We start from the raw sequence: 61,072 nt of genomic DNA, 5'->3' as shown, positions 1-61,072 counted from the left end.
GTAACATAACCTTTGTTGGCAATAACAGAGGTCAAACGTTTACTATAGGTCTTTACCAGGTTTGCACACACAGTAGCTGGTATTTTGGCCCATTCCTCCATGCAGATCTTCTCAAGAGCAGTGATGTTTTGGGGCTGTCGCCGAGCAACACGGACTTTCAACTCCCGCCACAGATTTTCTATGGGGTTGAGGTCTGGAGACTGGCTAGGCCACTCCAGGACTTTCAAATGCTTCTTACGGAGCCACTCCTTTGTTGCCCGGGCGGTGTGTTTTGGATCATTGTCATGTTGGAAGACCCAGCCTTGTTTCATCTTCAAAGTTCTCACTGATGGAAGGAGGTTTTGGCTCAAAATCTCACGATACTTGGCCCCATTCATTCTGTCCTTAACACGGATCAGTCGTCCTGTCCCCTTGGCCGAAAAACAGCCCCATAGCATGATGTTTCCACCCCCATGCTTCACAGTAGGTATGGTGTTCTTGGGATGCAACTCAGTATTCTTCTTCCTCCAAACACGACGAGTTGAGTTTATACCAAAAAGTTCTACTTTGGTTTCATCTGACCACATGACATTCTCCCAATCCTCTGCTGTATCATCCATGTGCTCTCTGGCAAACTTCAGACGGGCCTGGACATGCACTGGCTTCAGCAGCGGAACACGTCTGGCACTGCGGGATTTGATTCCCTGCCGTTGTAGTGTGTTACTGATGGTGACCTTTGTTACTTTGGTCCCAGCTCTCTGCAGGTCATTCACCAGATCCCCCCGTGTGGTTCTGGGATCTTTGCTCACCGTTCTCATGATCATTTTGACCCCACGGGATGAGATCTTGCGTGGAGCCCCAGATCGAGGGAGATTATCAGTGGTCTTGTATGTCTTCCATTTTCTGATGATTGCTCCCACAGTTGATTTTTTCACACCAAGCTGCTTGCCTATTGTCAGTGTTGGGGAGTAACGGAATACATGTACCGCCGTTACGTATTTAAAATACAAAATATGAGTAACTGTATTCCGTTACAGTTACCGTTTAAAAAGGTGGTATTTCGAATACAGTTACTTTGTTGAAATAAATGGATTACACGGCGGTACTTTCCTGTTTCATATTGTGGCGGGTCAGGACTGTTTGGGTTTTGTTTGACAGCTACGTTCTGTTGTTCCAGGCGGCAGCGTTACGGTTGCCATGGTTACAGGGTGACGCTCTCTCTCTGCGTGTTTCCTGGGTGAGAAAGCGCCTGTTGTTGTTGTGCTAAGCTAATAGGCAGAATGCTACAGGTATAGCTCTAAAGAATGTAGCATCATAGGCAGTGTAGTCCGTGCTGCAGGGAGAATGGACTGTCATACCCGTTATGTGTCTGTGAGCGAGGGAGGGAGAAAAAGGAAAAGTACGAGCTGTCATCGAGCAAAAACGGGAGCTGGAAGCATGTAAATATAATAATAACCACTGCAGCCAAGAAGAGAGCCTGACGAGCCCAGTTGTAAGTAAGCTATTAAGACTCGACTGTACACCGTGTTCGTGTTTTCCTCCAAAAATAATAAGTTCTGTTGGAGCAGCCTTTCAACGCCTCTCTCTGTCTCTCGCAAGCAAAGTTGACCCAGACAACAAAGTAAAGCTAGTTTTCGCTACGAGCCCGACACAGAACCCAACGTATTAGTCAGAGGTCCCTTTACTACGGTTCGGAGCCGCGGACCTTCAGTAACAGTAATAAATCACAGCAATAGTTCATTCACATAGTTGTAAACAGCATGATAATATATTAAGTAATCCAAAGTATTCAGAATACGTTACTCTCATTGAGTAACGTAACGGAATACGTTACAGAATACATTTTGGGGCATGTAATCTGTAATCTGTAATGGAATACATTTTAAAAGTAACCTTCCCAACACTGCCTATTGTAGATTCACTCTTCCCAGTCTGGTGCAGGTCTACAATTCTTTTCCTGGTGTGCTTCGAAAGCTCTTTGGTCTTGGCCATGGCGGAGTTTGGAGTCTGACTGGTTGAGGCTGTGGACAGGTGTCTTTTATACAGATGATGAGGTCAAACAGGTGCCATTCATACAGGTAACGAGTGGGGGACAGAAAAGCTTCTTACAGAAGACGTTACAGGTCTGTGAGAGCCAGGGATTTTCCTTGTTTGAGGTGACCAAATACTTATTTTCCACCCTGATTTACGAATAAATTCTTTACAATTCCTACCATGTGAATTCATGGATTTTTTTTTCACATTCTGTCTCTCACAGTTGAAGTGTACCTCTGGTGCAAATTACTGACCTCTGTCATCATTTTAAGTGGGGGAACTTGCACAATCGGTGGCTGACTAAATACTTTTTTGCCCCACTGTATATTGCTCACCTTTTCAGGAACCTTTTTACAGCACGCCTACAGACCTGTGCTCAACAGTTCAACTGTGACTTTATCTTTCTGTCTTATTAAACATGAGCCTTCAAGGTTTCAGACCATAAGTGACTCAATGTGAAGATGATGTCCAAACTCAAATGTGCATGTGGAGTTAGAATATGAAATTCAACACAAAAGAAGTAGATATTGGAGTCATAGTGATCATATTTAGAATTTTTTTTTCCTATTTTGATCTTCAGATTTTGTCTCATAATATGAACAATGAATGAAATCTTTTAGGAGGTGAAGCTGAAGGATGAAGAGGAGAAAATCTGGGATATCAGAAAACTTCCAGGATATCTGTTCAATTTAGGTCCTGTTTGATTCCCGGTAGAATGAAGCATTGTGTCATCCTCAGACAGATGAGGCACACGTAGACATGGAAGGCTCTGATCCTGTAGCACCTCCACAACCAATAGGAAAAACCACATCCTGTCCAGATTCGCACCTTCCAGAAACGCCCTCCGTACTTTCAGGAAAGGAAATAGTTTCTAGCACTGTTTTCTGTTCTCACAGGGTGTCTGTTAAAATCAATGCTGAATAGGTTTTATTAGATACTCATGTGATGATGACTGCTGGTGAGCTGCTGCATCGATCAGCAGGTCCTGGGGACAGCAATGTAAAGTCCTGAAGAGTGAAAGAGAATGATGAGAGGGAATCGACAGACATTAAGGAGACTTACAGGGTGATCTGGGACAAAGCTAGTGCAGAATAAAGCTCATTACTGTGTTGGCGGCAGTTTGCATTTCATCAGTGTAAGGATTAGATATAGTAATATTGGAGGTTGATTTAATGAGGTGGGTGGGTGGGTGGGGGGGCGGGGGGGGGGCAGTGAGGGTTACTACAGGTCAGGTGCAGAATAAGAAACCAACAAAAAGAATTCTGGGAAATGTGATGTGATGTTGCGTGGAGATCAGGGGCAGTACCCCTGGACTGGCAGACCGGGGTGGTGGTCCCCATCTTTAAGAAGGGAGACCGGAGGGTGTGTTCCAACTACAGGGGGATCACACTCCTCAGCCTCCCTGGGAAAGTCTATGCCAGGGTGCTGGAAAGGAGAGTTCGTCTGCTAGTCGAACCTCTGATGCAGGAGGAACAATGCAGTTTTCGTCCTGGTCGCGGAACACTGGACCAGCTCTTTATCCTCTCAAGGATACTTGAGGGTGCATGGGAGTTTGCCCAACCAGTCTACATGTGTTTTGTGGACTTGGAGAAGGCATTCGACCATGTCCCTCGGGGTGTCCTGTGGGAGGTGTGGCGGGAGTATGGGGTGTCTGGTCCATTGCTACGGGCCATTTGATCCCTATACAACCATTGCAAGAGCTTGGTTCGCATTGCCGGCAATAAGTCGGACTCGTTCCCGGTGGGTGATGGGCTCCGCCAGGGCTGCCCTTTGTCACCGGTTCTGTTCATAATTTTTATGGACAGGATTTCTAGGCGCAGCCAAGTGGCGGAGGGCTTTCGCTTTGGTGGCCTCAGAATCTCATCTCTGATTTTTGCGGATGATGTGGTTCTGTTGGCTTCATCGGGTGAGGGCCTCCAGCTCGCACTGGAGCGGTTCGCAGCCGAGTGTGAAGCAGCGGGAATGAGGATCAGCACCTCCAAATCTGAGGCCATGGTTCTCAGCCGGAAAAGGGTGGAGTGCCCACTCCGGGTCGGGGATGAGGTCCTGCCCCAAGTGGAGGAGTTCAAGTATCTCGGGGTCTTGTTCACGAGTGATGGGAGAAGGGAGCCGGAGATCGACAGACGGATTGGGGCTGCAGCTGCAGTAATGCAGACGCTGCACCGGTCCGTCGTGGTGAAGAGGGAGCTGAGTGTAAAAGCGAAGCTCTCAATTTACAGGTCGATCTACGTCCCTACCCTCACCTATGGCCACGAGCTGTGGGTAGTGACCGAAAGAACGAGATCGCGGATACAAGCGGCAGAAATGAGCTTCCTCCGAAGGGTGGCTGGCCTCTCCCTTAGAGATAGGGTGAGAAGTTTGGCCATCCGGGAGGGGCTCAGAGTAGAGCCGCTGCTGCTCCACATCGAAAGGAGGCAGCTGAGGTGGTTTGGGCATCTGACAAGGATGCCTCCTGGGCGCCTCCTGGGTGAGGTGTTCCGGGCATGTCCCACCGGGAGGAGGCCCCGGGGCAGACCCAGGACACGCTGGAGAGATTATATCGCTCGGCTGGCCTGGGAACGCCTTGGTGTTCCCCCGGACAAGCTGGAGGAGGTGGCTGGGGAGAGGGAGGTCTGGGCCTCTCTGCTTAGGCTGCTGTCCCCGCGACCCGGCCTTGGATAAAGCGGATGAAGATGGATGGATGGAAATGTGATGATTTTAATGGTTCCTTGGAAAAAGGATTTGGTGGAGAAAATCCACTCACATTTTTAACAGTTGAGGCTTAAACAAACTGCATGTTTGTACCTGCATCTAAAGTGCTGCAGGAATGTGACTTTAAACGAGCTGGACCAAACATGTTGTTAACAAAGAGAGCGGATCTCTCTTCTTTGTTCTTCGTCTGCCCGAGACAGCAACCGTCATAAAAAGAGGAAAACAGGCAACGGAACAGAAAGCAAAACATTTGCACGAAGATGGCTTTGCTTGTGACAGCTGGTTATTTGTGAGACGTAATCTCTGGTGTGTCTCTGTTTTTCACGTCTGTCTCTGTTTCTCACGAAGTGCACAATCCTCTGCTTTACATGACTGTAAACAAGTAATACTGTGTATCAGTGATCCTCCTATTGTAAAACAGGAACGTACAGGCCCAGATTTTTTTATGGATTAATACTGTGCAGAACATTGATGCAGTACAAATCACCCAACAACCATCGTGTTAAATTACACTTTAATTTAATTCTAAGGCTTTATAAAACATGACAGAATTGGCTATGTCCCACAGGCCTTCAAGCTGGCTGTAGTTCAACCGTCTTGACCCAGCAGTCTTAGTTTATTATAGGCCAATCTCTAACCTTTGTTTTATCTAAAAAATCTTGAAAGAGTAGCTGTCAAACAGCTAACAGACCATCTGCAGAGGAATGCCTTATCTGAGTTTCCGTCGGGTTACATAGCTCAACACAACATCACATTAAATCTGTGAGTTCACTGTGATCACTGATAGAGACTCAGATGGTTTGAGCATGTTGATGAACTCAGAGTTTCTCTCATCTGCATTCTGTCTGTTAAACTTTAGCTTGTTGTATATTTTTTTCTGTTTCCTCTGTCACCTGAAACTTTTGCTGAAAAGTAAATGTAGGATTTTTTTCCCTTAAAATAAAAACTCCAAAACTAATGCAAACTAGTGTCAGTGACAAACAGTGAGGGTTACTACAGGTCAGGTGCAAAATAAGAAACCAACAAAAACAATTCTGGGAAATGTGATGGTTTTAATGGTTCCTTGGAAAAAAGGATTTGGTGGAGAAAATCCACTCACATTTTTAACAGGTGAGGCTTAACCCTTTCAAGCCGGTCGGAGTGGGCACGCTCCGTTTTGCGTAACTATTTTTAAATCCCTGTAGAACCGGAACCGCGTAAGCTAGCGCAATAATTTAAATAAATTAATAAAAACAAAAAAACAAAAAAAATTGCTTAATATATTATCATGCTGTTTACAACTACATGAATGTACTATTGTTGTGTGATTTATTACTATTACTGAAAGTTACTCGCCATACCAATACCAACTAGATTTTCAAAATCTTAATATAAAATGAGTAATAGTAGGGTGGACATTAGGTAAGTTTGCACTATCTGCAGTACTCTTGTATACAAAGCCATTTTTATTGTAATCAGTAATATGTTTTCTTTTTGTCTGCTCTTAGAACTGCAAATGATTATTTGCACCTAGCAGAATGTAATGCAGCCTTCAGTAACAGTAATAAATTACACAGCAATAGTACATCAAAGATACTGACGTGCCACATAACCACAACTAGCTACCACCTGCCCGTGCACTGCTGTCTCTGGATCCACTTTGTAACTGATGCCACCAACATTAATAGGACAGTAAGAGTCACAAAGTTAAATAGGTGTGGGCCACTGCTGGCGCTGGCGTTCAAGTATTATGAAAAAAAGGAACAAACAAACAATAAATCACCCACTAATAATTCCTAAACTGTAGTGTTTTTCTTGTTTGTTTGTTTTATTTCAAATATTGTATAACAAGACAAAACTGCAAATTTGAATGCATTTTTTTCTCACTCTTAACTGAAGCTTTTCATTAAACTACCAAATAAAAGAAATTGGAAATTGATTTTTTTTTTCTTTCTTATACCTTATTGTATAAAACAAAACAGGTAAGTGAGCAAAGATCATCAAAATAGATGTAAAATATATATTTGATAACTTATTAAATGATGAATACCCTCCAGAGAGGAAAGTAAGCAGGAAGAGTTAAAGTAAAATAATGGCACCTTTCCCTAGTGTAATTTCCAAAGAAGTTCATAATTCTGTATAAAAAAGACAAATGTTGACAACACGTGTCAACATTTGAAAGTGTGTAATTCATACATGTAGAACTTTAGGGTCAGTTTTAGTTTAATGACTGAGAAATCTGCAGGCTTATGTAAAACCAGCTTGTCATTGTAGTTTCTCAGCATATGTACAGTATATGCTGCAAGTACTCTGTGAGGGCAGAGGGGCTGTCCCTTCTTCTTATGGTGTATAAAGTCTGTGGGCACTGACTCACCTCTTCTCTTTCTGCCTCCTCAGATATCACAGAGCCTGAAGCCGACAACACAGGTAAGACGATGGATTAGTTTAAATATCATAAATATCCTAATCAACTTTAAACTCTATCCAGAACCAACTTGATAGAAAAAATATTTGTAACTAATATTCATTGATATTTTTAAAATGAATTATTGTTTCATAATTGAGGTAAGTTTTTTCTTCAGTAACACTAAAATGTAAACTTTTCAGGAGTTTTGGAAATTCACCCGTGGTTTGGCTGATTAACTCTAGCAGTGATTCACAATATACACACATCCTGTCCAGTTTAATTTCAAAAACTAGAATTCATTTTAGTTTATAGTTTCAAATGTCTTGAAATACAGTAAGAATTCAGAGACTCACTTCAGATTAAAGGACAGGGTTTCCAACAAGACTTCAGTAAACTTTTGTGGAGGGAACTTTTCTTCCACAACAATTGATAAAACACTTATTTCTTCTCTCTCTCTCTCTCTCTCTCTCTCTCTCTCTCTCTCTCTCTCTCTCTCTCGCTTTATCTAACCCAGACAGCAGCACTGATTTCAAGCTTCCTGGGTGGACACCTCTGTAACAATCATCACCATGGCAACACAGTGAGTGAAATGTTTAACCATTAAAACAAAAGGAAGTTATCTAAATATGAAATGTTATAAATATTATAACATTATAACAAAGATACAAATTAAAATTCAATTTTGACTAAGGTGTCTCTCTTGTGTAGACACAACGCTGGTTCATGACTTAAATGTCAAGGTTTTAGCAAGGTGAGGACCAAAATGCAGAGCCCACAGAGCCCATATGGAAAAGAAATAGTAAAAACTTAAAAAAGACTTGCATAAGATGTGGCCTACTTCATATAGTGAATCATATCAGGCTTATATGATTTACTCGTGAAAGTGGTCACTTTCTCATTACTTTCATATATTGTTTTAGTAAGTATCCAAAACATAAAAGTTTCATTTATATAATTTTTCAAGGGATCTTATATCTGTTTTCACTCTTGCATGCTTTTCATACAAGTTTCACACAAGACAGATACAAACTTTATAAGATTTATATATATCTTTTCCATATGGGAAATCCTGGAATAAAATAGATTATGATCTACCAATTGAATAGTCAGAGGTAGCATACTCTAAAACTGAAACAGAATCAGTCAATTAGAGCAGAAGCTCTGCTTCCTGTCCATTAAGTAGTGAAACCTCCGGCAGAACCAGGCTCAGGCTATACTAACGCAGCTGTATTCTAAACACTAGCTGGCTGTTATAAATGTTTGTCTTTATGTGATAAGTGATTATCATTAGAAAACAAACAAAATCCGATTAACATCTGATCTTTGTGTTTTTTGTTAAATAAACAGCACATGAGTATACACAGTTTTTAAAAAAGATTTAAAGAGAATACGTTTGTGTTTCCATCATGTAGTTACTTTCAACTGTACAGGGCTTGTTAGACACTATGAAATGCTTCATGCAGACCTCTGCGTGTTAGATAATTGTCATTGTGAATATTATTCACGAGTCTAAAAAGGCAGTCAAGCTGCTGTCTCAGAGCCCTGTACCACTCCCTCCACACACACCCTCCAACATGGTGACCAAAAAAAACAGATTGTGTATAGTTGGTGGAAAATCATTTGGAAAACATTTTCCAAATGTTTGCTGGTGTTACACTGGCCTTGTCTTTAGAGATAGAGTGAGGAGTTCAGTCATCCAAGAGAGTCTAAGACTGGAGCCGCTACTCCTTCATTTCGAAATTCTATACAATATGTATATACTGCCTATTTAACTTCTTTCAACTTGAAGAGCAAAGTTAATGGAAGTCAAATTCCATGTTTGCTTGTACAAACTTGGCCAAATAAAGATGATTCTAATTCTGACATTTTTGCTTTTGTATGTATTTTTCAGCATAGCTTACATTTTCATTATCACATCATAAATTTTCTAAAAAGGTTCCATTGTATTTACAGTAATGTTTCCAAAACACAGAACCATGGTTATTAGTTGGCTCCAATCTATTTTTTGTGGTGTAGGACTTATATTCAATTCAGTTCAATTCAATTACATTTTATTTATATAGCGCCAAATCACAACAACAGTCGCCTCAAGGTGCTTTATATTGCACAGGTGATCCTACAATAATACATATGGAGAAAAACCCAACAATCATATGACCCCCCTATGAGCAAGTACTTTGGCGACAGTGGGAAGGAAAAACTCTCTTTTAACAGGAAGAAACCTCCGGCAGAACCAGGCTCAGGGAGGGGCGGGGCCATCTGCTGTGATTGGTTGGGGTGAGAGAAGGAAGACAGGATAAAAGACATGCTGTGGAAGAGAGACAGAGATTAATGACAACTAATGATTCAATGCAGAGAGGTCTGTTAACACATACTGAGTGATAAAGGTGACTGGAAAGGAAAAACTCAATGCATCATGGGAATCCCCCGGCAGCCTACGTCTATTGCAGCATAACTAAGGGAGGATTCAGGGTCACCTGGTCCAGCCCTAACTATATGCTTTAGCAAAAAGGAAAGTTTGAAGCCTAATCTTAAAAGTAGAGATAGTGTCTGTCTCCTGAATCCAAACTGGAAGCTGGTTCCACAGAAGAGGGGCCTGAAAACTGAAGGCTCTGCCTCCCATTCTACTTTTAAATACTCTAGGAACAACAAGTAGGCCTGCAGAGCGAGAGCGAAGTGCTCTAATAGGGTGATATGGTACTACAAGGTCATTAAGATAAGATGGGGCCTGATTATTTAAGACCTTGTATGTGAGGAGCAGGATTTTGAATTCAATTCTGGATTTAACAGGAAGCCAATGAAGGGAAGCCAAAACAGGAGAAATCTGCTCTCTCTTTCTAGTCCCTGTCAGGACTCTTGCTGCAGCATTTTGGATTAACTGAAGGCTTTTCAGGGAGTTTTTAGGACATCCTAATAATAATGAATTACAGTCGTCCAGCCTGGAAGTAATAAATGCATGAACTAGTTTTTCAGCAGCACTCTGAGACAGGATATTTCTAATTTTAGAGATGTTGCGCAAATGGAAGAAAGCAGTTCTACATATTTGTTTAATATGTGCATTGAAGGACATGTCCTGGTCAAAAATTATCAAGAGTAAACTTATGATGAAGGATCGGCACACAAAGTTTTGCTGATACCACGTTAAATGAAATGTTGGTGATTGGTACCTGTGGGAAATGATGGAATGAAAGTCATGTGGAAAGTAACAAATGAATCAAACACACAGATGGCTGGAAAGGAAAGGGAAGTTCTTAAAATAAAATTGATTTTTCATCACGAGTCAGCGAGACTTTAATTTAAATGTTTGGAAAACTTAAAGATGATGAGAACTATTTGTATCTGTAAAAGTAAAACTTGCAATATGAGGAAGTTTCTAGTTTCATTTGTACTGAAACTGTTCTTCTCTGTTTGTAGATGTGTGTTCAGTAGAAAGCATTCTGTGTTTTTACAAATGAGAAGTTCATCTGAGTTTGAGCCGAGTTCCTCGATTGACATGGAAGTTAGAGTAAACCTGCTCAGTGTTCTCGGGTGTGCTTGGCTTCTGCCTCCTGCAAGCCTGGAGAAACTTAACAGGACAGATCAGACTGACTGGATTGATCCACTGTGATGGCTTTTTTCCTCAGCTACAAACATGTGTTCAGCACCTTACAGCCTACATACTGAGCAGCAGAACGAGCCACACCACCCCAGTGTTGGTACAAGCAACACCAGAATATACAATGAAACAGTTCTTAGTCTGATTCTAAGGTTTTCAAATGACAGCACATCATCACCATGCTCACAGTGTTACTGGAGGCCAAGGTAATGCCATCCAGAGTAAGAATTTGCTTAGATACCATATTTCTAAGATTTTCAGGGCCGAGTACAATAACCTCAGTTTGATCTGAATAAAGAAGCAGAAAGTTAGCGGCCATCCAGGTCTTTATGTCTTTAAGACATTCCTGCAGTTTAACTCATTGGTGTGTGTTATCTGGCTTCCAGGACAGATAGAGCTGGGTGTCATCTGCATAGCAGTGAAAATGTATGCTATGTCTTCTAATGATGCTGCCTAAGGGAAGCATGTATAATGTAAACAGAATTGGTCCTAGCACTGAACCCTGTGGAACTCCATAATTGTGTGTGAAGAGGACTCTCCATTTACATGCACAAATTGGAGTCTATTAGATAGATATGATACAAACCACTGCAGCGCAGTACCTGTAATGCCTACAGCATGTTCGCTCTAATAGGATATTATGGTCGACAGTATCGAACGCTGCACTGAGGTCTAGCAGGACAAGCACAGAGATGAGTCCACTGTCAGAGGCCATAAGAAGATCATTTGTAACCTTCACTAAAGCTGTTTCTGTGCTGTGATGAACTCTGAAACCTGACTGAAACTCTTCAAATAAACCATTCCTCTGCAGATGATCTGTTAGCTGTTTGACAACTACTCTTTCAAGGATTTTTGATATGAAAGGAAGGTTGGAGATTGGCCTATAATTAGCTAAGACTGCTGGGTCTAGAGATACTTTTATTAAACAAATATGTAAGACTGCGTTCTTCCATTTACGCAACATCTCTAAAATTAGAAATATCCTGTCTCAGAGTGACGCTGAAAAACTAGTTCATGCATTTAATACTTCTAGGCTGGACTACTGCAATTCATTATTATCAGGATGTCCAAAAAACTCACTGAAAAGCCTTCAGCTAATCCAAAATGCTGCAGCAAGAGTACTGACAGGGACTAGAAAGAGAGAGCATATTTCTCCTGCTTTGGCTTCCCTTCATTGGCTTCCTGTTAAATCCAGAATTGAATTCAAAATCCTGCTCCTCACATACAAGGTCTTAAATAATCAGGCCCCATCTTATCTTAATGACCTTGTAGTACCATATCACCCTATTAGAGCACTTCGCTCCCGCTCTGCAGGCCTACTTGTTGTTCCTAGAGTATTTAAAAGTAGAATGGGAGGGAGAGCCTTCAGTTTTCAGGCCCCTCTTCTGTGGAACCAGCTTCCAGTTTGGATTCAGGAGACAGACACTATCTCTACTTTTAAGATTAGGCTTAAAACTCTCCTTTTTGCTAAAGCATATAGTTAGGGCTGGACCAGGTGACCCTGAATCCTCCCTTAGTTATGCTGCAATAGATGTAGGCTGCCGGGGGATTCCCATGATGCATTGAGTTTTTCCTTTCCAGTCACCTTTCTCGCTCTCTATGTATTAACAGACCTCTCTGTATTGAATCATATCTGTTATTAACCTCTGTCTCTCTTCCACAGCATGTCTTTTATCCTGTCTTCCTTCTCTCACCCCAACCAATCACAGCAGATGGCCGCCCCTCCCTGAGCCTGATTCTGCTGGAGGTTTCTTCCTGTTAAAAGGGAGTTTTTCCTTCCCACTGTCGCCAAAGTGCTTGCTCATAGGGGGTCATATGATTGTTGGGTTTTTCTCTGTATCTATGAAGCGCCTTGAGGCGACTTTTGTTGTGATTTGGCGCTATATAAATAAAATTGAATTGAATTGAATTGAGTAAAGCTTTAACTACAGCCAGCTTGAAGGCCTGCGGTACATAGCTAATTATTAGAGATAGGTTGATCATATTTAAGATTGAAGCATTAATTAATGGCAGGACTTCTTTGAGCAGTTTTGTAGGAATGGGGTCTAAAAGACACGTTGATGGTTTGGAGGAAGTAATTATTGAAGTTAACTCAGAAAGATCAATTGGAGAAAAAGAGTCTAACTTAACATCAATGGTACTAAGAGTAGCTTTAGATAATATTACATCTGTGGGATGATTATTGGTATTTTTTTCTCTAATGATAAAAATTTTATTTGTGAAGAAGTTCATGAAGTCATTACTAGTTAACGTTGAAGGGATGGTTGGCTCAAAAGAGCTCTGACTTTTTGCCAGCCTGGCTACAGTGCTGAAGAGAAACCTGGGGTTGTTCTTATTTTCTTCAATCAGTGATGAATAGTAAGATGTTCTGGCTTTGCGGAGGGCTTTCTTATAAAGCAACAAACTATTTCTCCATGCTAAATGATGATCCTCTAAATTTGTGACACGCCATTTCCTCTCCAGCTTACAAGTCATCTGCTTTAGGGTACGTGTTTGATAATTACACCACGGAGTCAGGTACTAGAGACCTTAGTTTTCACTGGAGCTACAGTATCCAGAGTCGTATGTAGTAGTGAGGAGGTGAAATTATTAACAAGATAATCGACCTCTGTTGGAGTAGCGTTCAGATAGCTGCTCTGCTCTGTGTTGGTACAGGGCATTGACGATGATAACAGTGGGTGGATTATATTCTTAAACTTAGTTACATCACTTTCAGAAAGACATCTACTTTGATAAAGTCTACTCTCCACTGCTGTGTAATCAATTATTGTAAATGTAAATGTTATTAGGAAATGATCAGACAGGAGAGGGTTTTCAGGAAACACTGTTAAATGTTCAGTTTCTATGCCATATGTTAAAACAAGATCTGTGTGATTAAAGTGGTGGGTGGGTTCTTTTACATTTTGAGAGAAGCCAATTGAGTCTAATAACAGATTAAATGCCATGTTGAGGCTGTCATTTTTAGCATCTACATGGATGTTAAAATCACCCACAATAATTATTTTATCTGAGCTCAGAACTAAATCAGATAAAAAGTCTGAGAAATCAGACAGAAACTCTGTGTAAGGCCCAGGTGGACGATATATGATAACAAGTAAGACTGGTTTCTGAGTTTTACAGCTGGGGTGGACGAGGCTAAGCATCAGGCTTTCAAATGAATTAAAAGTCTGTCTGGGTCTTTGGTTGATTAATAGGCTGGTGTGAAAAATTGCTGCCACACCTCCCCCTCGGCCTGTGCTTCGAGATTTCTGGTAGTTAGAATGACTCGGGGATGTTGATTCATTTAAACATAATCATCCTGCTGCAACCAGGTTTCTGTAAGGCAGAGTAAATCAATTTGTTGATCAATTATTAAGTCATGTACTAACAGAGACTTGGAGGAGAGAGACCTAATATTTAATAATCCACATTTCACTGTTTTACTCGTTGGTTCAGATGTGGATACTGTATTTTTCTTTCTTTGTAATTGTTTATGTTTAAGTTGTTTGTTGCTGGTTTTTAGTTTGTTTTTTGGCTGTTTGGGAGCTGACACAGTCTCTAAGGAGATGGGTTTTGGGGGATAACAGGAGGAGAGAAGCTGCAGAGAGGCGTGTAAGACTGCAACTCTGCTTCCTGGTCCCAACTCTGGATAGTCATATTTTGGGGGGTTTAATAAATTTGTCCATATTTCTGGAAATGAGAGCTGCTCCATCTGCAAATTCAGAATTTCATAATTATTAGAATCAATAGTAATTTAAAGATAAAATGTGTAAGTGACATTTAAATTTTTTTCTATAGGAAGAATAACATCTCATCTAAATACAAGGACATCATCTCCAGAGTTGTGATCTCATCAAAATCTCTTGCTGTCTACCAGCTGAGAACAAAAAAAGAGAAGACTGGGCCTTTGACAAGAATGACAGTTGGAGTAAAAAATACAGACAAGACAAATAAAACCATCTTACTTTTGGGTGAAACAGGAACAGGAAAATCTACTCTGATTAACGCTCTGATCAACTACACCATGGGAGTGAAGTGGGATGATGAAGTCTGGTTTCAGATTGTAGAGGAGAAGAAGAGAAGTCAGACAGAAAATCAAACATCAGATGTAATTGTGTACGAGATCTTTGGTTTTGAAGATGAAACTCTGCCCTACTCTCTGACCATCATCGATACTCCTGGATATGGAAATATCATGGGGACCAAAAAGGATGACGTCATCAATCAAAAGTTATTGGACTTGTTTCGTTTAGAGGGTGGAGTTCATGAAGTTCATGCAGTGGGTCTAGTGATGAAGGCGAGCGATAATCAACTGAATGACCGACTGATGTTTGTCTTTGATTCACTAATGTCTCTGTTTGGAGAAGACCTGGAGAAAAACATTGTTGCCCTCATCACATACTCAGATGGAATGCCACCTAAAAATGTTCTAACAGCTCTCGAACATCAGAAGATAAAATGTGCTAAAACTGAAAAGAATCAATCTCTTTATTTTCTTTTTAATAACCAGCAGAACAAAGAGAGAACAGATGAAAATGAGTTTGGTTTGGAGACAGCCTGGAGAGTAACAGAGAGAGGAGTACGTCAGTTCACAGACTTCCTAGAAGAAAGTGAAGCTCAAAAGCTGGAGACAACATTTGAAGATCTGAATGAACGCATCATACTAACAGCCTGCATCCAAAACCTGCAAGACAGAATGAAGTTTATTGATGTAAAACAAAGAGAAATAAAAAATACTCAAGAAGCTCTGAAGAAACCTGAAGAGAAGAAGATGATAGAAGACTTCACTCCACGTGTTGCTGAGGTCTTCAAACATAAAGAACCTATCAGAGGTGGAACATGTGGGCTGGAAGCAGCTGTCTGCTGTACAGTCTGTGAGGAGAACTGTCACTATCCTGGATGCACATTTAGCTGGAAACCTGAAAACTGCAAGGTCATGAAAGATGGTCACTGCACTGTTTGTACCAAAAAGTGTCCTCCATTAGATCATGTAAGAGAAAAGTGGAGGTATGTGACCAGGTTAAGGGATGCAGAGAAGAAGAGAGTGTTTGAATTTAATAAAACTGAACCTAGGGTGACCATTTTGAATAATCTGGAAAAGGAAATGAACAAACTGGCAACAGAAAAGTTACAGCTACTGGATGAAGCTTACCAACATGTGGTCAGACTGGATCAGATGGACCTGAATGTTAATTCAGTAAACACTTCTGTACACTTGGACTTTCTGATCAAAAAGATGAAGGAGAAAGAAGAGAGAGAGAAGATCCAGAAACTGGAAGAGATTGAAAGCCAAGTCGATGAAGAAACCAGAGCAGCTCTGCAACACAGGTATGTTAAACTGCTAAACAGATGTGCAGATAATAAGGTCTAGTTATGAAGTCATGTAATCTAGTGCACTGCCTACAATAACAAGCATCTTACCAGGTAACTACCACGTTAAAGGTAGATGACTCAGTTGACTGAGATTTATTCACTATCATATCTGCCCTCATCTCAAAAATTAGATGTCACATCTCAAGGGGTTTATCCTGATTAATAAATGTGAGAATTATAAGGTCATAGAAGAGAAGTGTGGCTTATTTGTGACTTCACAGAGTCTTTAATGCAACTCAACAACAAGACCAGGCACCTACTTGTGACTAAACACTAGAGCTGGGCGATAGAACGATAACGATATGTATTGCGAAATAACTTTTTCTCGATAGAAAAATGAAACTATTGCGATAGACCTCATCTCTCTCTCTCTTCCTCTCTTATGAAAAAAATGAATAGCCAATACAAATTAAGTAGCGCAGAGCCGAACCAATCACAGCCACAGTGTCACGTCACCTAACTTGTTACGCACAGGTCAAGTGTCAAGCCGCACATGTGTATTTATTTGGGAAGCAGCTAGCCACCGTGCCGGCCGGTTAATGGAGGAAATGAGTGTGCCGACTAGAGAAAAATCAACCGAGAGCTTGGGTGACCAGGTTATCGAAGAGAACACAGATGACGGTTCCAATGCCGGAGAGATTGTTGAAAGGAAAGGCCAGAGAAGTTCCGTAGTGTGGAGGTATTTCGGCTATTTGAAGTCTGACAAAAAACAGAGTAACGTGCACTGTAAATTGTGCCGAAAGCATGTTCCCACAAAGTCTGGAAATACAACAAACCTTTTTTATCACCTGAAGCAGTGCCTCCCACTAGAGCACGCTCAATCTCTGACTGAAAGCGCTAATTCGTCATCGAAAACAACCAGGGGAATACCTGCGAAGCAGCAACAGTCAATTGAGTCGGCTTTCTCCAGCATCTTACCATATGACAAAAAAGCTAAGAGACATAGCAACATAACGAATGCCATAGCTTACTGTCTTGCTAAAGACATGCTACCAATAAACACGGTCGAAAATGAAGGATTCAAGCAGCTAATTAAGGTAATGGATCCTCATTACCAACTCCCTGGACATAAACATTTCTCAGACAGCGCTTCCAAAGCAATATTAAATAAGTTAGTCAATTTTGTCTCTTCTTCTTTAAAATAAACTAAGATTTATTTTTAGAATTAATATTTTGTTTCTAAGTGGAACTGGCAATTTAGTAGTCTGTTTTGTTCTATTTTGAAACTTAAACACTTTAGCGGCTACCTTTTGTATAGTTTGTAATATTTGCCTTTATTTTGCCTAAACTGAAGCCTCATTTTAAGTACATCTGCCCTGTTGAACTTATTATGGGAAATAAATATTTAAATCAAAATCAAAACAAGCTGCTCATTATTTCACATTTTACTTGTGAGCAACAGCACATTTAAATCTTACATATATAGTCATTTGGCTTATATCGTGATATATATCATTATCGCCTGAAATAAATAAATAAATAATAAATAAATAAATTTTTATTTATATAGCACCTTTCAAGACAGAATCACAAAGTGCTGCACATGAGATTAGAAGTCATAAAAAAGATTTAAAAGGAGAAAATAAAACAGGCAAAAAATTAACCAAAAGCAGTTTTAAAAAGGTGAGTTTTGAGTTGTTTTTTATAAACAGCTACTGAGTCCACAGTTTTTAATGTTTGGGGGAGAGACTTCCACAGTCTAGGGGCCACAGTGGCAAAAGCTCTGTCACCCTTAGTCCTCCTCTTAGTATTTTTTAAAGCAAGTAAGCCCTGATCAGATGACCTCAAAGACCTGCTAGGGACATAGGGCTGTGGCAGATCAAAGATGTAGGCTGGTGCCAGTCCGTGCACAGCTCCCTAGGTCAAGACCAGGATCTTAAAATCGACTCTAAATTTAACAGGAAGCCAGTGTAACTGAGATAACAACGGTGTCACATGTGAGTACTTGGAGGATTTTGTCAAAAGCCTAGCTGTAGCGTTTTGCACAACCTGCAGATGATCCAGAGAACCTTTGCTTAGACACATAAACAGCGAATTACAATAATCCAAGCGTGACGAAATAAATGCATGTTATAGCAATCTCCAGTTCAGAGCGAGATAAAATCAGGCTAAAATGAAAAAAACATATCGTGATATGAAAAAATCTTATATCGCCCAGCTCTACACATGTACTTTTAAAAGTTTGACAAAATAATAATATTGATAGTGTCCCCCTCACCTGTTGCTCAGCTGTAATCTGATCCTAGACCTGTGGTTTTCAAGTTTGTTGTGCCAAAGAAACCAAAGGAAAAACCAACATGTAAAGCCACATCTGTATTTATATCTATCATCAGATTTTATTTTTCATTTCATTGTTTTTCATCTAAATTAAAGGCACTTATACATCCCAGTTACAGAAGCTGGAATCAGTAAAGTATGTGCTTCCACTCCATTAGCATATACCAAATCTCAGTGCCAGTATCAGCCACTTTAACTTAATCCAGCAATGAGACTCTCTGGCAAATATTAGCATGGCAGGACTCTTGTTTTTCTGATGATATCACTGGTCCAGCTTAACTTCTGAGACCATTAGTTATTAGCTAGTTACAATGCTATCACTTCTTTGTAGTATCTTCTACACTGGTGATTAGTCGGCATGTGTTCCGGAATGGATCTGTTTCTCTGTTTATTAACCTGTTAGATCTTTGACATGTTACATTTTCATCATTCCTACCATCCAACAACTTTTTTCACCATTGTGATGACAAAATCAAATCAAATCAACTTCAATTTAATGCAATTACATTTTAGTTATATAGAAACAAATCACAAAAACTGTTGCCTCAAGGTGCTTAATATTGTAAGGTAAAGACCTTACAATAATACAGACAACAATACAAAATTAATACAAAGGCACGTGCAAAATCACATTGTTCCATATGTGTACATATGTCACAACATGACACATAACAGAATATAAGATTTCCAAATGAGTGGTTGTGAGAGTATAAACAGAAAAATGAGCTCAAATTGGCAATAAAATAGTTTCATTTTACAGTAAGTGATCAATTAAGTAATGCATCATATGAAAATAAGAAACAGAAAAATCTGTACTTTCTCCTACAGGATCAATCTCATCTCACCACCATATGAGGATATTTCATCAGACAGCTTTCTGATCTGTTCAGGACCTCCTGCTGTCTACCAGCTGAGGCCAAAAAAACAGAAGTTTGGAACTCTGACAAGAATGACTCTTGGTGAAAAAGATTTTAATAAGATAAATAAAACCATCCTACTCGTGGGTGAAACAGGAGGGGGGAAATCCACTCTGATCAACACTTTGATCAACTACACCATGGGAGTGAAGTGGGAGGATGAAGTCTGGTTTCAGATCGTAGAGGAAGAGAAGAGAAGTCAGGCAGAAAGTCAGACATCAGATGTGATCGTGTACGAGATCTTTGGCTTTGAAAATCAAATTCTGCCATACTCTCTGACCATCATCGATACTCCTGGATATGGAGACACCAGAGGGACTGATCGTGATAACATCATTGGTGAAAGATTATTGGACTTGTTTCGGTCAGAGGATGGGGTTCATGAAATTAATTCAGTGGGTCTGGTGATGAAGGCGACAGATAATCGACTGAGTGACCGGCAGAGTTATATCTTTAACTCAGTGATTTCTCTGTTTGGAAAAAATGTGGAGAAAAGCATCGTAGCTCTGATCACACACTCAGATGGAATGCCACCTGAAAATGCTCTTGAAGCGCTTGAAGCTGCAAGCATTGAATGTGCCAGAAATGAGAAGAATGAGCCTGTTCACTTTCTGTTTGATAACCAACAGAGCAAAGAGAGAAGGGAATCATATGAGAATTCTTTAATAAAGTCATGGGACTTAACAAAGAAACAAATGGGGGATTTTTTAACTTTTCTTACAAGTTGTGGACCTCAAAGACTGATGAAAACCAAAAAAGTGTTGAAGAAACGCATCAAACTGAAAGCCAGCATCCAAAACCTGAAAGAGAGAATCAACCTGATTGAACTGAAACAGACAGAAATCAGACAGATTCAAGAAGGTCTGAAGAAACATAAGGAAACCATGAATGCGAACGAGAACTTCACTGTTGAAGTTGATGAGGTCTGCACAGAAAAAGAAGATATCAAAGGTGGGATGTGGGGGTTTTTTTATGAGGGAGCCCTGTGCTGTACAGTCTGTATGGAGAACTGTCACTATCCTGGATGCAGTGTGTCCTGGTATCCTTCACACTGTGAGGTCATTAAAGATGACAGCTGCACTGTTTGTATCAGGAAGTGTTCTGCATCAAAACATGTGAAAGAAAAGTGGAGATATGTGAACAAGACCAAAAAAGTTAAGAAGACGATGGAAGAAATGAAAGTGAAGTATGAGACAAATAAAAACGAAAGTCAGAACTTGCAAAGCCTTTTGGAAAATCTTGAAAAGGAAATGAACCGACTGACAGCAGATAAGTCACAGTTACTGGATGAGTCCTACCAACATTTCCTCAGACTGGAAGAACTAGCTCTGAAAATTGATTCAGAGTCCACTACTGTCCACCTGGACTTCCTGATTGAGAAGATGAAGGAGAAAGGAGACACAGACAAGGTCCAGAAACTGGAGGAGATGAGAAGAAGAGTGGATGAAAGAACCAGAGGAGCTCTGAAATAAACTAATAACATTTGAGAGGAGTGAAGAGAAGAAAAAAAATTATTCTGACTCTATGAACATGAAAAACTTATTTTGTTGTATTTGATGTAAGATTATTTTAATACTGTCAGAAAAATTTGCTGGAGAAAGAATTTTCTCAAATGTGTAAAGCTAAATATGTCCTTTAAAAAAAATGTTATTTTATCTTATATAATTTACTCATAGAAATTTAGAACTTTAGAATTCAGCTGTGCTTCAAGCCAAGTGGAAACATTTGGATTCTTTCATGTTGGACTTCATTTGTTCAAATTCTCTATATTCTGTTCATCCACATGAAATCGTCTCCTGCTTGATGCACTTTTCTGTCAGTCCTCAATAAAATCTCTGCTTTGTTCAGTCAAGTTTGCTCAGAGTGTCTTCACTGGATCATCAGCTGATTTTTTTTTTCAGAACTGAGATTTCATTCAAATATCAAAACAAATATCAGAAAAATCCGGATGGTAATTCAGGATGTATGTTGGCCTGCTGGCTTTGTTAGCAGATCGGAAAGAGAACCATTCACAGGGAGTTGGGGAATGGCTGCAATCACAGCATTGTAAGATGGTGACAGATGTACCCTTAGGCCCCCTCCTTGATTCAGAGATGGTCTTTCCCTTTTCACGTAAATGGCCTCCTTGACTCTGCGCTCAAACCAGCGTTCCTCCCTGTCCAGGATGTTACATCCTCATCCTTGAAAGAGTGTCCACTGGCCTGTGGGTGTAAATAGACTGCAGAGTCCTGACGAAGTAGCTCTTCTGTGTTGTGCCATCTGCTTCATTAGAGGTTGTTTGGTTTCCCTGATGTATAAATCCTGGCAATCCTCCTGGCACTTAACAGCTACACTATGTTACTCTGTTTATGTCGGGGGACACGATCCTTGGGGTGGACCAATTTTTGGCACAGTGTCTTTTGGTGTTTAAAAGCCACAGAGACCCGGTGTTTAGAAAAAATGTGTCTCAACTGTTCCGATACTCCTGACACGTACAGGATAACTACAGGTTTTTGCTTTGTCAGTGGTTGTCCTTCTCTCTTGAATCGGCTGGAGCTTCTTTTTGGCGCCTTCCCATCTTTGACAAAAGTCCATCTGGGATAACCACATTTACTCAGGGGCTTCTTGATTTGACGTTCTTCTGCTTCCCTGTCCGCTGTGTCTGTGGGGATGGTGTTCGCTCTGTGTTGTAATGTCAACTCTCTGTGAATGGTACTCATGGCCATTGATCAGTGGTCTTTGATCAATGTTCATGAGAGTTTGCATAATTATGATGAAGGAACTGACCTCCCAACCCATTGTTCATTCAGTGGGCTCGTTTCAGTCTGTATGCAAATGTGCTGTTTGTAAGACAGTGACCTGTAGTCAGCTGAGACTGAAGAAGTCACTTGGATGAGTGAAGAAACGTTTCTCCCACTGAAAACCTTACGTCCAGATGAACAGAATCTACTTTTGGGGATACATAAAAATTCAAATCAAATTTGATCTTGAAAAAAAATGTCAAAACATCATATTGTGTAATATCTCATATCAAAAGGCGCCAAAAAGTTTAACATAATCACACACTGCTTGAATAGATCTTAAATTGAGAAATATCAGAAATATTTCACTTCTGAAATAAAAGTTGGTCTATGAGAGTTTCCATTGTAGCAACGTGGTTTCCTTCATTGTTTGTACAAGGAAAGAAATGTGATTGCGCTATCCTCCACATTGTCGTCAAGTTTTTTGCTTATCAAAGTCAAGAGTCTAAGGACCTCAAGGACATTTGTGGTAAGTTTAAATTGCCATCTCTGACTTGGTTTAACTTAAATTGTGTGTAGAAATCAAAGGTTGTACAGTTTAACCACCTGTGTGGTTGTTAGGTCTGAATATTGTTTTTTAGTCCCCCACACTCACCTTAAAGGAAACCAAACAACATCCATCGTGGTTTCTAATACTTGACACGTCTTTTTTCTTAGCTCCTCAGTCACACAAGTCAGATATCTGGTGGTCTGTAAACCTCATTCAGAGAAAGCGACAGTAAGATTAAATCACACAAATCTAAATACAACATATTTAACCTCATGTATCATAAAAACTTTCCCTCAACGGAGAATTATTTTTAACTTTGAAACAGTTGTAGTTGTGTGCCTAAAAAGTGTTTTTGTACAACGTTACATTACTTGAAACAAAATGAGGCCATATTCAGGAAGGAAGGTCTAGAACTATCGACAGCTTTAGGTAAAAAGAGCCTGTGGTGAGTTCTTATGAACTAGATTCATGTCCTGTTGATGCCCAGATGCATTCTGAGTGAACAGGCTTGTTGGGGTGTGGGAAGCACCGAAGTAGCCACTCACAGCTTGCATCTTGCAGTCCACATGTGGCTGTGCTTGTTTTTTCACAAACACTGATACTGGCACATACCGCAATACTTGAAAATGAAAAAGTACAGGACTCCTGCTGATTCAGCTGCCTGTGCACCGCCGATGTGATCGCTTTTAATGATCACTGCTTCCACACATAAAATCTTAGGTCAGGTCACGATCAGATTGTGCTGTTACAAAATCTTTTTCTCTTTCATTTTTTAAAAAACACACTTTGATGCTAGAATACTTTTGCACTTGCATGCCAGTATTGGACTCTTGTTTCTGGCTCAGTATGTACTTTGCACCAGCTCTGCCTGCAGTGGTCTCAGTTGTGTTCACATAATACGCAGCTTTAAGCTTTAATTCCCCACAGAGCTGTTTAGAACTTTCTAATGTCCGATATTGCTCACACGATTGAAATAATAGTATTTTTTTATACCTTTTATATTTAGTAATATGAGGATAATATACTTTTTCATACACTTATACTTAGCAGTATCAATAATCCTGTAAACATACATGGCAGACCCAGTGGCATTTTGATCCTTTTTATTTTACCAGTTGCCGTACACACACACAGAGCTACAGCTCTCCCGCTGCCAGCTCAACATAATAGCAACCAAATTCGCCAAAAACTCTAAACTTTTAAGCCGGCGTGGCGTGATCGCAGATGCTGCTCAGGTGGGTCAATCGCACCTGGAGCAACAAATAATTTGGATCATCCGAATTATACACTTTGATTAAAAGTCATTTTAAGAGCAATGGAATATAAATCCCTATTTCATGTTTTACATGAAACAGCAGAGAAACAAAAAATATAGATCAGTTAAAATTTTCTTATATTGATCGCCATGGAAACAAGAAGTAAAGCCTCAGAAATCAGTTGTAATGCTTCGTGAGAGGAATGCAAAATTTTTCTATTACAGAGAGAAAATCCAGGCTTTGCTGTCAGAATCACACAATTTCAGCTATGCATGGAAAAAAATCTGTCAATAACAGGTCACAGTAACTTGGAAAATATGTAGCACTAATTAAAGAAATCTGATTTGTAGGATGTTAATCTGCACACAGCTTAACATCCTACAAAGACAAGACAATGAGTACGTGTCTGTTGTGGCCTCTTTTCATGTTTCCCCTCATTATTTCTCACCTTGCAGAAAATTACTCAGAAAGCTGCATGTTCTTCTGCTGTGAGTACTTGCCTTCAACGTCATGTCATAAAACAAACAAACAAACCCCCCACAAAAAATAGTGTTTGTTCATCTCATCTCATTGATTATGACTATTATTAATTCTGGGTTTATTTATCGTTATTGTCACGGGGTGCCGAGGCAGGCCGTGTGAGAATATAAACGGACCCAAGATGCAGACTGCTTAAGTTGTGAGCGAGCTTTATTAACAAAAGGGTGAAACAAACAGGGACGAGGAGGAAGAAAACCAAAACCTAAGAATAAACTAAACCTGAAACCTTGAGTCGAGAAACGGAGATGCAGGGAGAATACACGAGAACATGGAGGGGAACAACACAGACGAACCAGCAACGACTAAGACAGAAGACACGACTGTTGCGAACTGGTATGTTTACGTGTGTGTTTTGTGCAGGTGTTATGTCCCATGTTAATTTAGCTGTGCCAGGGCCCTGCTTCGATTGGTGCATGGATACGCTGCAACGATGTGACTGGTTCCAGCTGGAGGACCCGCCCATTATAAGGAGTCTGGAGTGCTACAGCGAAAGAGGTCTTCGGGTTTCTCCTCACGGCCCAGCAGTCTTCCCGTGGCAGCCGCTGGCTGCAGTGCTTTTTTGAGAGTTGTGAAAGTGGAGTGGGTAGGGGTGAGCTGCCGTTTTCTTTTGATCACCCGTTTTTCTCCTGTTTTGTGTTAGTTAAGGAGGTTAGACTCTGTTTTTATTTTTGACTTTGTTTTGGTGAGGTCAGGGGTGCGGGATTTGTTTAGATCTGTTTTGTTTATTGTTTTGGCCTTGGCTCACCCTGAAGCGTTGACACTCCCGTTTTGGTTCCTTTATTTTTCACATTGTAAATAAATCACAGTGAAACTGAAGGATTTGTCTCTTGTGGCTGCTTGGGTCTTGGGGGGGATGCGAGGGCCTCACTCGTGTTACTGCCTGGCCCTAGACGGGTCGTAACATGAATTGGGGGCTCGTCCTCTGCCCTTTTCTGTGGTTTTCGTGTGTTTTAGTCTGTTTGGCAGTTTTCTTGGTGTGGGGATAGTTGGTGTGTGGGATTATGGAGTTTTCTTTGGATGAGTTTGTTACCTCGCCTTCATGGGATAAAATAGTGAAGTGCAGGAAAGCGGATTTGCTAATTATTGCTAGTTTTTATGATGTTCAACTGTCCTATAGTGCCCGTAAAGCGGAGGTTAAGGACGCTTTGTGTGCAGGGCTGGTGGAGCGAGGCATCCTTGCTGCCCCGAAGGCAGCTGTTGAGCAGCCTGGCGGCGGAGGGGTGAAGGTGGCTCTGGAGGCTGAGCCGGAGCCGGATGCCAAAGGGCCTGTAAACGTGCTCCCGGCTGAGGTGGACTCTGATGCAGCTGATTTGGAGTCTGAAGCAGCTGAGTCTGGTACGGCCGGGGAACCCCTGGCGGGGCGGTCTACGGAGGATCTCCGTTTGACCCTCCGTATAAGGGAGGTGGAAACCCGCGCTAAAGAGCTTGAGGTACAAGCAATGCACCTCCGTGTCAGAGCTTTGGAGCTGGAGCGAAAGCCCTCCACATCTGCCTGTAGTCATCCTAGTACATCCACCGCTGTCTCAACGGGTTTTGACATCACTAAGCACGTTAAACTGGTTCCCCCATTTCGTGAGGCCGAAGTGGACTCCTATTTTAATGCTTTTGAGCGTATAGCGGCCGCGTTAAGCTGGCCGAAGGAGTTTTGGCCACTGCTATTGCAATGCAAATTGGTCGGCAAAGCCCAGGAAGTGTGTACCAGTTTATCAATTGAAGATAGCCTGGATTATGACATTATGAAGAAGACTGTGTTGCAGGCATATGAGCTTGTCCCAGAAGCCTACCGTCAGAAATTTAGGAAGTGTGAAAAAACTGCCAATCAGACATTTGTGGAGTTTGCCCGCGAAAAGAGTCGCTTGTTTGAACGATGGTTGCAGGCCAGTAAAGTGAAGGATCTTGAGGGGCTGAAAGAGCTTCTTTTGTTAGAAGAATTCAAAAAATGTTTGCCGGACCAAGTAGTCATTTACCTGAATGAGCAAAAGGTGACGTCACTTGCTAAAGCGGCAGTGATGGCTGATGAGTTTACTCTCACTCACAAAACTATATTTTCAGCCGCTGTCGCACAAAATATCAGGGTGGGACAGGAGAGGAAGATAAGATCACCAAAGGTAGGACTGAAGGATAGACAGGAGGATGGTGGTAATCGCGACTGTTTTTATTGTCGCGAACCCGGACATCTGATCGCTGCCTGTCCTGCGCTCCGGAGGAAGGAGCAGCGCAAAGGCTCTAAAACTCCAGCCGGCGTAGGTCTTATTAAAGTTGTCCCTTCGCCTAAAATGCATTCCACCCGTGATTTGCACCATGCGGATGCTGAAATAGAGCCACGTTTTAAACCATTTATCACCAAAGGCTTTGTTTCTGTGACGGGAGAAGAGAGGGATAAAGTGCCTGTTACTATTCTTCGGGACACAGGTGCGCATCAGTCATTTATGTTGGACAGAGTACTGCCATTGTCAGATAAAACTGCTTGTGATTCAGATGTGTTAGTTTGGGGAATTAAGATGAGCGTTCTTCGGGCGCCGCTACATAAGGTGCATTTGCATTCGCCCGTAATAACGGGGCATGTTAAAGTTGCCGTGAGTTCCCAGTTGCCTATCAAAGGGGTTTCATTTATTCTGGGAAATGACTTGGCTGGTGGGACAGTTTTTCCCCCGCCTGAAGTGGTGGAAACGCCTGTTGCTTCTGTTACTGATGCTGCCACCCCTATATCCAGTATGTTTCCTGTTTGTGCTATTACTCGTGCGCAATCGCGCAAATTTGACGACGTTGTGAATGTCGCTGACACCTTTATGGCGACGCTAGATGAAAGAAAGTTCCCCAGCTGTGAGAGTGGCAGAATAAGAAGCGGCAATGATGTGACAAAACTGATGCCAGAGTTGGATGAAAAGTTGAATAGGGATGCACTGATAACCGCTCAGCGGAAGGACTCATCACTGGCTCCTTGTTTTATATCCGCAGCCGCGAGTGCAGAAAGTAAACCCCCCACTTCTTTTTTTGTGCAAGACGGAGTTCTTATGAGAAGGTGGTCCCCTGACCATAGTGGTTTGCCTGGTGCTACGCAGGTGGTGGTGCCGAAGCCACATCGAGGGCAGGTGCTTAGCTTAGCGCATGATGCCAGCATGGCTGGACATCTCGGGGTGAACAAAACTTATCATCGGGTGTTGCGCAACTTCTTTTGGCCAGGGCTGAAAGCTGATGTGGTGGCATATTGCCGTACCTGTACTACATGTCAGATGGCGGGGAAACCTAACAGACCAATCCCACCTGCTCCGTTACATCCTATTCCAGTAATAGGTGAGCCGTTTGAAAAAGTAATATTGGATTGTGTGGGTCCCCTGCCAAAAACTAAATCCGGACACCAATACATACTTACAATAATGTGTTCAGCAACAAGGTTCCCGGAGGCAATCCCACTACGCACGCTGAAAGCAAAACCGGTAATAAAAGCACTAATTAAGTTTTTCTCTACTTTCGGGCTTCCAAAGGTTATTCAAACAGACCAAGGAACGAATTTTACTTCAAAAGTGTTTGCACAGGTTGTGGAGGAGTTGCACATAAAACATGTAAAATCCAGTCCATACCACCCGGAAAGTCAAGGTGCTCTGGAGAGATTCCATCAAACCCTCAAGGCTATGCTGCGCAAGTTCTGCGCAGAGTCGGGTAGAGAATGGGACGAGGGTCTGCCGCTATTGTTATTTGCCGTCAGGGAGACCACTCAGGAATCCTTGGGATTCAGTCCGATGGATCTGGTGTTTGGACATGTGGTCCGCGGTCCCCTCCGGCTTCTGAAGGAGAAGTGGTTATCAGAAACTTCTGAAACTCAGCATAATGTCTTGGATTATGTTAGCGGACTTCGGGAAAAACTCCACCTTGCATGTCAGTTAGCTCGAGAAAATCTGTCACATACGCAGGCCAAAATGAAAGCTCGCTATGATAAAAAGGCTGTTTGCAGAAGTTTCCAGCCGGGCGAGAAAGTGTTGGTGTTGCTGCCTGTGGTAGGGTCCAGTTTGTTAGCCCGGTTCGCTGGCCCATATGTGGTGGAACAGAAACTCAGTGACAACAATTATGTGATCCAGACCCCAGACCGTCGGAGAAAGTCTAGGGTTTGTCATATTAATATGTTAAAATCGTATCACTCGAGGAGCCCTTCGGGTGCGCCATCTCCAGTGTGCGCCGCTAGTGTTGTTTCTCCTTATGAACCCTCTGATGACGGACTGCTCCAGAAAGTGAAGCGCTGGGTAGCGGCCGGTTGAAAAATTCGGAGATCTTAAATGATTTAGACACCTATTTAGCCCACCTATCTGAGCCCACTCGAGCTGACATCACTGATCTGATAGAGAATAATTTATCACTTTTTTCTGATCATCCTCGTCAAACTGCTGTCCTGTGCCACGACATTGACGTGGCAGGACATAAACCGATCAAGCAGCATGCCTATCGAGTGAACCCTGTGAAAAGAGCGATAATGCAGAATGAAGTTGACTATCTCTTAGAACACGGTTTAGCCATTCCGAGCGCCAGCGCATGGAGTTCGCCGTGTGTGCTGGTAACCAAACTTGATCTGTTAAAAGGTTACTGGCAAGTACCTTTAACTCCCAGAGCATCTGAGATATCTGCTTTTGTCACGCCAGATCATTTTCTCCAGTACACGGTTATGCCGTTTGGGTTGCGTAATGCACCCGCTACTTTCCAGCGTCTTATGGCCAAAGTACTGGCAGGCGTGAATAACTGCGATGCCTACTTGGATGATGTTGTCATTTACTCATCCACCTGGTCTGACCACTTACAAACCCTCTCTCTCGTTTTCAGCCGTTTTCAGAAAGCCTCGCTTACGCTAAACCTAGCCAAATGTGAATTTGGCAGAGCCACCATCACATATCTAGGAAAACAGGTGGGTCAGGGACAAGTACTGCCGGTGACTGCGAAAATACAGGCGATCGTTGAGTTTCCAGTCCCACAAACGAGAAGGGCGCTGCGCCGATTTCTGGGAATGTGTGGTTATTACAGAGGTTTTTGTAAGAACTTTGCCACTGTTGTTGTTCCTCTCACCGATTTGATCAGTCCGGTGAAGCCTTTTGTGTGGACGCCTGTGTGTCAGACTGCTTTCGAGTCTGCGAAAGCATTACTGTGCAGTTCCCCTGTTCTTACGGCACCTAACTTCATGTCCCCTTTCAAGCTCGAGGTTGACGCTAGTGCGTCTGGTGCAGGAGCTGTCCTTATGCAGGAAGACCATCGCGGCGTGGATCGCCCTATTTGTTATTTTTCAAAAAAGTTCAACAAACATCAGATTAACTACAGCACTATTGAAAAGGAAGCCCTTGCCTTGTTGTTAGCCCTGCAGCATTTCGAGGTGTATATCGGATCCAGCTCTATCCCTGTTCAAGTATTCACTGACCACAATCCATTGGTGTTTCTCTCCCAGATGCAAAACTCAAATCAGAGACTTATGCGTTGGTCCCTTCTTTTGCAAGATTTTAACCTGCATATCAAACATAAGAAAGGAACGGAAAACGTCATCGCTGACGCCCTGTCGAGAGCAATTTCATAGTTTGGGAATTAAACAATGGGAGGGTTGTTTAATTCTTATGGAAGGGGGTGTTACGAACTGGTATGTTTACGTGTGTGTTTTGTGCAGGTGTTATGTCCCATGTTAATTTAGCTGTGCCAGGGCCCTGCTTCGATTGGTGCATGGATACGCTGCAACGATGTGACTGGTTCCAGCTGGAGGACCCGCCCATTATAAGGAGTCTGGAGTGCTACAGCGAAAGAGGTCTTCGGGTTTCTCCTCACGGCCCAGCAGTCTTCCCGTGGCAGCCGCTGGCTGCAGTGCTTTTTTGAGAGTTGTGAAAGTGGAGTGGGTAGGGGTGAGCTGCCGTTTTCTTTTGATCACCCGTTTTTCTCCTGTTTTGTGTTAGTTAAGGAGGTTAGACTCTGTTTTTATTTTTGACTTTGTTTTGGTGAGGTCAGGGGTGCGGGATTTGTTTAGATCTGTTTTGTTTATTGTTTTGGCCTTGGCTCACCCTGAAGCGTTGACACTCCCGTTTTGGTTCCTTTATTTTTCACATTGTAAATAAATCACAGTGAAACTGAAGGATTTGTCTCTTGTGGCTGCTTGGGTCTTGGGGGGGATGCGAGGGCCTCACTCGTGTTACTGCCTGGCCCTAGACGGGTCGTAACACGACTTAAAAACACTCAGAGAAACACAGGGAGATTACACACAGGTGGGAGTGATTAACGTGACGAGACTAGGGAGGCGAACTGAAAACACCCACACGAGACGCAGACCTTCACAATAAAACAGGAACTTACACATGCAAGGACACAGACTAAGAAACGTGGACTTGATACAGGAACACACGGGCAGAACAGAGTAAACACTAAACAGAGGAAGAACAGAACCAACAATCACACTAATAGAAAACACAAAACGCTGGGTCAAAAGGACCCAGGACCATGACAGTTATGACTTCTAGTGTAATGGTTTCTGTTTTGTACTTCCAGCACTCAAAATTTTCTCTGTTCTATAAATTCTAGTTCTTAAGTTTAGCTCCGGTTTATTTTGAAGGTCTTGTTGCCACATTTCTACGTGTTTTGTTTCCACTTGCCTGTTGTGGCAGCTGTTTTCCCAGTTACCCTCCAGTGTATTTAGGTCTTGTGTCTCTTACTGTTAGTTGTCTGGTGGTCTGCTTATGCTCTCCCCCTTAGTCATAGCCACAGTAGTATAGTATCATAGTCATATCAAAGTCACAGTTCAGTTTTGTTCCTGTAATCATTCAGGAGATAAATAAATGATTCGCTGTTGGTTCGCACCTCTGCTCCATTTCCCTCTGTGTCTGCATTTGGTTCCACAGCTCACTCTCTTCGCACAATTTGCCTCCAACATATATATATATAATATAAATTTACTTTTATATTTATGTTAGTAAAAGCACTGTGCTGAATAATGTTGTTTGTTCTATCACCAGCTTTTAGTATAAAAAAAGGCTAAAGTATGAGTTAATTATTGGTTTACCTTAATTATACAAGATTAATAAAAAACAACTACAGCTAAAGGCTGTTTGACTTTTCTTTTATATACTGATGGAGTCGTGCTGAACGTGAACCATATTTAGCTTCATGTGCTTAAAATGACAAATTTAAAATTACAAACAAACTAAAATTGTGGTTTGGTAAATTTTACAGGAAGTGCATTTTTTTGCCTCAGCCAATCACTGTGATGTCGACTTTGCAAACTGTAATCAGCTTGTCACAAAATCTTCCTTTGAGTGGGTAGACATCAGTTGTGCAAGAGAAGGCTGAGGTAACACAATGATCGGCAGACTGGCTTCTTTGATTCTTCTAAGTACACTGTGTGAGTTTACTTCTTCTACACTGCCTGATGTATCATTGTAAAAAAATATAAAACAAAATATATATTAGGCTTTGTAATATTCTACATTCTAACTGTTACTGTTTGTCTCTTTTCTTTAGCTGTGATGGAAATGAATGAGGTTCCTCAGCAGATCTCTGTAACTGTGGTTAAACCTGGAGATAATGTGACTCTGACATGTGATGTCTTTGAACAAGGGTTGTTTTACTGGTATAAGCTGAATTATGGATATATGATTCAAACAGTTGCTAGCAGAAATTTTGGCAACATATTGTTTCAAATTAACAACTCAAGATTCAGTGCCACAAAAGTGGATAATATCTATTCTCTTACCATAAGAAATGTAAGCAAAGAAGATGAAGCAACATACTTCTGTCAAGCGGGATCACAATACAGTATTACCTTTATTAATGGCACAATTTTGGCAGTGAATGGTAAAGTATATTCATTTGGTTGTCTTTGATAAGGTCGAACCCTAAACAACTACAGTGAATTTCATGTCTTTTTCTAATTCCTACAGATCCTAAAACCCAGCATAAATTTTTCACAGTAAAACAAACTCCAGATGTGAAGTCAGTACATCTGGGTGATACGATGACTCTGCAGTGTTTGCTCTTCTCTGAGAACAAAGATGACACAGATCAGTGTCCAGATGAAGACAAAGTGCACTGGTTTAAAGGTGCATCAGACGTCCATCCAGGCGTCATTTACCACGGCAGCATCAGAAATAAAGAGGACGGGAGATGTGACTACAGTCTGTCCAAAACTATAACAAACTCATCTGATGCTGGGACGTACTACTGTGCCGCGGTGACACGTGGACAGATCCTGTTTGGTGAAGGAACTGAAGTGGAGATAGGTATGTTTTTAAAGTATTATTTTAATATTTGCTTATCTGTACTAGCTGTTCCTGATTCCTGATGATTTGTGCGAGATATTCTCAGGCCTTTAATACTTTTATACTTTGACCATTGGTAAGTAAACTGTTACTGGATGCATAAAAATTAACATCCAAACTAACTTTTATGATAATCTTATACCGAGATACTGCATACCTTGGAGACTGAGTTCATTTAAACCATCTATATTACTGTGGATTAACTGAGTGAGTAATGCACAGTATTATACTATTATATAATCAGAACGTTAATTGTCTGCTGGGATGTTTTCTCATTCTAGAGGCGTTCCCGCTCGTTACTGTGCTCGGGGCACTGCTGACCTGCTCTGTGCTTTTGAATTTTACACTGATCCTCCCCAGAAAAAAAATCCAACCTCGTAAACACCGCGAAGGTAAATTAATCACATGTATAACATACTGTGTGCATATTATTAATAGCAATAATTAATAATTATTTATAATCAATAATTATTAATAATTCATATGAATACAAAGTTTCCTTATTTTACTTTTTACTAAACTATAACCTCAGTTTGCTGTTCTTAGCTGACAGGCGTGGGACTCAGTATGGTCGATATTACTTAAAATTGTTGCATTAACTATTGATTCATGTGCTCACACGTGGCCGGAGGATAACAGTAAAAAAGTCAATTAAATGCAGAACCATTAACATGGTAAAACATTAAAAGCTAATACAAATACCAGGCATTATTTACACAAAAGAATATCTTCAAATATTGTAAAAATGTCGGTTACCTGGCAGTAATGATGATATCGCCTTTTCCCCTGACTGCTGTTTGTACAGCTCAGAGCTTGTCATTTATTTACATTTTCATTTCACAAAACTTGTGAATCATACCCATAAAAACAAAGCTGTCATCCCAGTCTTTTAAAATATTTGGGTTTAATTTATTATTGACATGTTTTTTTTGTTTGTTTTTTGGTGAATATTTGCTAACTTTGTTTAGGAAAAGTGTTACATTGTATTATTATTACATTCCAGAGTTCGAATCTTTACTAATTGAGATTTTCAGATTGATCCTTTCATCAATTATTGTATTTTACTATAAACAGACTTGACAAATAGATTTTTGGATAAATGATTATTTATTATCTTAAAGCGATCTGTCATTTTTAATTAAATTAACAAACTTTTTTTTAGCATTTCCATCACATTTGTTATAGAAATTAATATACAGAAATAAACAAAAACAAAAATTGGCAGAGGCAAAATTATTCCAATCATACATGAAGTGACACATTTCAGTTGCTTCTGAGGCATGAACAGGGTCAGGATTATTTGCTAAGTGCACCTATCTTTCTATCATTCGTAGCACATAATTATATCCCTGCTTTACTACAGCTCAAACTGCTACTTAATAGATGAAGTGACAAATGCAGATAGTGAAGCAGAAGTGGTTTCAAACTGGTTCCAGTAGACACATTTTAATCTAATAGATCCAGATTTTCATGTATATCGCACAACGAACTAAAGCTGCTTGCTCTACAGCAAATTGAGGCCCTATAAAGTATTTCTACAATCCAGACAAGCACTTAAAATAAATAATATTTCACTGTTAATCTTTTCTCTTTATGAACAGGAAAAGTAGAAGTCTTTACTGATGTCAAACAGGAAAAATCATCTGGGGATCAAATGAGTAATGAGGTACACACACATTATATTTATAGCTATCTAGCTATTATAAAATACATGACTAGACTTATTCTGCACTACTGATGACAAAGTGACTTCTTATTTTTAAGGTTGAAACACACAAAACAAGTAAGCTAAACATTTTGTATAAGAAACAGGAAGCAGTTTGATGTGAAATACAAGTACAGACAGAGAAGATCAAAAAACTACATTTGCCCTGAAACTTAGATGTTGACATCTGACATCCTCCTAGAAGTCCTTTATTGTAAATGATGACATGTTTGATTAGGTCACACTTTAGTGTAATATGAGTACTTTAGATATGTGTTTTCATGATGGTAATTTGTGACTCATTTGAAACACTTGCAGTTGCCATTACCCTGAAACATGAAGTCATCTTATGTTAGACTGCCATCTGAGGACAAACAAACAAACAATGGCTATGCGATGTTCTCTCTTTGTGTATCTATTATTTTCAATTTTTTATATTTTTGTTAATAATTTACAGGAAGGTGAAGAAGCAGAACTGAACTATGTGGCTCTGGATTTCCCCTCAAGAAAATCCTCAAGATGGAAGAGTAGGAAGGAGTCAGCAGAGAGCACCATATACTCTGGCATCAGAGCGGGCCAGTAAAAGGCAGATTTAAGGCTGATGCCATTCCTCTGGGTAGATGAAAAAGGAAATTACAATGACAAAGACAGATTCTTTTGTAAGACGGATTCTTTTAACCACCTTGATGAAGATATTCTGTCAGGATTCAGGATTAGACAGGTAAAATTGGGCACAACCATTAAGATACTTAAAGACAAATGGATTCATAAATGAACTGGAAGCCAGTGAAGGGAAGCTAACACTGGAGTAAAGGGCTCTTGCTTGCTCGCACCAGATAAACATTGTATATAAAAGCATATATTCATGTTTCACGGTTGTGTTTGGCCTGAATAGTTACACAGTTGCCTCAGTTGGAAAAAACAGGGTCAGGACTTAAACTAATGGAGTGCTTATGAGGATATCATGGTCCACAGGATCAAAAGCAGCTGTTAAGTCTAAAAGCACGAGTAGCACGCAGTCACTGAATCAACTGCTAAAATATGTCGTTACAAACCACAAAAGAATGGACTCTGTACTGTTGTGACTTTTGAATAATGTGAGTATACAAACGTGGAAGTTTGAACTGTTTTCACCTTTATTTTCAAAATAGTATTTAGAATTTTTTCTTAAAATAGATTCTCGACTTTAATCTCAAAATTTCACATTTATTCTTAGAATGGGGTTTTTATTCAAAAAGTAATGCATTACTCTGTTTAATTCTCAAAAGTAATCCAGATATTACTTAATTATGCCCCAGAGAAAGTCATTTGGTACACTCCATCACATGAACTGAACTACACTGTCACAGTTTAACTACGTAAAGTGTGGGCTACAGAGCCACACACTGACACAAATCTATGTCTGTATGTCCGTCATGAGAACATGCGTACTGTTTGATCTCTCTTTTAGTGTTTGAGCATAAACACAAAGCCGACAATACAAAGTTTTTCTTTATTTCTTGTGGATAAATGAAGAAACCTGGGTTATCCACAGGCCAGAAAAAACAAACGCACAAACAAAAAAACCCCACACATCAGAAAAACAAACTTTACAAAACCTGGAGAACAACTAAACCACTTTTAAAAGGACACGTGAAATGGAAGCAAAATAAAAATGAATGAGGGGTGACTGAAGACAAAACTAAGCTGCCGTGATAGAGGCATTGTGGTTTGTGTTGTTGTGCAACGAGTGACATCTATTGACAGCCACATATCAGTCTTCAGAGGAAAACACAACCTCAGGAGGATGCAGTGTTGCGCACATCTTATACATACATATTTCAGTATAAACATTATGCTCCACATGCTGTAGTGACCTTCAGTCTCTTTTAATGAATTGCAATCCTGATATTTGTTTCCTAAATTTAAAATAAACATCGTTGAGGAAAATTCTCCATCGATTGAATTTATGGGCATAGAGGTGCCTCACTGTGCACCTTTTCTTGTCTTTTTCTCTACATTTCAATTTCTTGGCTCAAAGATTCTTAATATAAGCTGTTTTTTCTCAATGTCCAGCTAATTGATGCATTACCAAAGTGTTTGAACTCCCCCTAGTGGTTCAAAACAGAATCTTTCTGCCTGGACGAGCCTCATTGTGAGTCATAGATAACTGTAGGTGAGCTAGAATCAGTGGTGATACGGTTATAATCACATTAAGTACAATAGAGCTTTAGTCTTTTTTTTCACACTCTATGTGAATATCTCCTAGAAACAAAAAGTTAAACCTGCAGTAAGTGATTACTTAAGTTTTGTTCACTAAAATACCTCAATCATGTAGGTTTTCCCCTACCTGAAGTATCACATATGGCCTTCTGCAAGAGTACATGAGCAGAAATATCACCATAACCCAATATCTTAACTTAAGGCTAGAATACAGAATACAGTTTTGCTTACTGCAACTGCTGCATGCACTTTTCATGATTTGGAGAAGCAAAGCATAAAATGGACACAGTGGACCGGTGTGTCTGTTACACTAGTCCCACCAAACATAGCGCTGGTACTTCCAAAAGGGCACACTCAACTTTTATTGTAAGAACAACAGAAGCTAAATAAAGGAGAAAAAAAAGGGCATCTCAGAGCAGAGAACTCAACAATACTGCAAGGTAAGTATTCCAGACTCAAGCTCAGCAGCATTATCTTGCTAATATACCACAGTAGTTTTACCTCTTGGAGCCCCCCGTGTTGGTTTCCTGTGTGCAACCTGTATTGGGCAGTCCACCGTTTCTTTGAAATTATGGACTCATGTAGTGTGAAGTGAGTGCTACTGCACATTTGAACCTGGGTGGGCAGCCCTGTACTGTACTGGCATGAAATGTGGGTCACATGGATACCAGTAGGTAACCCCAGATCTACATTGTGGGCATCCTGTGGCTATGATGCCGGCATGTGGTGATGCCCATTCTGGGCCCATACCATACCACAGAATGGTCAAAATCTAGGTGTGGGCTGCCCTACTGACTTGCGTGGATGTGTTGGTCATGTTGGTCTGCCCGCAGCGCCTAGATATGAGCACATAGGGGGCATATTTCCTGGGTAATAGGTCGAGTTCAGTAGACATGCTTTATTGGATTTAGGCACATTTAGGGACTATGTGCCTAAATATGCACTCACAGGCTTTATCTCGTGCTCAGCAGACTCATTATATACCTTGCATGTGTATAACGGTGTTTTAAATGAATGGATTGAGTCTGCAACATAAGCATGTTAAGGATGTTTAAATATTACACGTGTCATAGCTGTGGCGTTTCTGTGAAAACCCTAAAAGGTTATTTAAACATCATCAAGGCCTATACAAGATGAGGCACATTACCAAAGTGCCTGTTGTTACAATGTTACAAGTCTCACATGTGTGTGTGTGTTTTCCCCAGGGATCATTTATAGAGCAACATGATTTTTTTTTGTATTTAACTAGCAAGTAACTAGCAGGTTGCTTGCTGTCAGGCTTTCCCTGATTAAAAAAAATGTGTTAAGCCACTCTTTTCAATCTGCATGTTATTGGACTATTAACACAGCTCATATTAATGGATGCTGGCATCTCATGCCACGCCCATGCAGCCTGTTTCTTAAAATTTGGCCAAAAATGTACACATGTGATCTGCTGGAGGTCATTTTATGTGACTGGCAGTGTTTGTGATGTTTTTTCTTGCACAAAGAGGCAGATACTGATGCAGATACTGATCCTGTGGCTGGGATGATGCACTTCTACAGCCCTCTCCTCCTGCCCTCTTGAGACTCTGCTGAGAGATACAGCAAGCCTTCTGGCAATGGCACATCTCATGTTATCAGTAGTGACAAAACAGTAGCAAAGAGCAAAACTAGAACAAAAGGAGGGATAAACAGAACAATGGTCTTTGACCACCTTTCCTTGAGGTCGGGCATTATACTTCGAACCTCAGCTGCACCTGTAGTCAGGTGAATATGTATTGAAATGCAATTTTGCAAGTACCCAAATATAATAATAGACAGATTTTCTGTATTTTGATTATGAAAAATTTCAGTAATATTTAGGTGACTGTAAATTTCAGTTATTTTAAGCCATCTGGCAACCATGCATGTAGATGTTGCTGAACTGCAGAGCTCCTTCAGTGACAGACTGCTGCATCCTTGATGCATGAAGGAGCGTTTCTGCAGGCCCTTCCTCCCTGCAGCTGTTAGACTGTACAATCAGAACTGCTCCCAACAAACATAGATGTTTACATCAATGCTGTAACTGCAATAAGTTAGTTAATTAAACAATTCGCACTACAACCTGGTTTGCCTCTTACCTGTAATTATTTTTATTTAATTTAATAACTGTACAGTACTCTCTGTTTATAGTAACCATTGTCCTTAATGTAAATATGTAAGAAAAATTGTGTGTTTCTGTTCCGTCATGACAAAAATCTTAAATGTTCACAACAGAACTTAGAATAAACAAACAATAAATACCTTAAATCCTCTAAATGTCAAACACAAGCTTTTAGGATTTACATCATCAACCAAAAATGTCCGACATTCAATTAAATTGATAAACTGACAAATGAATATGTGTATGGCATTTCATGCAATATTTGTAAAATGTAGATTTAAGTAATAATTAACATTTCCACTTTATACAACACATAGTGTAGTAACATTTTTGTCTTCTATAATCACTAGGGCATTGGAAAAGAATTTCACAACTCACCAGCAGGTGGCAGCAGAGCATCTGCTACAATTCTTCTTCTTAAAGCATCGGAAGTTAAATGAGTTCAGTTTATTTCCATAAGACAATAAGACTGAAATTGTAGCAAAAGTTCTTCTAGTAATAGCAGGACTACATGTGGCCTTACTTTGTGTTTGACTTTTTACTCTGGAATGTTGTCATGAAAGGGGCTTGACCTTAGTAACCATTTACAAGAGAAAAATGTGCAATTAGTGTTCATTTTAAAAATAAACATACTGGGAAATTGGTGGGCTCATGCAACACAGCATCACATTCACTTTGTGGTCATCAAATAAGATTTTTAATGATCAGTTTCAATGATCTGCGTGTTTGCACTGAGTTGATTTAACTTATGCAAAACTTAAAAATCAGTCGCTTGTAAGTGATTCATTTAAACATGATTCTTTGGTTGTAGTTGATGTTTCACATGCAGCAGCATGAACAACGAATGGAAAATTAAGCAGTGATGTGGTTGTGTGGTGTGAATCCACAGAAGGCTTTTTTTTCTCGTTTTTTATTTTTAGTTTCTGAACTTTTCCCACTTTGTTTTTTTAACGGCAGCAGTTCATATACAGAGCATTTACACATTTGTACTGTAAAATACAACAGTTGTGCTGTGAGAATTTCTATTGCAGAAATGTGGTTATCATGATTTTTTGTTTTGAAAAGGAAATGTGCTACTTAGTCACCCGGTGACCCACCCAAGTGAAAGCGGCAGAGACAGCTGATCTTCCCCTCACGTGCCACTTTTTCTTACCTTTATGCATTGTGCCAGTAAATAGTGAGCTTATAGTAAACTTATCACAATGGCTGAAAAAGGGAACTGTGTCCCTTGTCATCATTATTTCGAATCTAATAACATTAAAATAAATGTAATGAAGCATTTGAATAGAAAAACTTTGCTGCTGTTCTCCAGTGCATCTGTCATATCATCCCTATGCGTTTGCACCTTCTTAGTATCATGTCTGAGTTTTCATTTACTGCAGCTCATTCTCATCCCCAGACGATCCAATAAGTATCACTTTTTCAAAGCTACTAATGTGGCTAATTTACATACAACGTGTCCTTTGACGTGTGTGCTGTAATGAATATTTGTCAGGCCATAGTTGAGAGGTCAGTCACACATATATTAATGTAGTTCCTAAACCAAACTGAGTAGAAATGAAGATGAAAAGGGAGAAGAAAAAAGTGAAAAACACAAACTTCTAGGTCACCACACCTTAATCAAATGATTAGTTCATTACCAGGCCTCAGGAGAACTTCAAGAAATATTGAGAAGGTAATCTAGTGATGGATCAATGACACATCTAACTGACTCTGGAGTTAGCCACCCCTGTCTAAATTGAACCAATCCTGACCTTCACCCCTCCAGCCTTCTAATGATGACTCTACAGATTTGTTAAATGTGGGTGTTTTCAGGGGCCAGCAGATCTCTGACAGGAGAGTCAATGTACTAGCACTGAAAGACATGCAACAGGAATACAGCAAATAATGCTGACAAAGCAACATTACACAATGTGGACTGGGTTATGTGATGGGTCTTAAGATTGTTTTTAGTCCCCCATACCTGCCTCATAAGAAACCAGACAATATTCATCCTCGTTTCTAATATATGTCTTTTCTTTTTTCCTCTCTCCACAATTTTACACAAGTCAAGGTCACAACAAGGTCGGCAAACCTCATTAAATAATGAAAGAGTTTAACTCTCAGAAGTTTACCGAAATTAATTTTTTTTTTAACTTAAGCACACTTGTAGTTGTTCTGTGTTTAGAGTAATTAGTTTTGGCCTTATAATAATCAAGGCCGTATCCAGGAAGGCTGAAAACTGAAATCTGTCTAACGGTTTAAGCTAAAAATAGCTCGGGGAGGCTTCTTGTCAACGAGCTACATATCCTGTCGATACCAAATATCATGTGCGTTCTGAGTAAACAGGATTGGCGGGGTGTCGGCAGCAGAGAAGTAGCCAGCCACAGCTTGCATCTCACAGTTCGCCTGCCACATGTGGCTTTGCTTGTTCTTTCGCAGCCGCTGACGAATACGCAGCAACATTCTTTGAAAGGCAAACATGCAAAACGTTTGTTGTGATTTGGCACAGGTGCAGGTGCACTGGTGCTAAAACATGTGCATCTAATCAGTGCAATGTTCATTGATTCCATACATAAATGTTTCTGGTTTTGGCGCTGTTGCACCAAAATCTTTCAGTTATCAGAAGTATGCAGCAATACTTTTAAGAACTTCTCTGTAAAGGTATTAGAATGTGCATAAATATTAATTTAACTGTCTAGTTAAGCCTATTAAATTGTTATAATAATACTTTCCTCTGCAGCAATCTCGTGTTGCATCTGTCCCATCAATTTTAATAGTGCTTAGTTTTCACACAGTCACTCTCACTATTTACCCCTAATACACTGAGCTGCACCCATACACGCATTCAGCAGAACACTTTTCACACAGATAAGTAGCGAGGGGGGATTTTTTTACACTCCAATTTCCTACACCTATCTGGGGCAGGGGTCATACATGCCAACCCTTCCGATTATTCCGGGAGAATTTCAGTGCCCCTCCCGAAAATCTCTGGGAGCACCCATTCTCCCAGATTTCTCCTGATTTTCCACCCGGACAACAAAATAAAAACCATATCCCAGAATTCATAGCGGGGCCCAGCCAATTCCAGTTTCCAACAATGGTGGCAGCTACTTTGTTTTAATATTACTCTTATTGCGCTTTCTGTGTCACAAAATAAACTTTTAGCAGATCTTCAGGTGAGAATGAACCTGTGTAAACTTCGAATATCTGAGCTGGCGAGAACAGTGAACTCCCGGCACATCGTTTTCAAACCCCCGCGGTCTTTCGCTACTCAGGTTAAACATGATATATAAGTCACTTAGATAATCTAAAACGTGATTTGTTTTATTTGTTCCTGAGTAAATCGGTTTGGCTGAGATCAAAGTTATTAGATTAGATTAGATTAAATAAAACTTTATTAATCCCTCGGGAGGGTTTTCACACAGCTGAATAAATGTCAAAACTGACTACAGTTCCAACCAGTCTTTCGTTATCTATTGATAACTCTGTTGTCACACCCTCCCCTCAGGTTAAGAGTCTTGGTGTCATCCTCGATAGCACTCTGTCCTTCACAGCACATATAAATAATATCACTCGGTCTTCCTACTTTCATCTCCGTAATATTAACCGTCTTCGTCCCTCACTCACTCCACACAGTACCGCTATACTTGTCAATGCTCTTGTCACATCTCGTCTGGATTACTGTAATTCTCTTCTCTATGGTTTACCTCATAAATCCCTCCATAAACTGCAGTTGGTTCAAAATACAGCTGCTCGTATTATTTCCAGAACTAGATCCACTGAACATATAACAGCTGTTCTTAAACAGCTCCATTGGCTCCCATTTCACTTCCGTGTCAATTTCAAGATCCTGCTTCTCACTTTCAAAGCGCTTCATAACCTCGCTCCTCCATATCTATCCGATCTTCTCCACACATACTCGCCCCTTCGTACACTCCGCTCTTCTTCAGCTTCCCTTCTGTCAGTTCCACCTGCTCGCCTGACTACCATTGGACTCAGAGCCTTTAGTTGTTCTGCCCGAGACTTTGGATGCACTCCCACTTGCTCTCCGGACCACACACTGTCTCACCACTTTTAAATCACTACTCAAAACCCATCTGTTTAGAATTGCATACACCTGATCTGTCTTAGGCCATTTTTACCTTGCTCAGTTTTTATATTTGCTTTTATACTTTTATGACTGTTTATGTCTAAATTTTATCCACCATGTTTGCTATATATACATTTTTCTTATGTTTTTTATGGTATGTTTACGTGTTACTGTAAGGTGACCTCGAGGGTCTGAAAGGCGCCTATAAATAAAATGTATTATTATTATTATTAAACAGAAAACTGATTAAACAGAAGTGTGAGATGGTCGAGAATTTACGCCAGTGTCCTGATATATTTAGATAGCAAGGAGCAGCGGCAGAGTTTCCCTCCACCGAGAGAGCTCGTGATGTACAATCACTCACTTCCGGGCTACTTGGCTTTCGGAGGTCCTCAGGTGGATGCAGCGTCTGAATTTCGACAGCCCCGGCTGGGGGACAGTAATAACGGTGATACGTAATAGTCTTTAACCTAACATGCTTTCCTAATCAGCAAATAGCTGGTTTTAACATCAGTTAAAGTACAGCGGCATTAGCATTAGTGTTGCCGAGTCCATTAGGCAATTGTAGCTGTAACTGGTACTTTTTTAGTATCTATTACTGATCACCTATGATCCCAGAATAAGGCCCAACTTCAAAGGCAGCATGCAACTGACTGGCAGATCACCCAATGTCACTCAATGAGTTGTGACAAACCTGGCAACGAGGAGAAATGCTACAAAAAACTGCAAGCTTGAGAAGAAGCCACAGACCAAGCAGCAGGTATATCACTGACTTCACATCCTCCTTTGTTGTGGGGTTTTTGTAGCATACTAATTACATCATGGGCCGCCTGGCGCTATTGCTATCCGGTCTTTAAGTCGGACGTCATTAGCCGGGTCCGGGTCCAAACTCCGCTTCAGGTCGCAAAGTCAAAGACACACTGCAGCGTCAGTGAGTTTAAAAACTGTCTAAATTATTTCATGATCAGTGTGGCTGCTCTACAATTCAGTTTAACATCCAGGCATCCATGAAAAACAGGATTTATGAAATTTAATGGAGTTATCTCACTAACTGTGCAGTATTATCCTAATATATTAATATTAGAAATCCTAATATTCCCTAATTAGGGAATCCCAATATTTATCTTATTTTACATTATGTTGCTTTGATAATGTAAAAGAATCAGGGGGAATAATTTTGTCGTATATATTTGACTTAACATTACATACAACAACAAATAAAGTGTTTAGCCCAGCTCTGTTTGCATAGCACTCAGGGAAAGTTTCATATCACAGTTCATGAGATAAGAGGATTACAATCTGCTCTGAAGTGGCGAGGCTCACCAACCAGCAAACGTACAGAGACCTTTAATCATCAAAGCAGCTGATCTGCTTTTTGCACCAAGGAAGAACTATTGTATCATATGGTAATTGTGTTGATCTGTTGATTTTGTATTTAGTCACTATGTGGTGCAGCTTTTGAATCATCAGATTACAAATTACAGACTACAAAAAAATTAACACATAGCTTGCAAAAGAGAAAAGAATTTGAAATATTATATATATATATGGTGAAAACCCCCCAAACAAAAATACAAACAAAAATATTTAACCACACTTTACCACACAATTTAAAATCTCACCATTTACTGAAATTTAGGTACAAAAAACAAAACAAACAAAACAAAAAGTTAATTTAATGGGAGAAAATGACCACTAATCTCTTTTTTCCTGTTTTAATTTTTTAATTATATTTTTAGTGTTAAAAAAAAGCATCTAAGTTAAAACAGAAGTCTTGAAAATACTGAAAGTGTACTAATACAAACATGCACCACCACAAAGACTCTTGTTCAGTAGGTTTCAGTTCACTACATAGTTATTTGTGAGTGGGAGTCCAGCAAACTTTGCACGAGACAGCTAATTTAGTGCATCTGCACTGACAATAGTCTCAAGATAGTTACTTCTGCAAAAACATTCTTTGGACAGTTAAAACCATTCTTCCATATGTTACGTTAGACTCTGGCCTGTATCCTAAAGTTACTCCATGACGTTGAAGTCAGGACTCTTTGCAGGCCAGTCAACGTCTTTCACACCAAACTCACTCATCTGTCTTTATGGACCTTGCTCTGTCATATAGGAACAGGAACGGGGCCATCCCCAAACTGTTCTCACAAAGTTGGCAGCATGAAATTGCCCAAAATGTCTTTTTATGCTGAAGTATTAAGAATTTCTTCCACTGGAACTTCCTGAAAAATAATGCCATACCATAACTTCCCCTTACATGGCCCACCACTTCATGGTGGAGTTGCTGTCATTCCTATTTGCTTCCTCTTTGTTATAATACCACTCACAGTTGACTGTGAACCATTTAGTAACAAATGTGACGTCCTATCACCAACGTTCCCTCTAATGTTTCATGTGTCTGAGCGAACGCACAAACTCCCTGAGCGGACACTTGGACCACTGTGAGCGACCGCAGACGTGTGCACTGTGGTCACGCCAGCATCGAATCATCCAAGTTACATGTTTATTAAAATAATCAAATTACAACATTTACATTTATGTTAGACTACTTTTAATTAACTGCTTTAGCCCACTTACAATGAAAATTAAAACAAAAATCTTGTTCATAACCTGTGTAGCATGTTAACACTATTGGAAGTAAAAATAACTTGAACTCCAATTTTGAAAACACAACTTTCTTTTTTTTTTTTTTTTTTTTTAATAAAGCTCTGACTGTATTGTGAGTCTGTGGTCTGGGAGAGAGTCTGTAACTCTGTCTGCAAAATACAGTAAATAATGACCAATGTTGGCCAATTAATTATATAGTTACTTCTTCAAAAAAGTAACTCAGTTTTGCAAACAACAAAGTTTTTGCAGCTGTTTACCTAAAAATGCAGCCAAGGTGTTTTTTAAATAAACATTTCAAACTATTTACAGAACAATCAGCTGTTCTGCATCAAATCTGATGCCACACAAATTATTTGTGCCACTCCAAAAATAATTTCTGTCCACTATGAGATGAAGGAGAACAACAGCCTGATACCTGCAGGCCTGACAGCAGCAGATGTGTCACTGCTGTAACACCTGTAACATTCAGCAGTCGCCTCATTGTTCTGACACACACAACAAAACTACTGACTACACTACACACTAACTACACACTAACTACACACTAACTACACAAGATTTGCGCTAAACGCCGCAAATCTCTCACATCTGAAAACACCGCCGTCACTCCTAAAACTTCCTCCCTCCCTAAACAACAAATGCCATGTTTTGATTGGTCGAGATGGTACATTTTTCGACAAATAGGAAAGGGCGGGTTTTTTTTATTTTGTTTTTGCTCTCAGGCTTTCGAGCGTTTTCCTTATAAAACGCTGTTTTCACCGTTTCTTCCTGCAGTAAATATGAACAACGACAGTATTCAGGAAGAAAACCAAACATTGCATATTTTTTTTTTATCATAATTCTGGTTTTACGTGGCCGATCAACACAATTTAAAAACTGGTATAAAGTCCAAACTTTTTCCGTCAGTTGTTCCGTCTGTCCTGCTCACATCTCCAATGGTTGTACACGTCATTAACGTGGCTTCACTCCTCATCAGCTGCTTTGCTCGCTGTGTCGGCACATAAGGACGCTGTCATAGCCTGTCAACCACGTTGATTAGCTGCATATATACGAATGTGAATCGCATCATTGGCTGGACTGTGGGATAAGGTGGCATCGTTCTAATCAGCCAGTCACTCACTGACTCACACTGCAAAACAGAATTGTTAAAGTATTAATTTTAATTTCAATTCAGGTTAGATTCTTTTTGTGCGCAACGCGGTTTTTTTCTGCGCAGAGACCGCGCAGCTTAGAGGGAACGTTGCCTATCAGGATACCACGCTGGAGTTCACTGAGCTGTTCAAAGCAAGCTGTTCTTTTATAAACGCTTGTAGAAGCAATTCTTATTTGTTTGTTTGTTTATTTATTTGTTTTTGACCAAGAGAACAAAATCCAGTCATTATACATACACTGTAAAATACAAGCTTTAGAAATACATCCATTGTTTTAAGGATATCTTTCTGACTTTTAACCACCAATTGGATTTTACCATTTACCATTCAGAGATATGTGTGTAAAACAAATAATATGATGGCAGAAAATAACCAATATATTTAAAAAACAATTTCCATTCATTCTTTACAGTGTACATAACTGCAACTAAGTTAAAACAGAAGCCTTGAAAATACTGAAAGTATGTCATAACAGAAGCCCTCACCACAACAAAGACTCCTGTTCAGCAGGTTTCAGTTCACTACATATTTGTTAGTGGGAGTCCAGTAAACTTTGGTTTCACATGGCAGCTAATTTAGTGCATCTGCACTGACAACAGTCTCAAGAGAGTTATTGTAAACAAATTTGAATCCAGTGATACATGTTTTTCCAGTTTTTAAAAGAGAAAAATTCCATAGGTTGGAGGGGTGGTAGAGATGTAATTCATTCAGAAACAGCAGTTAAACTTAACTATGGAGACACCATGCAATGCCTTTTTATACTACTTTTATACTTATTTTTTTTCGTGAGTGTTTGGGTGGGTTTATGCAAGAATAACCTAACCCTATAACTTGCTAGTGTTATAGAAAGATCATAACTTGTGATATATGAGAAGTCATGTCTGTTCTTGAGACTTAAGCTAAGTAAAAGTCATTCTAACTTGAGAGAAACAAAAGGACAATTTATGTCCATGTAAATATACAGATAAATGACTATTTCATGGTTTGCCAATAGACTAAGGCAGCATGGAGGGAAATAAAATCTGGGTTTGCTAGAACATAAACTCTTTCCTGTCCAGTTGATTGAAAGATTAATAATTCACACATATAGGGGACACACTAAACTAGGCTGGACCATGTGAATGAGACACATAGTTGCAGGAAGCATCCAGTAGATCTACAGAGATAAGTTGAGAAAGTGCTTACATACATTTTTGATCCCAAAAGAAACAAAAGTAACCATTAAAAAGCCCTCTTATTGCATTATTGTATAAAAGGAGTACTGATATCCTTCTGTTTCCGCTCATGTTTGGCTGTTTCAAGTATGCATGTAAAATAAATTCAATTAAAAAAAAGACTAAAACCCAATATATTCTTCAGTGGGGGATAAACTGCCTAATAAAGAGCTACTTTAATGTTTTGTTTAACTATGTGTAGTATGTTGGATGCCTCAGAAAGCAGCAATCCAGATGAGTGGATAGCTGCTTGTATAGTGAATTCAAAGAACCACAGATTTACAGGTTACTGAGGGTTTGTTAGTTTGCAGACAGAAAAAGAAGGCAATGACCAATGAACATATTATTATTAACTTTGTTTGAATATACTTTTACTTATTATCTATCTGTTTTTTGTAACTTTCTTCAGATTATCATTTTAAAGTCACAACACCAAATTTACATTACAGTACATACGTTGTAGCCGTGTGAAATGGGGATTGCTTTGCTTGTATTATGGAAAATATGAGTTGCATCATGCACTCGCTGCAGTCGAGTACTTGTGTGGTGGCCTCTTTTAAACTCCCCCCCCCCAATCATTTCTCACCTCTCAGAGAATTGCTCAATGTGCTGTGGCTTCTTCAACTGTAAGTAGTTTCTTATTATATCATGTCAGATTAACAAAAAACATGTTTGGTCACTGATGTTTAAGGGTATCAGCCTCTGAAATAACCGTTCACAGTATTGATATAATCTGCTGTATAGTTTTACTTTCACACTTTCACTTTGACCAGAAATAGAATCAGAATAAAGGTTTTTGTTGTTGCTGCTGTTTTGTTTTTAGAATCATGAGCAAGACTTTTAACAGTGATCAGAAAACTTTCATGCTTTTAGCAATGTTGAAAGTTTTCTGATCCCATTTGAAATTTTACCAAACTTTAAAAGTATGATTGGTTTTTTTAAACTCACACATTCTTTAATAACTGAAGATAACCAGAAAAACCCAACAGATTAAACATCTGTGCATTGCATTTAAAATAATTATTTGAAACCTTTTACCAAAATGTTGGGATGTAGATGCATAAAGTATTATTGTGTAACTTGTAAATCAGTAAAATCCTGATACAAGTTCTGTTTTGCTTCTTTTGACTTTCATTTTTTTCTCTCCAGTACCTTTACTCTCCAGGCTGTCTTCCACTGCCTCCCTACCTTCACGGTAAATGATGTTTAAATATCACAGTCTATGGAGACTCCTGCCTGATTTTATCTGTCCACTAGTCGATCACCATTAAAAACAAGAAAGGGCAAAGAGCTGATCCCTGTTGTATTAAAATGTGCTTTGATCTTTCTATGTTTGTAACAATTTTCTTCTAAATATCGGAATGTTTTTCTTCCAAATTCCTTGCTAGCTTGATTACGACTTTGACTGGAAAAAAAAGACACAAATCAGTTTGTGTGCAGTCAAAACAAAACTGCAGCACTTGAGTTGTGCGCCACTGGATTGTACTGGCCATCACATAAATAAGTGTGTAGTTTGTGAACACTGAAAACTTTATTCTTTTAATTCATACTTTGACCTATGCTGCCTGGTTATAACTGTAGGAATTAGTTGTTATTGTTATTCTTCAGTTATACAAGATTAATAAAAGCAACGACCAATCAAAGTTATTCCTGCAGAATCAGCAGCGACAACAGTGTAGATTCACTGTAAATGGTTTGAATTTTACAGGAAGTACATTTTCTGTGCTTCAGCCAATCACAGTGTTTTCCACGTGGTAAACCTTGATCAGCTTGTGACTAAATCTTCCTTTGAGTGGGAAGACATCAGTTGTGCGAGAGAAGGCTGAGGTACCACAATGATCAGAAGACTGCTTTCTTTGATTCTTCTAAGTACATTGTGTAAGTTGACTTCGCTGAAACATGTGACATTGTAAACAATATAAAACAAAACTCTATAAGGTTGAGTAATGTTTATATATAGATGATACATTTTTAAGTGCTTTGTCCTGTCATGTTCTAACCAATACTGTGTTTTTTTGTTTTGTTTTTAGCTTTGACCGAAGGGGATGAGGGTCCTTTGCAGAGCTCTATAACTGTGACTAAACTTGGAGATAATGTGACTCTGACATGTAAAATCCCTAACGATGAAGTTGGGTTGTCTTACTGGTATAAGCTGAATTTTGGAAACATGATTGAAACAATTGCCTCAGGAAGTTTTGACAAAATATCACTAAAGGGAAAATTTATCAACTCAACATTCAATGCCACAAAAGTGGGTGATATGTATTCTCTTACCATAACAAATGCGAGCAAAGAAGATGAAGCGACATACTTATGCCAAGGAGGAACGGCATACATAATGGAATTTTTTAATAGCACGCTTTTGGTCGTGGATGGTAACGTATTTTAATTTGACTGTTTTTGTCATATCTGCTTCTAAACCCAAATAATTACAGTTGATGCTATTTCATGACTTTTTATGATTCACACAGATACAAAAACGCTGCAGAAATCTGTCACCGTGAAACAAACTTCAGACGTGGAGTCAGTACATTTGGGAGATACGATGACTCTGCAGTGTTCGCTCCTCTCTGAGAACAAGAATGACACAGATCAGTGTCCAGATGAAGACAAAGTGCACTGGTTTAAAGGTGCATCAGACGTCCATCCAGGCGTCATTTACCACGGCAGTCTCAGGAATAAAGAGGACGGGAGATGTGACTACAGTCTGTCCAAAACTGTAACAAACTCATCTGATGCTGGGACGTACTACTGTGCTGTGGTGACATGTGGACAGATCCTGTTTGGTGAAGGAACTGAAGTGGAGATAGGTATGTTTTTGAAGTATTATTTTAATATTTGCTGCACTGATTTTGTGAGCATGTAAGAGAGCAATTTAAGTTTGATCGATCTTATATAAACAGTATAATGTTCTTAAGCCTCACTGGTTTCTTTGACCTATGAAGTAGTTTTTCAGCCCACATGAGTTGATGAATTCACAGGTGGCATTTAGCTGCCTCTGTGACCTTTGCTTCTTTTTCTCTGTACTTTTCTCTGTATGTGTTTTATCCCCGTTTCCTGCAGTGTTCTCGTAAAGGCCCCTCTGCTCTGTTTCAGCTGCTCGTGTTGTCTTGTGTGCTTCACATGATGATTTTTGTTGTGACTATGTTAGATCAGTGTTGTTCATATGAACACTTAAAATACACAATCCAATAGGAAAATTGTATAATAAGAATATGTCACATGAAGTTTACAGGCATGTTAATGAATTAGTTTTGTTTTAGTTTTTCAACTGTGTTTAAACTCTCCCAAGTTTAGCAGAGGGGTGCACTATGACACATATTCAACATAGCTGGGCTCTTTGTGACAAAATCTAAAATCTAATAAGAGATGATTGGTCTCATTATCATCTTTTGCTGCAGAAAATCAATAATCTTGTGATTTGATCACGACAAACCCACTGATGAGTAAGATAAATATATCTGTACACAACAATTAAGGGAACACTTGAACATTTATTCATATTAAAAAAAGGCTAAAACTGTATTTGTGAACTCTGTCAGTGCGCCACAGGGCAGCTGTGGCTACAATGTAGCTGCCATCACCAGTGTGTGAATGTGTGTGTGAATGGGTGAATGACTGAATGTAGTGTAAAGCGCTTTGGAGTCCTTAGGGACTGAGTAAAGCGCTATACAAATGCAGGCCATTTACCATAACTCTTTCTGCAACACTCTCTTTTCTTTCCCGTATATGGACAAATTTCCATGAAATAGTAATTTATCTGTATTTTTTTATTTATATTGTACAATCCAATGGGTGAGTAAATGAATGCATTCAACACGAGGTGCAACATTCATTTTGCCAGATTCAAAGAGCGTCACCTTTGTGAAAGTGAAAATTGAACTAAGCTACACATAGTTCACTGGCCCATTAATCTGGCTTGTTGTACAGCTGTTACTGTGTGATGTAGGCAAGAAAAAGTGCTCTTGAGCTTGAGGAGAAAAAGGTTTTCTGCAGGCATGTCATGAAGTTTGTTTTAATATAATTGTTCTGAAGTAGTGGTTAGTAAAAGTTGACCATATACATAAAAAATCATGAATGAATGTCTGAACTAACTTTTATGATCATTTATTACTGAACATGTAGGAAAATGAGTCAATGAAGTTGTTTGAGTCCAGAATGTTTTTTGTTTCTAGCTTTTGTGAAAAGAGTCTTAAAGTCCTAAATATGAAAATAATCAAAGTACTTAACATAGAACTGATCTGTATGTAGACGTGCGCTGTTACACAGACTTGTAAATGAGATGTTAAACGTCTGGGATGTTTTCTCGTTGCAGTGGCGTTCCCGCTGGTTACTGTGCTCGTGATACTGCTGAGCTGCTCTGTGGTGGTGAATGTTGCACTGATTCTCACCAGAAAACAAAAACAAAAACCAGATTGGAAACACAGCAGAGGTAGGTTACACAGGTTACACATATGTACGCATGTGCACACACACACACGTACACACACATTTGGTGTCGCCTTCTGCTGCTGTTGCTCATCTGCTTCAAGGTTCTATTCAAAAATCAGAGATTCTCTTCTGGATCCCTTGATAATAATGAGTGTTTTTTTGAGTTACTGTTTTCACTGCTGTTTGGTCATGCTCGTGATTGGCCATGTCTACAAAATTACATCTTTCAGCACTTTGCGTGAAAGGTTTGGGTTTTTTTTTAGTGCATGGTCCTCTGAGGGGAAAAAAGAGAACAAAGTTGCCAGTTCATGAACTGCAAAGTTTCTGAACTAGTAGAAATTCAAATGTCATATCAGGTAATATTACCTCTGACTGGGGTGATCGTGGCTCAAGAGTTGGGAGTTCGTCTTGTAATCGGAAGGTTGCTGGTTCGAGTCCCGGCTCCGACAGTCTCGGTCGTTGTGTCCTTGGGCAAGACACTTCACCCGTTGCCTACTGGTGGTGGTCAGAGGGCCCGGTGGCGCCAGTGTCCGGCAGCCTCGCCTCTGTCAGTGCGCCCCAGGGTGGCTGTGGCTACAATGTAGCTGCCATCACCAGTGTGTGAATGTGTGTGTGGATGACTGGATGTGTAAAGCGCTTTGGGGTCCTTAGGGACTAGTAAAGCGCTATATAAATACAGGCCATTTATTAGTTCAAGTTTTCTCGGCAGTATACCCCAAACATGTTGTTTGTACTTTCACCACCATAGTTTTTTATGAATTATGAATGTCAGAAATGAACTATGTCCCAACTTCCCATAGAGTACGTAAACAGAAGAGCTTCTGCTGAGCCTTTTATAGCAATGACAAAAATTTGAGGTGACATTGGGGAAATCCTCACTAATAATGCATGATGTGATAGATTTCAGTCAGAATTAGACATAAACACTAGAGATCTATCAAATCTGTCTTGTGCATTTTCAAACACCAAACCTCAGAAGCCCACTTCCTGGATGAGTCACGGATACAGAAAGCGAAGCAGGAGTCGTATCACGTTTCGTTTTATGACCATGATAGTGACTCCATAGACTAATGCAGCCGTTGTGGTAGACAGATTTTATTTCTTGATGTAAAAGAACAGGATGTTCAGAGTATGAATCTTCTGGTGACAGCTAGAGTAGACTAAACTATGAAATGAATGCATCCATCATAATATTTATAGTAAAAAGAACTGAAGCTAACATGACAGCTAACTGAGTCCCTGTGCAGTATTAATTTAGTCTTGATGATTAGATTCTTGGTTCTGACCTGGGAAACATTTACATCAAATATTTTTAACACTGTTAAAATCTCCTTTTTAGGTCTTCTGCCAATGGTAATGTCTTCTTTTTATTAACAGGAAAGGTTACAGCCAATCAATCTCCAGTCAGTCAACAGGAGAGATCGACTGTGGATCAGCTGAATAATGTGGTATATAAAATATTAGATTTTCAGACAAACACAGAACCAGTAAGCTTAAAATTTTCTTTAAGAAAAACACTTTTATCATGTGAAATACATGAAAATTGTCAAATGAATCTGAAGCTGAAGTGTAAAATTACAGTGTAGTCATCGATCACCACTGGCATCCCAACAAACGCTGTAAGAGAGGGGGCTGGACTGATGAGTCAACAAGAATTGAACTTTGACACAGAGAGACACTCGTTAATGTTCAATTTTCAACTATACTCTTTGTTTTTTTTCATTTTCGTTTTTTTTTAAATTTAACACTAAAAAAGTACTTTTGTTATGGTTATTAATTTATATGGTTATTCTTATAGGAAGCAGAGTTTGTGAGGTATTTGCAGTTAATTGTGACTATGTTCTGTGTGTTTTTAACTGTATAATGTAAATCATAGCCAGGCTTGAAATTGATTGTTCAATTACAGTTTGCTCTTACTAATTTGCAGGAGGGTGAAGAAGCGGGAGTGAACTATGCGGCACTTGATTTTCCCTCAAGAACAGCTACAAGATGAAAGAATAACAGAGAGTTACTGAATGACACAGCATGTACTCTGGAATAAGAGACTACTAGTAAATCTCTTTCCCCTTTGAAGAAGATATATACATATATATATATATATATATATATATATATATATATATATATATATACACACACATATATATATACACACATATATATATACACATATATATATATACACACATATATATATATATATATATATATATACACACACACACATATATATATACATATATACACATATACATATATATATATATACACATAGATAGATATAGATATATATTACATATTTACTGTGTTAATATTGCATGCATACAATATTAACACAGTAAATATATATATATATATATATATATATATATATATACTGTGTTAATATTGTATGCATGCAATATTGATTAACCACTCAAATGGATAAATAGCAATAAATAATCTGCTGTCATTAAAACTATGTTATATGTACCTCATGTGTTCATGATTCATGTATTTGACAAAAAGTCACAGTTTATTGTTTTTATTCCTTATTTCAACTTCACAGGAATTATGCTTTAGAGCAGGGGTCTCAAACTCAAATGAGCCGCGGGTCACTTCTGGCACTGTCATCTCATTGGAGGGCAACTTTAAAGTGGCCACTTAAAGGGCCATGCCTGTAACACTCTGCCGTCATATTAAATCATTTTTTGTATAATAATTAAAAAAAAAATAATTTCTTCACATCAATATGCGGGCTGAAAGTAGAGGTGACGTGGGCCGCAAATGGCACGCGGGCCACGAGTTTGAGACCCCTGCTTTAGAGTAAAACAAAGCTCATGTTTCCTGAACCTATACTTTTAAATTTAAGTTTAACAATACACATAATACACATAAACACCTAATACACATAATACACATAAACACGTAATTATATTACTAATTATATTAATTTATAAAAAAACAAAACAGAAAGCAGTCACAGGCATGGGATCTGTAACACAATGTGAGGTTCATTTTAAAATTCAGGCTCAACATTTCCTTTAGCAACTCAACTCAACATAGAGAGCACACTGTCCTCAGCTTCTTACTCTTGTTTCTCTAGCAGAAAAGTTCAGTGCAGCATAGTTTATATCATCATCAGCTTCAGTCTGCGTAGTAACAAAAAACATAAAAAAGTCGTTTAGATGAAGATACAAAAATCTTTTGACATATTTAAACTAAATTATAGCATCATTTTCATTACTTACTGGTTGGTGTAAGTTGTCAGTTTGTACTTTCGATACAGCATTTCCTATTCCTGACATAAAAAAAATATTATCATGATAAATATATGATAGTGAAATACACTTAATGAGACATTGCCTTCTCAATTTACTGCAGTTACTGACGTTTCACAAAGATACGCACTCTGGAGCATAATCCATAAAAAAATTATCATCAGTCGGTTCAATAATTTTTTCTTATGATTTTAAAGTTGAATTGGTTTTATGTTTTTAAAATGCATGAATGTTAAACCAGTGATAACGCTTACCTTTACATTTTTTACATATCCTTCGGTTGCAGATGAAGAAAACATTTCCAATAACAGAAACGGCCAAACAGGCTGTTAATATTGTCATTTGAATAAATACCTGTTGTGTTGTTTGCTCTACAAAACAAACAAAAAATCAGTTCTTAAAAACATGTTTTGAGTATAACTTCCAGTACGGGAGACAAAATCAGGTACAGGTACCTTGAATATTAAGTATAGCTCCATTTCCAGATATTATCTCCCCACATGCGCCCACAGCGCAGTAGTGAGTCCCAGCATCAGAGGAGCTGACGTTCTTAGAAAAGCCATAAACACATCTTTTCTGAGGGTCAGATCTGTTCTCATATTCATGTCTTTTCCTGTCAGTGTAGATGATGTTTGGATGAGATCCCGCTCTGAACCAGAAAACATTATGATCTCCTGGACACGTCTTGTTCTCAGAATCAGAGAAGACTGAACACTCGAGAGTCGCTGTGTCTCCTGAATAGACTGGATTTGATTCCATCTGCTTTTGGACAGCGATGTAGTTTGATGACCTCTGAGTGTTTCCTGTGTGATACAAAACACAAAGACATTCTTCAAAACATGCTCAGAGAAGTTCAAAATGTTTGTAAAAGTAGAGCAGCTGCATACCTTTTACTAACAAATACATCCCGCTCCATTCACTACTAACACGACTGCCTTGCTCACAGTGATAGTAGCCCTCATCTTCTTGGACTGTCTTCACAATAGTCAGGTTGACAAAATGTTTATCAATTTTTGCCTCAAATCTTGATTCAGGAAACTCTGGAGTATAAACAGGTTGTGTTGTTCCATAAAATGTAACAACTAGTTTAAGAGTATCTCCGACACTCTGCTTGTACCACTGGACTCGACTGCTGATCTCTGTAGTAGTTCTAGCACATGTTAAAGTTGCTGCTTCACCAAGATGAGCGGTTTTCACTGGAACCAGAGAATCTGAGTGAAAACAAAACATTAAAAAAATCATGAGGGGAAAATATTCCAAAATATCTATTCAACATAAATAATTATATTTCAAACATGTGATCAGAGTAAGAAATAAAAAAGCCCTTACAGCCTTCATGGAGAAAAACCAATACCATCCATAATATGACCATCTTGACACTGGTCCTTGTTGAGGCATTTCAGTAGGTTTAAGAGGTGACATGTGCTTGTTTGTTAGACCATCTGATTGGTTGAAGCATCTGATTGGTTAACACAGAACAGACTTAAAAGTACACTTCCTGTCACACTGATCTTAACATTTTTTGCCTCTTTTTCATCTTCTTCTGCAGTGTTTCAGATGTCTGTCTGACAGTAGTTCATGTTGTCAGATGTTAAGCACAGGAAAAGCAAACGGCAATTCTACTCTGGGTTGTAATACGTGCTGCAAGAAATACCTCAAATACATCAAACTCTGCACTACAGAGGAAGTTTACTATCTGTATTTTTTCATTGGTGCGGGGCAATAATATTTTGTTTGTCATAAGATCTGAAGAGCAGGATGAACAAATACTATACGGTTTAGCTTATCAAAAAACACAGTTAATGTGCAATTTGTGGACTGTCATGAAACACTGTGTGGCAGGCAGGAGATGAGGACTCAAAGTGCAGGACTCACAGACTCAGGGGATGAACTCAAAATCACAGCTTTATTTGCTGGTCACAGAAAAATGAGCATACAAAGTAAACTAAGCTAAACTGGGAAACAATGAACTAAAACTCACAGGGAGATCCACACAGCAAGAGGGACGACGCAACACTGACTCACAGAAACACAGGGTTTAAATACACTGGGACGTAATGAGGGGAATGAGACACAGAAGGAGAGCACAGCTGGGAGAAATCAGAAGTGACGAGACAAAGGAGCAAAGTAGGATACACTCACATGAGACACAGACCTTCAAAGTAAAACAGGAAGACGCAAACTAGACTAGGGGAGACAGAGCAGCTAAGAAACACAGACAACACCAACAACAAAGAGACACAGAGGGCAGCTACTAAATAAAATGGAAAATGGCCTGCATTTGTATAGCGCTTTTCTAGTCCTTAAGGACCCCAAAGCGCTTTACACTACATTCAGTCATTCACCCATTCACACACTGGTGATGGCAGCTACATTGCAGCCACAGCTGCCCTGGAGCGCACTGACAGAGCGCCCCAGGGCAGGGCAAAACCATAAAAAACATGCTAAAAATATATGTTGAATTGAGAGAAGGTGAATTTGGTCGACTCTCGGCTCTGCAGGCCTGGATGGTCTTAAAACAGCTTCTTTGGCTTCAGTTTTTAAGGCTTCACTGTGTGTTTAATGAATATCTACTGTTTAGTTCTACTCAGAGAACAAAACAGAACACAAGAAAACCAAACTAAGACACTACACTAAAGAATAAGCTGGGACAACAAAGAGAACTAAGAACATAATACAAAAAACTCAGAGGCACAAGAAACTCAAAACACTGGGTCACTGACCCAGGACCGTGACATGGACGAAATTACACGAAAAGCAGCAGCAGCAGATATTTTGGTTAATATCATATAAATTATCCCAATGGTGGAGCTGTAGGTAAAGCCAGAATCATGCCAAGTGCAAGATCTCAACCATCACATGCCTGGACAACAGCAACACCCATGTGAGGATGCTCTCCCCTTAATACAGTACTGCCACACAGAGTGGTTTCAAAGCAGAGCAACCTGGGCCTCAGCACCTCGCTTTGCACTAGGATACCAGACCCTAGAACATCAGTATGTTCTGGGGTCAGTAGAGATGAAATTAAGTTTTCTATTGTCAAAGACAGTTTTTCTTAATCAGGCTCTGTGCAAATTTTCCATTAAGACTGACATGCAATTCAATATTTTTATAATTTTTTTTAACCCCATTGACTCCAGAATTTACAAGGTTAATACTGAGGTGGCGAAATATGCATAAAGGCTAAAATTCAATTCATCCAAATTATTGTTATTTATGTAGCACCAACTGACAACAACAGTCCAAAAAAAGAGAAAATATCAGTGAGAAATGTTTCTGTGGAGGAAATGACTGACGTGTTTGATTTTTTAATTGATCATTTATACAGCGTTACTCATCTTTACTATATAATTTATAACTACAGACATAAATGTTTATTTTTGTTTAACAACCCCACATATAATGCGTTCATGGTATCATTTATAAAGTCTAAATAAGTGATGTATTTATAAGCACATTTATCTATATAATGATTAAGATATAACCTCATTGCTTGTGAGTGTGTTAATAGAGGTTTTATTAATACTTATTTCATAGGGTAAATTAGGGTTATTTCATCCGGTTACTAATTGTTAGTTAATGAGATAGGTAGATGAGAGAAGAGAAGTGAAGAAGCGAGTGCAAGCAAGGTGGAGTGAGTGGAGTGGAATTGCCACAGAAGGATAGCAGCAAAAGTAAAAGTCAAAGTTCACATGACGGGCAGTGAGCCCTGCTTTAATGTTTGAGACTTAGTAAGGGAGGCAAACTGATTCACTTGTGGAGAGCAGGGACTGTGCATGTTGTGAACAGTGTTGGTCAAGTTACTTGAAAAAGTAATCAGTCACTAATTACTGATTACTTCCCCAAAAAAGTAACCCCGTTACTTTACTGATTACTTATTTTCAAAAGTAATTAATTACTTAGTTACTTTTTAAAAAGACGATTTACAGCCTGAATAGGTGATAAAGTGATAGATCTTTCAGCCCAATTCTACTTTTTCTACATAATCCATCATACAAAATGTAATCAAATGGAAAAGTATCTTTTTTTAACTTGTTTTATTAGTTTTAATCTTTTAACTTTATGCATCAAGCAAAAATTTAATTATCTGCAACATTCTCTGACTGGAAGAAATTAGTTTAATATTTAAACCTATTTTCTGCACATTCCAGCACATAAAATAAAATATTTTTATGTGTTTACACTCAGTCTTTCAAATAGATGCAAGTAAAACACAGCAGAAAATAAATAAAGTCAAAGACTAGCGGTCCTTTGGCTCTATTTTCACCTGTAAAGCAGGAGTGGGGTAGGCGGAGGTTTACCCTGGTGCAGGTGTGCAGCGGTCAGTGGAAGAATCCACGAGTTTCTCTGTGAGTTTCCCATTAAGTCGTAGCTACTCGGTGCTTGTTCGGAAGTTTAGGGGTTTTTTCGCTGTAAAAAGAAGTTTTCTTCCCACGCACAACGGACACTAATGTTTTTGTCACTTTTTATGGAATCAAACTCAAAGTAAGGTCAGTACTTCCACGCTTTAAACGCTGCACGCTCATACTCTCTCTGCACTCGATATATGATCCATTGTTGATCTGCACACAGCTGTTGTCACGAACGTCGCACTCGCTTACGTCACTGTCATGAGACATTTTCGCAAAAAAAATCACAGTTTTAGTAACGCAGTAACGCAGCGTTCCTACGGGAAAGTAACGGTAATCTAATTACCGTTTTTGCAATAGTAATCCCTTACTTTTTCTCTGTGAGTTTCCCATTACGTCGTAGCTACTCGGTGCTTGTTTGGAAGTTTAGGGGTTTTTTCGCTGTAAAAAGAAGTTTTCTTCCCACGCACAACGGACACTAATGTTTTTGTCACTTTTGTTCAAATTAAATTCGATTTTGTTCGTGTTGTCTGTTGACCTTAATAACGTCGAACATTCATAATGAAACGAAGGACTAAACAGTTTTGGCTCCTGCGTTCTGCTTTCACATCTCTCTGATCAGCTTCTTGTAAAAACTCTTCGCTTCATGTTTCACAAGCAGTGAGAAACGGATGATGCATGCAAAATTCAGCGGTGGTTATCTGGTGCGAATCCACAGGGGGGATTTTTTTCTCTCTTGCTTTTTTATTTTTAGTTTCTGTGTAGGGGGCTAATGTTTTTCTCTCCTTTTTCACAAGACATGCCAGATAAAAATAATGTTTTAAACAATAGCAGTTTGCAGCCTATCAAGCACTTGATAAGAACAGTTGTTCAACAATGTGGTTTCCTTAATTAGTCACTGCTCTCGCTTTAATGTTTGTAGAAAGTCTCGGGGGCTGAAACAGCTGATCTTCCCCTCACGCACTTCTTTTTCTGACCTTAATGCAGTCTGTGACTCAATATAGTTCAACACAATAGCTAAAAACACAAGTATGCTTAAGAAAACAAAACAACATCTGTTGATATTTGGATTTCAACAAAACTACACTGATACAATGCAATGCTTCCAGTGTTGCATTTGTAACTGAATTGTGCCTACCCTAATTAGTTTTTTTCAGAAAGGAAGTACGGTGGCCCTGAGAGGCCAAACAGACTTTTCTTTTTGCAGCATTTTTCTTTTTGCAGAATTTTTCTTTTTGCAGCCTTTTTCTTTTTGCAAGTGTTTTTCTTTTTGCAGGTGTTTTTCTTTTTGCAGCATTTTTCTTTTTGCAGCATTTTTCTTTTTGCAAGTGTTTTCGGAAGTTGCAGTCCGTTTGGCCTCTCAGGGCCACCGTAAGGAAGCCATCAGAG

At 39.5% G+C, this 61,072-nt stretch overlaps 4 protein-coding genes across 4 annotated transcripts; 3 read left to right on the top strand and 1 right to left on the bottom strand.

Moving 5' to 3' along the window:
- Positions 1–7,034: 7,034 nt before the first annotated feature.
- On the top strand, positions 7,035–21,084 carry LOC146524060 (uncharacterized). The gene is made up of 4 exons (XM_085183839.1): positions 7,035–7,110; positions 7,605–7,670; positions 14,463–15,992; positions 19,143–21,084. The coding sequence occupies exons 2-4, from the start codon at positions 7,660–7,662 to the stop codon at positions 20,701–20,703; spliced, it is 3,102 nt and encodes a 1,033-aa protein (XP_085039965.1). The 5' UTR covers positions 7,035–7,110; positions 7,605–7,659; the 3' UTR covers positions 20,704–21,084.
- Positions 21,085–28,851: 7,767 nt separating this feature from the next.
- On the top strand, positions 28,852–35,865 carry LOC146524059 (uncharacterized). The gene is made up of 6 exons (XM_085184198.1): positions 28,852–31,648; positions 31,768–32,100; positions 32,187–32,525; positions 32,846–32,956; positions 34,166–34,230; positions 34,727–35,865. The coding sequence occupies exons 1-6, from the start codon at positions 31,606–31,608 to the stop codon at positions 34,850–34,852; spliced, it is 1,017 nt and encodes a 338-aa protein (XP_085040324.1). The 5' UTR covers positions 28,852–31,605; the 3' UTR covers positions 34,853–35,865.
- Positions 35,866–49,341: 13,476 nt separating this feature from the next.
- On the top strand, positions 49,342–54,149 carry LOC146524058 (uncharacterized). Its single transcript, XM_085170527.1, has 6 exons — positions 49,342–49,521; positions 49,674–50,018; positions 50,115–50,453; positions 51,959–52,075; positions 53,452–53,522; positions 54,002–54,149. Exons 1-6 carry the CDS (start codon positions 49,479–49,481, stop codon positions 54,065–54,067), a joined length of 981 nt encoding a protein of 326 aa, XP_085026653.1. The 5' UTR covers positions 49,342–49,478; the 3' UTR covers positions 54,068–54,149.
- An 832-nt stretch (positions 54,150–54,981) lies between these two features.
- Positions 54,982–57,899, bottom strand: LOC146524057 (uncharacterized). The gene is made up of 6 exons (XM_085170537.1): positions 56,664–57,899; positions 56,222–56,545; positions 55,790–56,137; positions 55,589–55,705; positions 55,305–55,354; positions 54,982–55,205 (listed from the first exon to the last, which is right to left on the bottom strand). Exons 1-6 carry the CDS (start codon positions 56,704–56,706, stop codon positions 55,134–55,136), a joined length of 954 nt encoding a protein of 317 aa, XP_085026663.1. The 5' UTR covers positions 56,707–57,899; the 3' UTR covers positions 54,982–55,133.
- Positions 57,900–61,072: the final 3,173 nt, after the last annotated feature.

Source organism: Neolamprologus multifasciatus, chromosome 2, assembly GCF_963576455.1.
Source record: "Neolamprologus multifasciatus chromosome 2, fNeoMul1.2, whole genome shotgun sequence".
NCBI classification, from domain to species: domain Eukaryota; kingdom Metazoa; phylum Chordata; class Actinopteri; order Cichliformes; family Cichlidae; genus Neolamprologus; species Neolamprologus multifasciatus.
This window is presented reverse-complemented; position numbering and strand designations above follow the sequence as displayed.

Bases quoted from the DNA above. Each gene is read 5' to 3' on its own strand.
- LOC146524059 (XM_085184198.1), top strand. From the start codon at position 31,606: ATGATCGGCAGACTGGCTTCTTTGATTCTTCTAAGTACACTGT. The intron at 32,101-32,186 runs GTAAAGTATATT...TAATTCCTACAG, and splicing joins CACAATTTTGGCAGTGAATG to ATCCTAAAACCCAGCATAAA. The intron at 32,526-32,845 runs GTATGTTTTTAA...TTCTCATTCTAG, and splicing joins AGGAACTGAAGTGGAGATAG to AGGCGTTCCCGCTCGTTACT.
- LOC146524058 (XM_085170527.1), top strand. From the start codon at position 49,479: ATGATCAGAAGACTGCTTTCTTTGATTCTTCTAAGTACATTGT. The intron at 49,522-49,673 runs GTAAGTTGACTT...TTTTGTTTTTAG, and splicing joins GATTCTTCTAAGTACATTGT to CTTTGACCGAAGGGGATGAG. The intron at 53,523-54,001 runs GTATATAAAATA...ACTAATTTGCAG, and splicing joins TGGATCAGCTGAATAATGTG to GAGGGTGAAGAAGCGGGAGT.
- LOC146524057 (XM_085170537.1), bottom strand. From the start codon at position 56,706: ATGGTCATATTATGGATGGTATTGGTTTTTCTCCATGAAGGCT. The intron at 56,546-56,663 runs GTAAGGGCTTTT...GTTTTCACTCAG, and splicing joins GGTTTTTCTCCATGAAGGCT to ATTCTCTGGTTCCAGTGAAA. The intron at 55,706-55,789 runs GTACCTGTACCT...TTTGTTTTGTAG, and splicing joins AGCTATACTTAATATTCAAG to AGCAAACAACACAACAGGTA.
- LOC146524060 (XM_085183839.1), top strand. The intron at 15,993-19,142 runs GTATGTTAAACT...TTTCTCCTACAG, and splicing joins AGAGCAGCTCTGCAACACAG to GATCAATCTCATCTCACCAC.